Source organism: Stomoxys calcitrans, chromosome 4 (assembly GCF_963082655.1).
Source record: "Stomoxys calcitrans chromosome 4, idStoCalc2.1, whole genome shotgun sequence".
Classification (NCBI taxonomy): domain Eukaryota; kingdom Metazoa; phylum Arthropoda; class Insecta; order Diptera; family Muscidae; genus Stomoxys; species Stomoxys calcitrans.
The window spans coordinates 170170497-170242585 of NC_081555.1; the positions used below are offsets into that span (position 1 = coordinate 170170497).

At 37.3% G+C, this 72089-nt stretch overlaps 1 protein-coding gene across 1 annotated transcript; it reads left to right on the forward strand.

Annotated features, from left to right (window-relative positions):
• The first annotated feature begins 8142 nt into the window (after positions 1-8142).
• LOC106081189 (uncharacterized) lies at positions 8143-34160 on the forward strand. The gene is made up of 8 exons (XM_059367370.1): positions 8143-8710; positions 18893-18989; positions 19049-19964; positions 20030-20545; positions 28616-28864; positions 28933-29088; positions 29153-30487; positions 33970-34160. The coding sequence occupies exons 1-8, from the start codon at positions 8270-8272 to the stop codon at positions 34028-34030; spliced, it is 3771 nt and encodes a 1256-aa protein (XP_059223353.1). The 5' UTR covers positions 8143-8269; the 3' UTR covers positions 34031-34160.
• Positions 34161-72089: the final 37929 nt, after the last annotated feature.

Below are 72089 nucleotides of genomic sequence, written 5' to 3' on the forward strand. Positions count from 1 at the left end.
TTGTAACTACTCGAAATATTCATCTGAGACCCCATAAAGTATATAAATTCTTGATAGTCGCGACATTTTATGTCGATCTGGCCATGTCCGTCCGTCCGGCCGTCTGTCTGTCTGTCGAAAGCACGCTAACTTCCGATAGAGTAAAGCTACTTCTTATTAGTGTAGGTCGGTTGGTATTGTAAATGGGCCATATCGGTCCATGTTTTGATATAGCTGCCATATAAACCGATCTTAGGTCTTGACTTCTTGAGCCTCTAGAAGGCGCAATTCCTATCCGATTTGGTTGAAATTTTTCATGACGTATTTTATTATGACTTTCAACAACTGGGCCAAATAAGGTTCAAAGCGGTTCATAACCGGATATAGCCGTCATATAAACCGATCTTGGGTCTTGACTTCTTGAGCCTCTAGAGGTCGCAATTATTATCAGATTTGCCTGAAATTTTGTTTAACGGATCCTCTCATGACCATCACCTTTCGTGTTTATTGTGGTCTTATTCGGTCTATAGCAGCCGATCTCTCTATTTTACTTCTTGAGCCCCCAAAGGGCGCAATTCTTATTCGATTTGGTTGACATTTTACACAGGTCTCCAACATATAATTTAATAGTGATCCTAACCGGACCATATCTTGATATCGCTCTAATAGCAGAGCAAATCTTTTCTTTTATCCTTTATTTAGGGATATTTATATAAATTTTTGAAAAAAAAAAAATTAAGCATATTTTTGAAAACGTTGGTAAATTTATTATTAGGAAAAACATTAAAAAAACTTTTTTCTGAAAGGAAATGTGTTGAAGAAATGTTTCATCCAAATTTGGGCCTTAAATGATTGTTGATGGTACATGCTAAGAGTAAATGCAAGGATTGCGGATAATCCTCGCGCTTATCGGAGATATGTTTTCATAAAAATATCCATCAACTTTCCTCGCTTTACACAGCTTCACATCACCTGAAAGTTAAAAAAAAAACTCATAACTATTTCCTTATCTTCTGATACCAAAATCTTTACATATCACCATCTGTAGGCTTTTTCCTTTTGATAGAAAAATCCACATCAAAGTTTATTACTGTCCACTTTTGGCCCATCTTTCACATTTCCTTTTCATCTTTGTTGATAAGAAAAACTAATTTTCTTTTTTCCTCTTCGTTTTGCTTTTTTGCAGCTTTCTGCTTTGGCCCCCAAATGTGTGTGAAGTTAGCTTCTCTTCTCCCATCCTGGAATCAAAGCCTAGAGAAGAAACTGTAAAATATTGGTGAACGTTTTTGTAATGACGCATAATGGCTGTTAGCCTTCAGAGGCCGCCCTTCAAATCTCCTTCACATTGCATAAGTAAATCAGTAAAAATCAAACGGCAGGAATTGTTGGACTTGGTTTGCAGCTACAGTTCTACACAGCTACAACAACAACAGCAACAACTCTTGGGCCAATTCGACATCAACCGGAGGCGGCAGAACCCTGAGCACCACCATTACCCTCATTTTCCAAGACCTAGCTGCCACCTTAAACACCATCAGAATAGTAAAAAAATTCAACAGCAACAACAACAATTACAACAACAACAAAGGAAACGGAAACTATTGAAATATTTTCAAACTTTTCCAACATTGTCTAACGGTTGCATTGCATGCCTTAATGGTTGGCAGAGCAATGTAACCGCCGCGGCCCACGCAAAGGCCATTGGAAAACCCAGACTAACATCAACGTGCCGAGAACATGTCCTTGAGCCAAGTTTGCAAATCACCTACTCGCCTCGATTTAAATCATTGGCAAGTGATGACACCAACTCGCGGATGAATCACAGCGAATTGTCTACGACGACATTTTGCCTTCGGCCCAATTCGATTGAATAAAGCAAAACGAATTTTCCACCTCCCCCTCAAAAAAAAAAAAACCAAGGCTAAATCTTTACTTTGGCCAACCTGCTCCTACCAGATAATCCTCGAAAACCCCTATTTCTACCTGCTAAGTCTACAACCTACCGACTGTTTCACCAATCCTTAACCACCACCACATGTCCAAATGCTCGAGCAGTTGCATTTCAGGGTGAAGCCGCTGAATGCCGCAGACAGGCATACGCAAACACACACACATTGAAGGCCTACATCTATGAGTTATGTGAACAAGTACAACGATCAAAGCTGTTTTTAAGGCAGATTTATTTACAACAACAACAACAACTCGTATAGGATTTACACAACTACAAACAAGAGATTTACTTTACACCTGAAGATCAGACTAGCGATTTGTCGATTATTGATAAAACGGAAAAAAAAGTTTATTGACAGCATAAATCTTAAAATAACAGCAGCAGTAATCACAAGAACAAAGGGAAAATGAAACATTGTAAGTATTGACCATGTAGGTTAGGTTAGGTTAGGTTGCGCATGCCACTATGGGCATACACCTAAGCCAGTAATCGGCGTGTTGTGCGCTCTTAGTACTAACAAGTAAAAAGGCGTTAAGTTCGACCGGGCCGAACTTTGAATACCCACCACCTCGGGAATATATGTCAACCACCTTTCGTCAAAATCCGATGATAAATGCATACCAATTTGAACCAAATAATAATAAGTACAAGTCATTGTTCAATTGTGTATAACAAAAAATTGGTCCTTTTAGTAGCTATATCTCCCTATACAATGTGGGAGCTATATCCAATTCTGAACCAATTTTGATGGACCTCGACGAGCAAATATGTTCAAACTGTAATAACTACGTTTGACAAAAGACAATATAATTGCAAATTACCCAAAATCTGACGAACATATATGTGGGAACTATATCTAATTCTGAACCGATTTTGAGCAAACTTCTCAGATAATGTGGTAGTCGTCGAAAAAAGCGTTTTGAAAATTTTGGCAAGATGGGTCAATAAATGCGCTTACTGTGACTCTAGAAGATAAAATCGGGCGATATACATATATGACAGCTATATCTAAATCTGAACCGATTTGCATGAAATTCACCAGTAATGTCGAGAGTCGTAAGAAAATCCCTCCTAACAAATTTCGAGAGAATCGGTTAAAAAATGAGCACTTTCTTGCAATGTTTCTCAAATTCGGACGAACATATATATGAAAGCTATATCTAAATCTGAACCGATTTCGAGCAAATTTCTCAGATACTGCAAAAGTCGTCGAGGAAAGCTTTGTACGAAGTTTTAGGAAGTTTGGTCAATAAATGCGTTTATAGTGCCTCTAGGAGTAAAAATCGGGCCATATATATATGTAAGAGCTATACTTAAATCTGAACCGATTTTTACAAAATTCACCAGTAATGCCGAAAGTCGTAAGAAAATCCTTCCTACAAAATTTCGAGAGAATCGGTTAACAAATGACCATTTAATTGCAGTATTACTGCAAATCGGACGAACATATATATGGGAGCTATATCCAAATCTGAACCGATTTATATGAAATTCACCAGGAATATTAAGAGTCGTAAGAAAATCCTTCCTAACAAATTTCGAGAGAATCGGTTAAAAAATGAGCACTTTCTTGCAATGTTTCTCAAAATCGGACGAACATATATATGGGAGCTATATCTAAATCTGAACCAATTTCGAGCAAATTTCTCAGATACTGCAAAAGTCGTCGAGGAAAGCGTTGTGCGAAGTTTTAGGAAGTTTGATCAATAAATGCACTTACAGTGGCTCTAGGAGTAAAAATCGGGCGATATATATATATATGTGAGAGCTATATTTAAATCTGAACCGATTTCTATAAAACTCACCAGTAATGTCAAGAGTCAAGAGAATATTCTCCCTACCAAATTTCGAGAGAATCGGTTATCAAATGACCAATTTATTGCATTATTACTTAGAATCGGAAGAAAATATATATGGGAGCTATATCCAAAACTGAACCGATTTTTTCCAATTTCAATAGGCTTCGTCTCTAGACCGAAAAACATGCCTGTACCAAATTTTAAGACGATCGGATGAAAACTGCGACCTGTGTCTATTTGTAGACAGATAGACAGACAGATAGACTGACAGATAGACAGACAGATAGACAGACAGACAGATAGACAGACAGATAGACAGACAGATAGACAGACAGATAGACAGACAGATAGAGAGACAGATAGACAGACAGATAGACAGACAGATAGACAGACAGATAGACAGACAGATAGACAGACAGATAGACAGATAGACAGACAGATAGACAGACAGATAGACAGACAGATAGATAGACAGACAGATAGACAGACAGATAGATAGACAGACAGATAGACAGACAGATAGACAGACAGATAGACTGACAGATAGACTGACAGATAGACTGACAGATAGACTGACAGATAGACAGACAGATAGACAGACAGATAGACAGACAGACAGACAGACAGACAGATAGACAGACAGATAGACAGACAGATAGACAGACAGATAGACAGACAGATAGACAGACAGATAGACAGACAGATAGACAGACAGATAGACAGACAGATAGACAGACAGATAGACAGATAGACAGATAGACAGACAGATAGACAGACAGATAGACGGACAGATAGACAGACAGATAGACAGACATATAGACAGACAGATAGACAGATAGACAGACAGATAGACAGACAGATAGACAGACAGATAGACAGACAGATAGACAGACAGATAGACAGACAGATAGACAGACAGATAGACAGACAGATAGACAGACAGATAGACAGACAGATAGACAGACAGATAGACAGACAGATAGACAGACAGATAGACAGACAGATAGACAGACAGATAGACTGACAGATAGACTGACAGATAGACTGACAGATAGACTGACAGATAGACAGACAGATAGACAGACAGATAGACAGACAGATAGACAGACAGATAGACAGACAGATAGACAGACAGATAGACAGACAGATAGACAGACAGATAGACAGACAGATAGACAGATAGACAGACAGATAGACAGACAGATAGACAGACAGATAGACAGACAGATAGACAGACAGATAGACAGACAGATAGACAGACAGATAGACAGACAGATAGACAGACAGATAGACAGACAGATAGACAGACAGATAGACAGACAGATAGACAGACAGATAGACAGACAGATAGACAGACAGATAGACAGACAGATAGACAGACAGATAGACAGACAGATAGACAGACAGATAGACAGACAGATAGACAGACAGATAGACAGACAGATAGACAGACAGATAGACAGACAGATAGACAGACAGATAGACAGACAGATAGATAGACAGATAGACAGACGGACAGACAGACAGTTAGACAGACAGTTAGACAGACAGGTAGACAGACAGGTAGACAGACAGATAGACAGACAGATAGACAGACAGATAGACAGACAGATAGACAGACAGATAGACAGACAGATAGACAGACAGATAGACAGACAGATAGACAGACAGATAGACAGACAGATAGACAGACAGATAGACAGACAGATAGACAGACAGATAGACAGACAGATAGACAGACAGATAGACAGACAGATAGACAGACAGATAGACAGACAGATAGACAGACAGATAGACAGACAGATAGACAGACAGATAGACAGACAGATAGACAGACAGATAGACAGACAGATAGACAGACAGATAGACAGACAGATAGACAGACAGATAGACAGACAGATAGACAGACAGATAGACAGACAGATAGACAGACAGATAGACAGACAGATAGACAGACAGATAGACAGACAGATAGACAGACAGATAGACAGACAGATAGACAGACAGATAGACAGACAGATAGACAGACAGATAGACAGACAGATAGACAGACAGATAGACAGACATTCGTCGCCCACGCCCTTAACTCGGACTGCCTCGACCCGAAAGGATTCGGGTAAGCCAAGTTTATCGACTGCAGTCCTCTGGCCTACACTGCCAAATCGTCTGCTTTCTCATTCCCAGCTACTACGCTATGGCCCGGCACCCAAACTATGCGGATTTTGCCATCCTCAGAGAAGGCTTTAAATTCCTTCTTACATTCCAAGACTGTTCGCGATCGTTTTCGTTCAGGTTGTTATTGCCCTTATGGTCATTTCTCTGTCCATAAAGATGTTCATACTCGCCGTCTTAGAGTTAACGCCACACCACCTCACTCATTCCATGATAGCCTGCAGAACCGTATTATGGTCGGGCCAACTAAAACAGATCTCGGTCTCTAGGTTTTTTTTTTCTCAGTCTCTAGGTTCTCAATGTAAACCCCCAGGCCCACTCTGTTCTCTAGCTTTGATCCATCCGTGTAAAATGATCTTCCACATGGCAAAACTAGGGTTCCGCCAATCCAAGACAGTGCCGCTGGCAGCAGTGCCTCGCAGTCAACCTCAAGTGTCGTCTCGGGTATCCGATCGGAAATCTCTTCCCTTCCTTCCAGGTTTCCTATCGTCGCCTCGATTATACCGCTGTGGCATGCGCTGCTCCTATCCTCAATCCATTCTCCCATTGCTTGAAGTCTCATTGGCGTAGTGGCTGCCTCACACTTAATCTGTATGTCTATGGGATGTCTAGAATAATCTCCAGTACCCTTGTGGGCGTGGTCCTCATCGCTCCTCCTATGCCAAGACACCATATTTTCTGAACCTGTTGTATGATCCTTATGTTGCACTTTTTCTAAATAGCAGTCCACCAAACAACTGAGGCCTAAGTAAGTATTGGTCTTATCACCCTCCGGTAGAGCCAGTGGACTATCCTTGAATTCAGGCCCCATTTGTAGTAGACGGGCCGACATAGTGTCCAATATTTGCGAGACTTTTCAGAACGCTCCTGAATGGGACACTTCCAATTAAGTTTCCTATCCAAGATCAAGTATTTGACCTGGTCAGATATCGAAATCGTTTTGTTGAGAAAACCTGGTGCATCAAATTGGCCCACCTTCGTATTCCCCGTGAACAGGCATATTTCAGTCTTCTCTGGGTTTACATTGAGACCCCTGCCTCTAGCCCAGTCATATGCCATATGCAATACCTTTTTGGCCCTTCTGCATAGCTGGTTAGGATCCATACCCCTAAGAAGCATTATAACATCATCTACAGAACCCGTAGCAGACAGGTTCAAATCTCTCCTCTGTCAGCATCTGCAATAGGTCATCATATGGTGGTCACCCACAGGAGTGTCGATAAGATGCCCCCCTGTGGCGTGCCTTGTGTCGCTTTCTACCTTGAACAACTAACAGGGAAAAATACTTAAATAATACAGCACGGGAGGCCACCGGAGGCCACTGTAGCGCAGAGGTTAGCATGTCCGTCTATGACGCTGAACGCTTGGGTTCGAATCCTGGCGAGACCATGAGAAAAAAATTAGCAACATTTGTGAGGTACTATGCCATATAAAACTTCTCTCCAAAGAGGTGTCGCACTGCGGCACGCCGTTCAGACTCGGCTATAAAAAGGAGGCCCCTTATAATTGGTCTTAAACTTGAATCGGACTGCACTCATTGATATGTGAGAAGTTTGCCCCTGTTCCTTAGTGGTGTGGGCAAAATTTGCAATACGGCACATGCGAACTTTGAAAATTCGGCAATGTGAGTGATAAATAAGGCTTTATGGGTCCAAGACCCTAAATCGGTAAATCGGTCTATATGAGAATGCTATCCAAATAGGGTACGATCTGGGTGAATTTGTATAACTAAAAATTTTTATTTTTTTTATATCTAAATATTTAATTTTTTTTACTTTACAGCAAATATTTTTATACACAAAGACATGATGGAATTTGGTTAATAGATATGCATTTAGTTTGGCTTCAATAAGGAACTACAGCAGCAAAGCGAACTCATACAATTGAAGTAGATACATTTTTAAACCAAGCTCAACTATTTCTTCATAACGACAAAACTTTAATCCCCTCCAAATAAGAAAACTCAACAAAAAAAAAGCAAGCAAACGGTATCAACTCCTCTACCAGAAACGAAACGAGAGCACATCCTTCCTTCACAAAAATCCTGGAAAAACACAACAACAAACAGCCTTTTCAAACAGAATTTCTAAACTCTTTGATTTTTCCCCAACTGCAGCACTTGAAATAAAACAACAAAAGGAAAACAAAACGCCAGCAGATCATTACATCTCTGCTGCATCGAACTAAAACCAAAGTTTCAATTCTTACAGAGCATTGGAAAATCGTAAAAGCGTAAAATAAATCCATTTGTCCCTGCCAAAATAATTGATTGCCTTCCATCGAGGAGAAAAACTAACAAAACGAGTGTCACATTGGGTCACTCAGGGCGGCGAAGGCAACGGCGCTCACCAATTCACGTGCTGGGGCCATGGAGCCGCCTGGCGGTGTACCGCCAGATAGAGATCGTCAATTGGTTCTAAAACAGATGGTGACATTTCACGATCGACCCGATGCCAGTTTGTGTGGCAAGGCCAGCACTGCAATACCCACCACCGCTGTTACGCCCAATCCAGCATTTGCTTCGACAGCCACCGCCTATTCGGCTACCACACAAGCGGCCACTGCTTTCAGTGGCACCTCCATTGGGCATGCCCTGATCAAACATCATGGTGGGGGTGGAGTGCAACATCACACAGCCGCCCTGCCTCCCAACTCCGGAGCATCGGCAACGGTGCCAACTTCCGGCGCAGGTGGCAGCAGTAGCAGCAGCAGCAGTTCAACCACCCTGCAGTCAACAACATCGACTGCAAGTGGCAGCAACCAGCAACAGACCCTGGAAAAGCTCTCCAGACCCATGGCATTCGATAAGGTGAGTGTGATGATATTGAAATTAATTGATGATTGGAGGCAATCATGGCGCAAAGATTAGTAAGGGGTGATTTTTTAAGAGCTATAGGAAATTAAAAAAAAAAAAACTAAAAAGGCACTAAGTTCGGCTGGGCCGAACTTTGTATACCCTCCACCTCGGGTATATATGTAAATCTCCTTTCATCACAATTCGGTGAAAACTGGATAACTTAAGCACCCAAATTCGGCACGGACATTGAGTGGGGTATTATATACAAATCACCAATCAATATTGTAGAACAAAATATTGGTCTCTTAGGCAGATATATTCAATTATAAACCGACCTGAACCATTTTCGGATATCGTGAGGCTCAGAAAAACTCACTGTCCCAAATTTTGGCAAAATCAGACAATAAATGCCCTTTTTATGGGCCCAAGACCTTAAATCGAGAGATCGGTCTATATGGCAGCTATATCCAAAAAGCTATATTGCAAAAATATTTCATATTAGTGTAGGTCAGCTGAGATTGCAAATGGGAGATATCATAGTAAAGATATGCGTTTGCACAAATACTTCCTGTAAGTGTTGGTCGGCTGGAATTTCAAAGGGGTCATATGGGTCCTTGTTTTTAAACCGATCTCTCTTCTTGACTTATTGAGCCTCAGAGAACGCAATTCTTACCCGATTTGGCTGTAGTGTTTTGTTTTGATTTCTAACAACTATGCTGAGTATGATCCAAATCGGTCTATAACCTGATATAGCTGCCATAAAAAACCACTCTTTAGATTTGACTTCTTGCGCCTATCCATAGTAGACGATATGCAAGAGTCGACCCGGGCGAACTTAAAATTTAAGTATTCACGGTACCTATTGAGCTTTAAGATTTCGCAGAAAGAACAAAAGTTCCCCTGTTGTTGCAAAATTCCTCCTCGTTTATCCGTACCCAAGGCGCCCCCTAGGGCTTCAACCTAAGTTTAAAACCCTTATACAATAACCTTCTACATTATTGTCTCTTTTATAATGACCTACTACAATAGACAACAAGGTACTCTTTGCAGTATAGAAAATCTATATTTCGGCATGTAACAAAGCCATGGTACTGAATATAAACATAGTTACCAAAAACCTTGGAATGCTTACCTGTTTTGCCATCGTCCAAAAGCATATCAGCATAACTCTTAATTTGATCAAAGGACAACAAAGATTTCCATGCGTCTGAAGTTAGGGGTCTTATGATATGAGTTCCCAGAAGATTAGACATGCCAAAGGGAATGGACAACTCTAATGCTGATAGTTCATTATCATTATTCTGAGAATTAACTTCGTTGTGATTAGTTATCAATGCAACATGGGAATTTTTTGAATTCCCTTTTGCTACATTGGTTTCACGCTTCATAAACTCAAAAGGAAAATCTGAGAAAAGGCCTAGGTTGTTTATAAAGGTTTGAGGATTTCCATTATCCTTTAAGTTCTTGTTGTCTTTGGCAAATACGAAGATATTTTGAGCTTTTTGTGGAATATTTTGTGAAATACTTTGCTCACCTTTAGATGTTTCACACTCCAGTTCCATCGTTGTGGCATTGTCCTTTGCATCTCTATTATCCTTGCTGTTGTGTATAAGAATGAAATCCTTGGAAATGTCATTATGATTCAATTCCATGGATGAATTGTTGCGTTTTATATGCCTCAAAGGCAAGGCTTCATTAAAATCGTTCAATACTGAAAACAATTGATGTTGTCAAATTCTTTTCTACGCAATCACAGACCATTACTTACCAAATGCAATTAAACAGAGACTCCATAGAATGTTCATTGTTAAGCAAAATATTGTTTAGCAAAATAAATTTTTGTAATGAATAATAATTCTTTAAATGAATTCAATAAGCTATGAAAATTCTTTCAAACAAACTATTGACAATTATTTCAATTGAATTTGTCAGAACAAACAGAGGCCAACTGAATATCAATCACATATTTAAACCAGTAAGGAAAGGCTAAAGTCGGGTGGTGCCGACTTTATAATACCCTACACCTACCCTATAAAAACAAAAGGGGGCTACATCTAATTCTGAACCAATTTTGATGGACCTCGGCGAGCAAATATGTTCAAACTGTAAAAACTACGGTTGCAAAATGACAACATTATTGCAAATTACCCAAAATCTGACGAACATATATTGGGAGCTTTATCTAAATCTGAACCGATTTCGACTAAACCCCATGGAAATTGTGTAAGTCGTCGAGGAAACCGTTGTACACAATTTTGGGAAGATTGGCCAATAAAAGTGCTTGTAGTGGTTCTAGGAGTGAAAATCGGGCGATATATATATATGAGACCTATATCTAAATCTAAACCGATTTCTTTGAAATTCACCAGTAATATCGAGAGTCGTAAGGAAATCCTTCCTGCCAAATTTCCAGAGAATCGGACAACAGATTATCATTTTATTGCTGTATAACTGCAAATCGGACGAACATATATATGGGAGCTATATTCAAATCTGAACCGATTTATATGAAATTCACCAGTTATATCGAGAGTCATAAGGAACTCCTTCCTGCCAAATTTCCAGAAAATCGGTTAACAGATGACCATTTTATTGCTGTATTACTGCAAATCGGACGAACATATATATGGGAGCTATACCCAAATCTGGACCGATTTCTATAAAATTTAACAGTAATATTGAGAGTTATAAGAAAAGCCTTCATGCCAAATTTCCAGAGAATCCGTTAAAAAATTACCATTTTATTGCAGTATTACTGCAAATCGGACGAACATATATAAGGGAGCTATATGCAAATCGGAACCGATTTTTATGAAATTCGCCAGTAACATCTAGAGTCATAAGAAAATCCTTCTTGTTGAATTTCGAGAGAATCGGTTATTAAATGACCATTTTATTGCAGTATTACTTCAAATCGGACGAACATATATGTGGGAGCTATATCCATATCTGAACCGATTTCTATGCAATTCAACTGAAATATAACGAGTTTTAAGAAAATCCTTCCTGCCAAATTTCGAGAGAATCGGTTAATAAATGACCATTTTATTGCAGTATTACTGCAAATCGGACGAACCTATATATGGGAGCTATATCCAAATCTGATCCGATTTTTATGAAATTCACCAGTAATATAGAGAGTCATAAGAAAATCATTTCTACTAAAATTTCAAGAGAATCGGTTAACAAATGACCATTTTATTGCTGTATTACTGCAAATCGGACGAACATATATATGGAAGCTATATCCAAATCTGATCCGATTTGTTCCAATTTCAATAAGCTTCGTCTCTAGGCCTAAGAACATGCCCATACCAAATTTTAAGACGATCGGATGAAAATTGCGTCCTGAAGTTTGAACACAAATTAACATTGACAGACAGATAGACGGACAGACAGACAGACGGACATAGCTAAATCGAATCAGAAAGTGATTTTGAGTCGATCGGTATACATATCAATGGATCTATCTCTCTTCCTTTTATGTGTTACAAACTAATTCCCAAAGTTATAATACCCTGTACCACAGTAGTTGTGTAGGGTATAAGCACTAGTCATAGCAAAACACCACCTCCAAAATTTCAGGCAATCTGGGAAGTCGGTATATATGGCAGCTATATTAGGCTACATACCGACTTAGACCATACTTGGAACAGTTGTTGGAAGTCATACCAAAACGACATGTGCAAAATGTCAACCATATTGGATAAGAATTGCCCCCTCTAGAAGGCCATGAAGTTTATCGATCGATATCGATCGGTTTATATGGCGGCTATATCAGGATATGGACTTATTTAGACCATACTTGACAAAGTTGTTGGAAATCCAAATAAAACACTTCACGCAAAATTTCAGCCAAATCGAATAAGAATTGTGCCCTCTAGAAGCTAAAGAAGTCAAGAACCAAGATCGGTTTATATGGCAGCTATTTCAAGTTATTAACCGATTTCCACCATACTAAGCACAGTTGTTGAAAGCCATAACGAAACAAGTCATGCTAAATTTCAGCCAAATCCAATGGAAATTACGCCCTCTAGAGGCGGGAGATCGGTTAATATGGCGGCTATATCAGGCTATTGACTGATTTAAACTATACTTGGCACAGTAGTTGGGAGTCATACCAGAACACTTTATGCTAAAATTCAACCAAATCGGATAAGAATTGCTCCCTCTAGAAGCTCTAGAAGTCAAGACCCAAGGTCGGTTTATATCGCGGCTATATCAGGTTATAAACCGACCGTCTGCCCGTCTTTCCATCCGTCTGTTGTAATCACTCTAGAGCTTTCAAAAAGCTTGAGATATTGAGCTGAAATTTGGCACAGATACGTCTTTTTGATGCACGCTGGTTAAGTTCTTCAACGGGCCCAATCGGACCATATTTGGATATAGCTGCTATATAGACCGATTTTCCGATAAAGGGTATAATGCCCATAAACGCTTTACTTTTCATCCGATTTCGCTGAAATTTTAAATATTGAGGAGTTTTGGGACTCCCGATATCTGGCCCAAATATGGTCTATATCGGACTATATTTATATATAGCTGTCATATATATCGATCTGCCGATTAAGGGTCTGAAGCCCATAAAAGCTTTATTTATTACCCGATTTCGCTGAAATTTTAAACAGAGGGTTATCTTAAGCCTCCCGACATCTGACCTTAATATGGGTTAAATCAGACTATAAATATGTATAGCTGCCATATAGACCGATCTCCAGATAAAGGGTCTAAAGCTCATAAAAGCTTTATTTTTAAACCGATTTCGCTGAAATTTAAAACATTGAGTATTTTTACGCCTCCTAACATAGGACCCAAATGTGGTTCAGATCGGATTATATTTATATATAGCTGTCATATAGACCGATCTCCCGATTAAGGGTCTAAAGCCCATCAAAGCTTTATTTATTGGCTGATTTCGCTGATATTTTAAACATTGAGTAGTTTCACGCCTCCTAACGTAGGATCCAAATGTAGTTCAGATCGGGCTACATTTAGATATAGCTGCCATATAGACCGATCTGCCGATAAAGGGTCTGAAGCCCATAAATGCTTTATTTATTACCCGATTTTGCTGAAATTTGGAACAGAAGGTTATTTTAAGCCTCCTGATATCTGGCCCAAATAAGGATCAAATCGGACTATATTAAGGTATAGCTGCCATATAGACCGATCTTCAAATAAAGGATCTAAAGCCCATAAAAGCTTTATTTTTTATCCGATTTCGCTGAAATTTTTAACCTTAAGTAGTTTTACGCCTCCTAACATAGGACCTGAATATGGTGCAGATCATCCTATATTTAGATATAGCTGCCATATAGACCGATCTGCCGATTAAGGGTCTAAATGCCATAAAAGCTTTATTTTTTTACCGATTTCGCTGAAATTTGAAACAGTAAGTATTTTTATGCCTCCTAATATAGGACCCAAATGTGGTTCAGATCGGACTATATTTATATATAGCTGCCATATATACCGTTCTGCCGATAAAGGGTCTAATGCCCATAAATGCTTTATTTTTCATCCGATTTCGCTGAAATTCGAAACAGTGAGTAGGTTTCGGCCTTCCGACATCTGACCTAAATATGGTCGATATTTGTCTATATTTAGATATAGCTGCCATATAGACCGATCTCCCGATTAAGGGTCTGAAGTCCATAAAAGCTTTATTTTTAACCGATTTCGCTGAAATTTGCAACAGTGAGTAGGTTTCGCTTAAATATGTTCGATGTTGGACTATATTTAGATATAGCTGTCATATAGACCGATCTCCCGATTAAGGGTCTGAAGCCCATAAAAGCTTTATTTATTACCAGATTTCGCTGAAATTTGAAACAAAGGGTTACCTTAAGCCTCCTGATATCTAACCTAAGTATGGATCAAATTGGACTATATTTAGGTATAGCTGCCATATAGACCGATCTCTAGATAAGGGGTCTAAAGCCCATAAAAGCTTTATTTTTTGACTGATTTCGCTGATATTTTAAACATTGAGTAGTTTCACGCCTCCTAACGTAGGACCCAAATGTAGTTCAGATCGGGCTACATTTAGATATAGCTGCCATATAGACCGATCTGCCGATAAAGGGTCTGAAGCCCATAAATGCTTTATTTATCACCCGATTTTCCTGAAATTTGGAACAGAAGGTTATTTTAAGCCTCCTGATATCTGGATCAAATAAGGATCAAATCGGACTATATTTAGGTATAGCTGCCATATAGACCGATCTTCAGATAAAGGATCTAAAGCCCATAAAAGCTTTATTTTTTATCCGATTTCGCTGAAATTTTAAACCTTAAGTAGTTTTACGCCTCCTAATATAGGACCCACATATGATTCAGGTCGGTGTATATTTAGATATAGCTGTCATATAGACCGATCTGCCGATAAAGGGTCTGAAGCCCATAAAAGCTTTATTTACCACCCAATTTCTTGAATTCTGTAGAGGCCTGAAATCACTGATTGGAGCATACTCTCATCGGTGAGAATTTCTCCCCGATCAGTTGGCTACATTTTTCTATGGTTTTTCTTGTCTTTCACCGCTGTTTGGTGTATATCAATCTGTGTTTCTCCATCTTCGAACACAATAGACTTAAGGTCTCCTAGTGAAACGATTAGTAAACAAGGTTGCTGGCCGCATGCCCTAACCACATCATTCTCACTATAATTCTACTATTGTCTAAAACAAAAATTCTATCCCAACTAATATTCCTTACTACCTACCCGAAGCACTCTTGTTCAAGGACGTTTCATGTAAATACAAAACTCAGCATTAATTGTGAACTCATTAAAATCATTGTCTACAAATGAATTTATGTGGAAGTAAGTAGCAGTGATTCAAGGAAATAATCCATTTTTAGTTATTGCACTTAAAAGACATGGACCACCATCTACCCTCCAATGTCTTGGCTGTTGCTGGTGTTGCACGGCTGGCAGAGTGAACTCTAAATGCATTAATACAAAAGGACATCCGGCCATGACTGCATAATTAAATCTCATATTCACATTGCCTATGAAAGGTAGACGATTTCAAAGAGCAAAGCCGTATATCTATGGGCTATTCTGCACCACCAGCATCATCATCATAATCATTGGCATTTTTACAGCCATCAGCAAGAATCGTCCAAAGATATCGAACGATTGCACTTCCCCATCTATTACTATTAATTAGTGCTGCTCAACCTAGAGGCAAAAGCCTCAATTATCATTCAAACTATTGCTGATGATGATGATGTTGGTGGCTAAAAAGAAAGGCCATAGAAAAATTAATTATCGCAGAACTGGCAAATTACTTGCTGCACTTTTATTGATTGATTGACAATTAGGAGCATATCGATATGGGAAGAAAAAGGAAAAGGATAGGCAATGTTATTAAGGGCTATCCATCAATTATGCAAGAAACGAATAGATCGATGGTAATTATGTTTGATAATATCATAAGTAAACCAGTAAGCCTAAAGTCGGGTGGAGCCGACCATATAATACCCTACACCATCGAGTCTACGTACGAGACATATGCAAAATTTTGTGAAAATCAGACAACAACTGCGACCTGTATCTTGATTACAAGAATACATGGACAGACGGACAGACAGACAGACGGACATAGCTAAATCGAATCAGGAAGTGATTCTAAGCCGATCCGTAAACTTATCGAGGGGTCTAGCTCTTCTTCTTCTTAGCGTTGCAAAGAAATGCACAAATCTTTAATGCCCTGTACAACAGTGGTGGTGTAGGGTATAAAAATCGATAACAATTTGTAATGTAGAATAGTAAGGATTGTATAATGCTAATATAAATCCTACAAAATGTCCGCTTGACGTCTATTTCTGAATTGACATCAATTTATCTTCAAGCAACATGCATACAACGCCATCTATGGGAATTATCTAAACTATATCATGTTGACAATACGATGTAGACATCTCTTCACGTACGTGACAAACAAGCAAAGAAAAATTAATTGAAAACAAGTAAGAGCGTGCTAAGTTCGGCCGGGCCGAATCTTATATACCCTCCACCATGGATCGCATCTGTCGAGTTCTTTTTGCGCAGTATCTGTTTTTAGGCAAACAAAGGATAAAAGAAAAAAAATGGCTATGTTATTGGACCTAAATCAAGTTATGGTTTATTTCGGACCATAATTGAACTGAATATTGGAGACCATAGTAGAAGTCTTTGTGTAAAATTTCAGCCAAATCTAGTAAGAATTGCGCACTTTGGGGTCTGAAGAAGTAAAATAGGGAGATCGGTTGATTCATGCCATTTTCGACACCTATGTTAAAGGTCACGAGAGAAGCCGTTGTACAAAATTTCAGCTAAATCGGATAAAAAATGCGCCCTCTAGAGGCTCAAGAAGTCAAGACCCCAGATCGGTTTATATGGCAGCTATATCAGGTTATGGACCGATTTGAACTATTCTTAGCACAATTGTTGAAAGTCATAACAAAACACCTCATGCAAAATTTCAGCCAAATCGGATAAAAATTGCGCCCTCTAGTAACTAAAGAGGTCAAACCCCCAGATCGGCTAATATGGCAGCTATATCAGGTTATGGAGCGATTTGGGCCATTCTTAATACAGTTGTTGGAAGTCATAACAAAAAACGTCATGCAATGTTTCAATCAAATCGGATAGGAATTGCGCCCTCTAGTAACTCAAGAAGTCAAGACCCCAGATCGGTTTATATGGCAGCTATACCAGGTTATGGACCGATTTGAACTATTCTTAGCACAATTGTTGAAAGTCATAACAAAACACGTCATGCAAAATTTCAGCCAAATCGGATAAAAATTGCGCCCTCTAGTAACTCAAGAGGTCAAAACCCCAGATCGGTTTATATGGCAGCTACATCAGGTTATGGACCGATTAAACCTATTCTTAGCACAGTTGTTGCTAATTTTGCACCTCGTGCAAAATTTATGCTAAATCGGATAATAATTGCGCCTTCTAGAGGCTCAAGAAGTCAAGACCCCAGATCGGTTTATATGGCAGCTATATCAGGTTATGGACCGATTAAACCTATTCTTAGCACAGTTGTTGAAAGTCATAACAAAACACCTCATGCAAAATTTCAGCTAAATCGGATAATAATTGCGCCCTCTAGAGGCTCAAGAAGTCAAGACCCCAGATCGGTTAATATGGCAGCTATATCCGGTTATGGACCGATTAAACCTATTCTTAGCACAGTTGTTGAAAGTCATAACAAAACACCTCATGCAAAATTTCAGCTAAATCGGATAATAATTGCGCCCTCTAGAGGCTCAAGAAGTCAAGACCCCAGATCGGTTAATATGGCAGCTATATCCGGTTATGAACCGATTTGGACCATACTTCGCACAGTTGTTGGAAGTGATATCAAAACACTATGAACAAAATTTCAGTCAAATCGGACGAGAATTGCGCCCTCTACTGGCTCAAGAAGTCAAAACCCAAGATCGGTTTATATGGCAGCTATATCCGGTTATGAACCGATTTGGACCATACTTTGCACAGTTGTTGGAAGTGATATCAAAACACTATGTGCAAAATTTCAGTCAAATCGGATAAGAATTTCGCCTTCTAAAAGCTCAAGAAGTCAAGACCACGATCGGTTTATATGGTAGCTATATCAGGTTATGGACCGATTTACGCTATACTTAGCACAGCTGTTGGAAGTGATATCAGAACAATATGAGCAAAATTTCAGTCAAATCGGACGAGAATTACGCCCTCTAGGGGCTCAAAAAGTCAAGACCCAGGATCGGTTTATATATCAAAACATGAACCGATATAGTCCATTTACAATCCCAATCGACCTACACTCACAAGAAGTATTTGTGCGAAATTTCAAGCGGCTAGCTCTACTCCCTCAAAAGTTAGCGTGCTTTTGACAGACAGACGGACGGACATGGCTAGTTCGACTTAAAATGTCATGACGATCAAGAATATATATACTGTATGGGGTCTTAGGCGCATATTTCGAGGTGTTACAAACAGAGTGACGAAATTTGTATATCCCCATCCTATGGTGGTGGGTATAAGCGCCATCTACGCGATATCGCTCTCTTATGCACCATCTGTGAGAATTTCAAGAAAATCGTATTCAGCCGTTTTTGAGTCTACAAGGAACACACAAACAAACAATCAAAGCGGCAAACAAACACAAATTGATTATTAAAATTTAAAACTTTTAAACCATATTTTAAACTTTCCAGATGGAATCCCTGGTGCGTGAAATGCAAGATGCTGAACATGGAGTTCCAGTGAGGCAGCAGAAGATGTTTCTTACTTCCATACCCTATGCTTTTATGGGTAAGTGCTAACTAGGCAAACTATTCACATTGAACTTTTCATTAATCAACACCTTTCAGGATACGACCTTATCGAATGGCTTATGGATCGCCTACAAATCGAAGAGTCCGAAGCTCTAAACATTGCCAATCAACTATGTCTTCATGGTTACTTTTTTCCTGTCAACGATTCCAAAACTCTAACGGTCAAAGACGACTCCTCGCTCTATCGTTTCCAAACGCCCTACTATTGGCCCTGGCAGCACAAGGCGCCCGACAATGTCGAGTATGCCATATATCTGGTGAAGAGGTCATTGCGTAACAAACAACGCCATGCCTTGGAGGACTATGAAGTGGAGGCTTTGGCCTCTCTGCACAAAAATCTGAAAGGCAAATGGGAGATTATCTCCATGCAGGCAGAGGAGCAGGTGCGTCTGGCCAAGGAGCGTAAGAAGGGTGAGAAAATTGTGGGTGACTCACAGGAGAGGGCCTATTGGAGAGTGCATCGACCTCCACCGGGGCAATTTACCCCTCTGGAACCATGTCCTGTACCCTCCAGAGATCGTCAGGGCACAAAGCAGAATAAAAAGAAGACACTCGAGGATATGCAAAGGGATGTGGATTATCTGAAGAAATCTTTGAATCGCACACGCATGAAAATGTCACAGGCCTGTGAGTCGTTGGTCACCTATTCGGAGACTTTTTCGGACTACGATTTCTTTTTGCAACCCGTATTGCCCTCAAATCCTTGGGTTACGGAAGACATAACCTTCTGGCAGCTGAACAATACCTTTGTGGACATACCGACAGAGAAGCGAGTAAAGCGTTGGGCCATTTCCATAGAGGAATTGGTGACCGATCCCACAGGTCTGCAAGAGTTTACAGCGTTTTTGGAAAAAGAATACTCCCATGAGAATATACGATTTTGGATAGCGGTGAATCGTTTGCGTAGGTCGGCCCATTCGCAGGTGCCACGCAAAGTGCAGGAGATTTATGAGTAAATATGAAGAAGGGGTGGAGAATATAAACTTTCATTAATTTTTCTTTTCTGGCCTTTTCTAGGGAGTTTCTTAAGCCCGGCGCCCCTTGTGAGATCAACATCGATGGCAAGACCATGGAGAGTGTGCTGAAAGGCTTGCAGAATCCCTCACGCTTCACCTTCGACTCGGCCTCGGATCATATTTACATGCTGCTGTTGAAAAAGGATTGCTATCCTCGCTTTGTGCGCTCCGATCACTATAAGCGTTTGGTGGAGACCGGCATACAGCCGGCCCATAAAAAGCGTTTCTTCAATTTCGGTGGGGTTAGTGGTGCCAAAAAGAAAATGACTGCCGCCTTGTCCAGCCAACCGAATCTGGGTGGCAATGAGTCCAGTACTAAAAATACCATGGCGTCCAGTGGCAATTCGTTTATTATGTCCACGGCTCCGCCTCCCGGCAGTTTGACTAGGCGACGCGGCAGTGATCGTAGTCTTAGCGGTTCGGCCCACGAATTGGCAGTGATAGGTGTGAACAAGGACAGCAGCTCAAAGGTGCCACATTCTCACTCGCAGAGTAATCTCAGTGAGATACCATTCAGGTGAGTAGTGAAACAATGACAAACGAAGAGTAACCAGCTTAAAAAAAAAGTTTAACAACTAAAACAAACAACTTGAATAATTAATTGGAATATTTGTTTTAACTAACATTGATAATCATAATGCTTTTTTATGAATTGGATTGATTGATTGCCATAATGAGATTGGTTGTTATTTTTTTTTTTAATAATAATTTTTTAACAAAAAAAATTTTTAATTATTTTAATTTTTTTTATTTTATTTAAAAAAAAATCTTTAACTCTGTTTTATTTTGTTTACACTCATGAATTTATTTTCTGCATTGAGAAAATATATATGAACCAATAAAATTTTTTGTTGATTGATACCACAAACAAAACAATTAATCGTACTAATCATCATCATCACGACCATTATCATCACGAACTAATGAATGAACGAACAACAGTAGTGAAAGTATTTATCGGGGCGATATGCCTACGCTGCCAGCTTATCAAGAGACCAAATGTGGGCAATCACAAATGCGCCTGGCACAGGACCATGGAAATCTCGAAATTAGTTTTGCAAGAGACCAGTAAGATTTCCCAAAAACACCAAAATCCAAAAACCCAATCTAAGTCTCTCTCTCTCTCTCTCTCAATGTCTCTCTATTTCTTGTTGTCTCTCCTTGTGGCCGTTTGCTTTGAACATTCATTGTGACTTTTGTAATTTAAATTCTCAATGTACTTCCAATTTCTTTTTCTTCTAATTGTTGTTGATGTTAATGATGTCCTTCGAACTTTTCAAAAAAATATCACTTATATATAAAATTGTTTATATATAAATATATTTATATTTATTTTTTCTTTATATACGAACCTGTATCTATCATACCGTAACAAGCTCTGAGGAATGTAAAAAAACTTAACATTGATTAAAACCCAATTTGCCTCTCTGTTAAGTGTTTTCTGCCACCACAAAACTCGTTGTTCCCAAAACTTAAATCACCTAACTATCTCTCACTATCTCCATTTAAATTTTTTAATTTTATTTATTTATTTAAAATTAAAATTAAATGTTTTTTTTTTTGTTTTGTTTTATTTCTTAATATTTCTCATATTTTGCTATATAAAATTTTTGTTAATAATAAAATAAAAAAAAAAAAAAACAAAACAAAGGTATGGCAGTTCAATGTTATATTCGTTGGAAAAAGCTGAATCAGTTACAAATATTGTTACAACAAGTAAAAAGGCGTCAAGTTCGGCCGCCTTTCATCCAAATCCGATGGTCTCTTTAGTAGCTACATGGATGTCGAAAAGCCCAACATCAATCAATGTGACAAATTTCAAAGAAATCAGATTATAAATGCGCCTGTTATGGGACCAAGTAGCATTGACTCGACTAAAAAATAACAAGGCAGCAGGAGCCGACGGGTTACCCGCTGAACTATTTAAGACCGGAGACGACACGCTGATAAGGCGTATGCATCAGCTAGTCTGCGCAAACTAGCTAGAAGAATGCATACCCAATGATTGCACCCTTAGCATACTAGGTTGCCCAAAAAGTAATTGCGGATTTGAAATATAGTCGGCGTTGAAAAATTTTTTCACAGCTTGTGACTCTGTAATTGCATTCTTTCTTCTGTCAGTTATCAGCTATTAGCTAGCTTTAGAAAAAAAGTATATTTGATTAAAGTTCATTCTAAGTTTTATTAGAAATGCATTTACTTCCTTTTAAAAAATCCGCAAGTACTTTTTGGGCAACCCAATATGTCCCATATACCAGAAAGGAGATAAGACGGAATGTGCCAACGACAGAGGAATAAGTCTCCTCCCCATCGCATACAAGATACTCTCGAGCGTACTGTGTGAAAGATGTGAAACCTAAAGTCAATGAGATAATTGGGCCCTATCAATGCGGCTTTAGACCTGGTAAAACCACCCAGGAACATATATACTCACTGCACCAAATCCTGGAAAAGAACCGAGAAGGATAAATCAACACCTACCATTTCTTTGTTCACTACAAAGCCGCCTTCGATACTCGTATACGTTGAAAGGTATTTCAAGCCATGTCTGAGTTTGGTATCCCTGCAAAAAGACTCTCCAGGATGACACTTGCTGAAACGCATTCCTCAGTGAGAATAGGAAAGAATCTCTCCGAAATATTTAATACCAAACTGGGTTGTAGACAAGGAGATAGCCTAACGTGTGATCTCTTTAATATCCTGCTGGAGAAGAGTATACGAGATGCAGATATGAATAGATATGGCTCACTAATCACAAGAGAACACATTCTACTCGCCTATGCCGACGACGACATCGATATCATTAGTCGGTCATCGTAAGTAGTAACTGCAGCCTTTGAAAGAATCGAAAGAGAGTCAGTGAAAATGGGTCAGACAGTAAATGGAGATAAGACGAAATGGATGGTTTCAACTCCCAAAAAGTCTTGCACAACCGAGCAGATAAAGAAAATGGAGAAAATTGGCAACCACAACTTTGAGACAGTCAATAACTTTATCTACCTTGGCACCGCCGTAACCAAAACGAATGAAACCAGTTTTGAGATAAAGCGAAGAATAATACTGGCAAACAGATGCTACTTTGGAACAAGTAAATATGCAAATTTTTTGCCCATGAACTTTCCACTAAGGAACAGGGGCAAACTTCTCACATTACAATGAGTTTAAGCTCAATGATATGGGGCCTACTATTTTATAGCCGAGCCAGAAAGGCGTACCGCTGTGCGACACTTCTTTGGTGAGAAGTTTTACATGGCATAGTACCTCACAAATGTTGCCAGCATTAGGAGGGAAAAACCACCGTTGACAATTTTTGCTGATGGTCTCGCCAGGATTCGAACCCAGGCGTTCAGCGTCATAGGCAGACATGCTAAACTCTGCGCTAACGTGGCCTCCTTTGGACTAAGTAGGCAATTTAGAAACAAGGCCACCTCTCGACAGACGAAGATTACACTATACAAGACACTAAAATTAACCGTGCTGTTATATGGTTCGGAAGCATGGGTACTTGTGAAAGCAGATGAGGCAGTGCTTGGAGTATTTGAGGGAAAGATGCTTCGTAAAATATATGGAACAGTTTGCGATAATCGAGAATATAGGCAACTTATGAACCATGAGATGTATGAGCTGTATGACGACGATAGCATAGTTACACGCATCAAAATACAACGGCTGCGTTGACTAGGTCTTGTTGTCAGAATGCATGAAGAAGCTCCAGCAAAGAAGTCTTTTGAAGGCAAACACGGTGGTACACGCAAACCGGGAAGACCAAAACCCGACGGAAAGATCAAGTGGTGGGAGACACCTCGAAACTTGGTGTCAGAGATTTTAGAATGAGCGCAAAAGATCGAGGCGCCTTTTATGGGCGGAAGAGCTTAAATCGAGAGATCCGTCTATACGGCAACTACAATATATCCAAATTTGGACCGATCTAAGCCAGATTGAAGAAGTATGTCGAAGAGCTTAATACACTGTCCCAAATATCGATGACATCGGACACTAAATGCTCCATTTATGGCCCCAAATCCTTAAATCGAGAGATCGGTCTATATGGCAGCTATAAACAAATCTGGACCGATCTGGGCCAAATTGAATAAGGATATTGAAGGGCCTAGCACAAGTCACTGTCCAAAATTTCAGCAAAATCGGATAATAAATGTGGCTTTTATGGGCCTAAGGCCCTAAATCGATGGATCGGTCTATATGGCAGCTATAGCCAAATCTAGACTGATCTAAGCCAAACTGAATAGGGATATCAAAGGGCCTAACACAACTCACTGTCCCGAATTTCAGCAAAATCGGAAAATAAATATGGCTTTAATGGGCCTAAGACCCTAAATCGGAGGATCGGTCTATATGGCAACTATACCCAAATCCAAACCGATCTAGGCCAAATTGAAGAAGGATATCGAAGGGCATAACACAACTCACTGTCCCAAATTTCAGCAAAATCGGATAAAAAATGTGGCTTTTATGGGTCTAAGGCCCTAAATCGAGAGATCGGTCTATATGGCAGCTATATTGAAATCTGAACTGATCTGGGCCAATTTGAAGAATGATGTCGAAGGGCCTAACACAACTCACTGTTCCAAATTTCAGCAAAATCGGATAATAAATGTGGGTTTTATGGGCTTAAGACCCTAAATCGGAGGATCGGTTTATATGTCAGCTATATCCAAATCTGGACCGATCTGGATCAAATTAACGAAGGATGTCGAAGGGCCTAACACAACTCACTGCCCCAAATTTCAGCAAAATCGGATAATAAATGTGGTTTTTATGGGTCTAAGACCCTAAATCAGCGGATCGGTCTATATGGCAGCTATATCCAAATCTGGATCTATCTGAGCCAAATTGAAGAAGTATGTCGAAGAGCCTAACACAACTCACTGTCGCAAATTTCAGCAAAATCGGAAAATAAATGTGGCTTTAATGGGCCTAAGACCCTAAATCGGAGGATCGGTCTATATGGCAGCTATATCCAAATCTGGACCGATCGGGACCAAAGTGAAGATTGATGTCGAAGAGCCCAACACAACTCACTATCCCAAATTTCAGCAACATCGGATAACAAATGTGGCTTTTATGGGCCTAAAACCCTAAATCGGCGGATCCTTCTATATGGCAGCTATATCCAAATCTGGACCGATCTGTACCAAATTAATACATGATGTCGAAGGCCCTAACACAACTCACTGTCCCAAATTTCGGCGACATCGGACAATAACTGCGCCTTTTATGGGCCAAAGACCTTAAATCGAGAGATCCGTCTATATGGCAGCTTTGTCCAAATCTGGACCGATCTGTGCCATATTGCAGAAAGATGCCGAGGGTCTAAGACAACTTACTGTCCCAAATTTAGGCGACATCGGATAATAAATGCGCCTTTTATGGTCCCAAAAACTTAAATCGAGAGAGAGTAGCTATGGCATTTTTAATTAAATCTGGAACATAATGAAAATGTTCAACGATGTTTATCCCCTCCTAATGCTGGCCGACATTTGGGAGGTATTGTACCATTTGGTATGGCAGCCATGTAAACACTTCTCCACAAAGAGGTGTCTCGCTGCGGCACGCCGTTCAGACTCGGCTATAAAAAGGAGGTCCCTTATCATTGAGCTTAAACTTGGATCGGACAACACTCATCAATAAGTGAGAAGTATGCCCCCGTTCCTTAATGGAATGTTCATGGGCAAATTTGCATTTGCAACCGTTGAGTGGTGTTTCCAGCTGATCAAAAGATGTGGTCAGCAGGATGATGGCAGCAATGAGCGAGGTCTTTGCTAGCGCAATCGAGCCAAGAAGCATTATGCTGGTAGGAATAGAACTGACATTCCATGCACTTCTACGGAAAGAGAATCAGATCTTCCGAAGGGCTAAAATGTTTAAAAATAAAAGCGTACTAAGGTCGGCAGGGCCGAATCTTATATACCCTCCACCATGGATCGCATTTGTCAAGTTCTTTAAATGACTTTTTCAAATGGAAAAACACCACGTGCAAAATTTCAGACAAATCGAATAATAATTGTGCCTTCCAGAGGCTCAAAACTTCAAACTGAGAGATCAGTTTATATGGCAGCTATATGAGGTTACATACCGATAGAGTTGTTGGAAGTCATATCAAAACGACATATGCAAAATTTCAACCATTATTAGATAAGAATTGCGCCCTCTAGAATCCCAAGAAGTCTAATCGGGAGATCGGTTTATATGGCGGCTATATCAGGGTATGGACAGATTTAGACCATACTTGACACAGTTATTGGAAGGCAAAATAAAACGCTTCATGCAAAATTTCGGCCAAATCGGATAAGAATTGTGCCCTCTATAAGCTCAAGAAATCAAGACCCAACACCGGCTTATATGGCAAGTATACCAGGTTATAGACCGATTTCAACCATACTTAGCACAGTTGTTGGAAGTCATAGCGGAACACGTCATGCTAACTTTCAGTCAAATTGGATAAGAATTAAGCCCTCTAGAGGCTCATTTAGACCATACTTGGCACAGTTATTGGGAGTCATACCAGAACACGTAATGCAACATTTCAGACAAATCGTATTAGATTTGCGCCCTCTAGCGACTCAAAAAGTCAAGATCCAAGATCGGTTTATATGGCAGCTATATCAGGTTATCAACCGATTTAGACCATGCTTTGCATAGTTGTTGGAAGTGATATCGATGTGCAAAATATCAGCCAAATCGGAATAGAATTGCGCCCTCTAGATGCTCAAGAAGTCAAGACCCGAGATCCGTTTTATATGGCAGCTATATCAAAACATGGACCGATATGGTCCATTTACAATCCCAACCGACCTATGCGCGCGCACGGCTCCTGAGCCTTCATGGAGGACTATGATTTCCAAGTCCAGCCCCCACCGGCTGAAAAAGGTGAATAGGTATATAATGTTAAAAAATATATCCAGACTTTTGGGTACCTAATGTTCTGCACGGCCGAACATCAAGCCTTTTTATACCCACCACCGAAGGATGGGGGTATATTCATTTTGTCACTCCGTTTGCAACACATCGAAATATCCATTTCCGACCCTATAAAGTATATATATTCTTGATCAGCGTAAAAATCTATGACGATCTTGACATGTCCGTCCGTCCGACCGTCTGTCTGTTGAAATCACGCTACAGTCTTTAAAAATAGAGATATTGAGCTGAAATTTTGCACAGATACTTTTTTTGTCCATAAGCAGGTTAAATTCGAAGATGGGCTATATCGGACTATATCTTGATATAGCCCCCATATAGACCGATCCGCCGATTTAGGGTCTTAGGCCCATAAAAGCCACATTTATTACCCGATTTTGTTGAAATTTGGGGTAGTGAGTTGTGTTAGGCCCTTCGACATCCTTCGTCAATTTGGCTCAGATCGGTCCAGATTTGGATATAGCTGTCATATAGACCGATCCTCAGATTTAGGGTCTAAGGCCCATAAAAGCCACATTTATTATCCGATTTCGCTGAAATTTAGGACAGTGAGTTGTCTTAGGCCCTTCGACATCCTTCGTTAATTTGGCTCAAATCGGTCCAGACTTGGATATAGCTGCCATATAGATCGATCCTCCGATTTAGTATTTTAGTTTAATTATTTAGTGTAAGGCCCATAAAAACCACATTCATTATCCGATGTTGCTGAAATTTGGGACAGTGAGTTGTGTTAGGCCCTTTGACATATTTCTTCAATTTGGTCCAGATGGGTTCAGATTTAGATATAGCTGCCATATAGACCGATTTCTTGATTTATGGTTTTGAGCCCATAAAATGCTTATTTATTGTCTGATGTCGCCGAAATTTGGAACAGGGAGTTAAGTTAAGCCCCTTGACATACTTCTGCAATATCGCACAGATCGGTCCAGATTTGGATATAGCTGCCATATAGACAGATATCTAGGTTTTAGGTTTTGGGGCGATAAAAGACGCATTTATTGTCCGATGTCGCTGAAATTTGACATAGTGAGTTTGGTTAGGCTCTTCGACGTCCTTCTTAAATTTTGCCCAGATCGGTCCAGATTTGCATATAGCTGCCATATAGACCGATTTCTCGATTTATGGTTTAGAACCCATATGAGAGCATTTATTGTCCGATTTCGCCGAAATTTGGGACAGTGCTTTGTGTTAGGCTTTTCAACATGTTTATGCAACTTGGCCCAAATCGGTCCAGATTTGGATATAGCTGCCATGTAGACCGATATCTCGATTTAAAGTCTTGGCCCCATAAAAGGCGCATTTATAATCCGATTTCACTGAAATTTGACACAGTATGAGGTATATGAGTATAAGGTATGAAATTTTCACCGATGAAAGGTGGTTTACATATATACCCGAGGTGGTGGGTATCCAAAGTTCGGCCCGGCCGAACTTAACGCCTTTTTACTTGTTACTTTTTCATTTGAAAAATCTCCAAAACTCCTTGAGTACGGTATAACATTGAAATGTCCATACCAATAAATGTTGTAAAAACCCCTAAAAATAAAACTCTGTCTTAATACCAACTAAATCCTAAAGCTGTACCAAACATGGAGCTGCTAACTGCTAATGATTGACAATAATTGTTGGTGATTTTAACACTTCACAGAGATACGCCAAAAGGTAAGGCAGCTCGTCTGGAGACTACTGTGGAAATTGGTGGCAGTAGTGCAGTGTGTCCTTGGGACGAACCGGATGAACCACCTGCAACACAAGCTCCCAAGCCAGTGCCACCACCGGCAGCGGCACCAGTTCAATTGTCAGTGTGTCCCTGGGAACAGGAGGATGAGCCGGCACCGGCGCCAGCTGCACCAGCACAATTACCAGCCATAAAAACAAGCGCACAAAGATTAACCAGGTGAGAGGGGGAGGTTCCAAAACCACCAATCTTGCTTGCAATTTAGATTTGCTTCATTTCTTTTACAGCACTTCCTCGGACAACACCGAAGTATCAGATAGATTGCAACGCAATTTAGGCATTCGCCATCAAAACACCGTTGACAGTGGTGAGGCGGCGGGCATGAAACGTTTACTACCAAATTTCACCGAACAACGAAGAGCATCAGTGTCCTTTACACCGAGGTATGGTAGTTAAACATTTTTTCAACAGTCTCATACAAGCTCTGCTTCTTCTTCTTTCTTGCAGCCGTATATCTGAGTTTCCTTCAGGACGACCGTCTACTGGTGCGAAAACTTCTACGACACCTTCGCCAACGGTGACCTTGCAACAGGGCAATTTCCCCGCTCTCTTTGCCCCTTTGCAGGGAGCTCAACATGCCACCACTGCGGTGGTGGCTCTTGGTGGCAATATTGCCTCTACCACCACCAACAACATCACCACCGCCGTCGCCGCCACCAATGTTGTTACCAAAGATCCACCTTCGTCCTCAGATGCTGAAGTGGAAGAGGAATTGAATAAACTTGCAATCTCGGAACGAAATAGCGAGTCCTCTGGCTCAGCCGTACTGCCGACACCAAATGCCACACCCACACCACCACCAGTGACTAAAGTAACACCACCGCCCGAGGAACAAACGGCACTGGTAAGCGCCGAAACTCAGACGCATGCTGAGCAAAGTCCTCGTGACAGTTCACCCAGTGAGTCATTGCATGCCATGCAAGAGGGCGAAGAAACCACCCGCGCCAATGAGGCCAGAGAATTGGGAGCTGAAGTAGACTCTGAAATTCAAGAGGTACAAATAGAGTTGCTAGAATCCTCCGAAGGCTATGAAAAGCTGTGCGAAAGTCAAGAATGCCTGGATGTCTCACCACCTACTATACAAATTGATGATGGTGAGGAGGGTAAAGTGGAAGTTAAGACACCTGAATATCAAACCTGTGAATGTGTTGTCAGTGCAGGGGATCAGGAAAGCATTGCGGTAGATCAGCCAGCCCAGAGTCCCTCGGCATCGGCTAAACAAAATCCCGATAAGGAAAGTGCTGCAGATCCCGGCTCTGACAAGGACAATGAGTCACCCGAACAAAATCAGCCACAGGAAGAGCTTCCACCCTCTTCGCCACTCGAAGAACTCTCACCCACCACCGATGAATATCAGGAGGGTCTCGAATTCGGCGATGATGGTAAAAATGATTTTGATATTGCCGACTCTGAATCCACCATGGGCTATATACCACCTGCTCCCACGCCTGCACCCTCCATGGCGCCCTTAGCTGAAATGGACACCGACACTGTGGACGAGGAGTACAGTGAAGAGTTAAAGCCCAAAGATGCCGCACTACCCGATAAATCAGCCAAACTTCCCCTTAGCAGCATAAACAAATCCACCACCGCTGAGGAGGCACGTAAGAAACGCAAAAAGCGCCACCTGGAGGCCAAGAAGTCGGCCTCGGCCGAAGAAAAAGATAAGGAGAAGGAAAAGGCCAGCACTTCAGCGGCTGTCACCACGGCTACTGTGGCAAAAGAGAGTAGCAGTGCCAAACCGGAAGCGGACCTAACCACAGTCTGTCCCTGGGAGGACGAGTGAGTATAAACAATGTTTGCTTGGAGTTGAAAGCTTTTCAATTGGTGGCGGGAAAAAACAGCTAAAATAGTGAATGCAAAAAGCTTATTTAGAAATTATTGATGCTTAACAAAATCCAAAATCAAAACATACACAAGTAAGGACGGCCTAAAGTCGGCGGCCTTTTGATGCCCTACACTACATTCGGTGTGCTGATTTAGTCATCGAAATTAGAATTTGCTGAAATTTGAAAATTACCAAAATTTTTACTAGATTGGATGACAAATCTTTCTGCAAAGGTCCTTAAAGAAAGATAATCGAAGGACATATAAAAGTGCCATATCTAAATCTGAACCGATTTCTATGAAATTCAGCAGTAATATGAAGATTCATAAGAAAAAAAATTCGTGACAATCGGTTTACAAATGACGAGGCATTGGAATATTAGTCAAAATTATACGAACATATATATGAGAGCTATAAGATAAGAATAGCGACCTTTACTTTGTACACAAAATAAAATGGAATGACAGACGTCGTTATGACAGACATTCAGACAGGCGGACATAGCTGAATCGAATCAGAAAGTGATTCTGAGTCGGTCGGTTTACTTATCAATGGGTCCATCTCTCTTCCTTCTGGGTCTTGCAAACAAAGTTATAGTACTCTGTATCAGAGTGGTGGTGTAGGATATAAAAAATGAATAAGTTTATGTTTATGTGGCAGTCTGCGATTGGACTCACTTAGCCGTTTTCGTCCATTGTGATACCACAGGAAAAGGTTCCTACCCTTGAAACATCCAGATCTCTTTAAAAAGCCCAATAACTTGCGAATGTTCACAAGTGGAACTCATTCTGCCTGACAGTGCGGCACACACACACACACAGCAAATTTTTTATAGTCTCTTCTTCCTCGACGTCCTTCGTTAATTGCATCTTTCAGCCTGTCAGCATGTTTTCCGATCAAACAGGGATATTTCATAAGAATGACTGAGACCTCTGTTCTAGCCAGCGACAGCAGAGCGGTAAACCTCAAGTCTATACTGCAAATGCAAATGTTCATGGGCAAACTTGCATATCCCTGAGTGCTATCCGATTCAAGTTTAAGCTCAATGATATGGAGCCTAGTTTTAATAGCCATGTCTGAACGGCTGCGCCATGCCGTTCGACAACTCTTTTGGGGATAAGTGTTTGTATGGCTGCCATACCAGATGGTACAGTACCTGGCAAATGTCGCCAGCATTAGGTCGACATAACCAGTGGTGAAAATTTTTATACCCTCCACCATAGGATGGGGGCATACTAATTTCGTCATTCTGTTTGTAACACCTCGAAATATGCGTCTGAGACCCCATAAAATGTTCATATTCTTGATCGCCATATCATTTTAAGTCGATTTAGCCATGTCCGTCCGTCCATCCGTCCGTCCGTCTGTCTGTCGAAAGCACGCTAACTTTCGAAGGAGTAAAGCTAGCCGTTTGAAATTTTGCTCGAATACTTTTTATTAGTGTAGGTCGGTTGGGATTGTAAATGGGCCAAATCGGTCCATGTTTTGATATAGCTGCCATACAAACCGATATTGGGTCTTCACTTCTTGAGCCTGCAGAGGGCGCAATTGTAGTCCGATTTGGCTCAAACTTTGCATAAGGTGTTTTTTTTTATGTATTCAAATAACCGTGCCAAGTATGGCGCAAATCGGTCAATAACCTGATATAGCTGCCATTTAAACCGATCTTGGATCTTGACTTCTTGAGCCTCTAGAGGGCGCAATTCTTATCCGATTGAAATGAAATTTTGCACGACGTGTTTTGCTATGACCTTTAATATCTGTGCTAAATTAGGTTCAAGTCGGTCAATATCCTGATATAGCTGCTATATAAACCGATCTTGGGTCTTGACTTCTTGAGCCTCTAGAGGGCGCAATTCTCATCCGATTGGAATGAAATTTTGCACGAAGTGTTTTGTTATGATATCCAACCACTGTGCTAAGTATTGTTCCAATCGGTCCATAACCAGATATAGCTGCCATATAAGCCCAACTTGGGTCTTGACTTCTTCAGCCTGTAGATGGCGCAATTCTTATCCGATTGGAATGAAATTTTACACGACGTGTTTTGCTACGACTTCCAACAACTATGCTAAATTAGGTTTAAATCGGTTCATAACATGAATTAGCTGCCATATAAACCGATCTTGGGTCTTGACTTCTTGAGCCTCTAGGGGGCGCAATTCTTATCCGATTGGAACGAAATTTTGCACGAAGTGTTTTATTATGATATTCAACAACTTTACCAAGTATGGTTCAAATCGGTCAATAACCTGATATAGCTGCCATATAAGCCCAACTTGGGTCTTGACTTCTTGAGCCTCTAAGGGGCGCAATTCTTATCCGATTTGACTGAAATTTTGCACGACGTGTTTTGCTATGACTTTTAACAACTGTGCTAAATTAAGTTCAAATCGGTCCATAACCAGATATAGCTGCCATATAAACCGATCTTGGGTCTTGATTTCTTGAGCCTCTAGAGGGCGCAATTCTTGTCCGATTGAAATGAAATTTTGTACGACGTGTTTTGCGTTGACTTTTAACAACTGTGCTAAATTAGGTTCAAATCGGTCCATAACCTGATATAGCTACCATATAAACCGATCTTGGGTCTTTAGTTCTTGAACCTCCAGAGGGCGCAATTCTTATCCTATTTGGCTGAAATTTTGCAAGACGTATTTTATTCTTACTTTCAACAACTGTATCAAATAAGGTTCAAATCGGTCAATAACTTGATATATCTGCCATTTAAACCGATCTGGGATCTTGATTTCTTGAGCCTCTAGAGGTAGCAACTATTATCCGGTGTGCCTGAAATCCTCTCCTGACCATCAACATATGTGTTTATTATGGTCTGAATCGGTCTATAGCCTGATACAGCTCCCATATAAATGGATCTCTCTATTTTACTTCTCGAGCCCCCAAAGGGCGCAATTCTTATTCGAATTGCCTGACATTTTACACAGGTCTCCAACATATAATTTAATTGTGGTCCAAACCGGACCATATCTTGATATCGCTCTAATAGCAGAGCAAATCTTTTCTTTTATCCTTTTTTTGCCTAAGAAGAGATGCCGGGAAAAGAACTCGACAAATGCGATCCATGGTGGAGGGTATATACGATTCAGTCCGAGCGAACTTAGCACGCTGTTACTTGTTTCCATTACCTTACATTACCTTTCTTAACTATACCATATTTAACAATATATCAATTCAATTAAAAATATGTTTCCCAATTTTAAATCCCCGACTTATTTAAATAACATACTATGTACATATTTAAAAAAAAAAAATTTTAAATGTATAAATTTGAGTTCATACATTTCATCGCTTAGCCCTAGTGCCACATGTATGTAAATGCAAATCATATTGCGCACCACCCACCATTGACCCATGCCGTAACGCCAAGCAATCCAATGTTAAATATATAAAAATGTAGTATTGTCTATCTTTACAGAAATGTGACCACCAGCGATGGTACCTTTACCAAGACCTATGCCACCCTGGGGTATTTATGAATAAAACCCAATCTTTTTCGCAAAGTGGTCAATAAGATACTTAAAAAGAAAAACTACAAAAAATGACACAAATCACAGCAACCACAAAATCTACAACATCATCAGAATCAGAAAACAACAACAACAACAACAACAACAAAAACAAAGCTATGAAATTCTCTGCAAAACTACATAGAAAAATCTAAATAGGCTTAAAAAAAATAACTTAGCAAACAAATCCAAAAAAAAAAAAAATGATACAAACTCAAATAAAAAACATTTGGGAGAAGTGCATAAAACTCCAGTTGAATAAAGAACAATGAACAAAGCCAATATAAAGCATAAGATACTACTTACTTAGAAACACTAAATTGCTGAAATCATGAAATAATTGAAGAAAAAATAAAAAATCTTTTCAAAAATCTTATCTGAAAAACTGAAATTATAAAATGATACAATGTGTGATGAAAGCTGTCAAAACCCAACAACGGCTACCTTGGTTTAAATTTATTTTTTTGAGAAATGTTCTTTAAAACCACAAAAAAAGAGAAGAGAACGAATATGAAGGCATAACAATGTTAGAAGAAAAAAAAATACTATTAGTACATTAAGGCATTATTTTTGAGAATAGTATTAATGTTTTAGTTTAATGGACAACAAACAAATAATAATTAAAAACCAATTTACTTTAAGAGAACGAATGTGGTGATCAGTTATGAAACTATTGGACATGCAGCCCAACTGCTATGCTGAGTGAGTGCAAATGCAAACTTTTGAATGAAGAAAGAAACTATAGAGAAACATTAAGGTGGCTGAATTTTAGTAAAAGAAGACGTGAAGAAGTTTATTGCATCTTAAATATATGATGATATGATAATACTGTTGAACTATTTGCTAAAGAAATGTTGAAGAAATAGAATACAACAACAAGAGTTGACAAAAGTTTGAATGAATGAAATAAAAGTTTGAAAGTTTTTAAAGGATAATAACTAACTATGCATGTTTTCCAAATAAATGTTGAGTATCCAAGATTGCCCATTTTGTTTGAGTTCAAAACTCATTCATTTTTTGAGCTTCTTAATGAATCTTTTTCGCTGTGTATGCTCATATGGATGTATATACATACTTTTGCAAGTACATCATATCAAATCCAAAAATTCCTGATCTTTCCTTATACAATTAGTAAAGCAAACGAATTGATGTTGCAAAAACTAATTTAACTCTTATAAAGATAGTCATCGGGCATTAGGAATATGTCAAAATACTTAGTGTGTGCAGTCATATTAATAAATAAAGTTGAAATGTTTATATTGGCCATTGCGCATCGAAGGACTAACATTAAATTTCCATTTAAAAGTGCAAAAGAATTGATTCAGCAACACTTACTTGTGTTTTGTATTTAAAAGATGCTGTATTTTCATAATGCATTTGAGTGATTGATGTGTGCATCAGAAAAATACTTAGTGTGTGCAATCATTTTAATAAATAAAGTTGAAATGTTTATATTGGCCATTGCGCATCGAAGGACTAACATTAAATTTCCATTTAAAAGTGCAAAAGAATTGATTCAGCAATTCTTACTTGTGTTTTGTATTTAAAAGATGATGTATTTTCATAATGCATTTGAGTGATTGATGTGTGCATCAGAGTTTATGAGTAGTTTTTAAAGAAAAATACTTAGTGTGTCCAGTCATATTAATAAATAAAGTTGAAATGTTTATATTGGCCATTGCGCATCGAAGGACTTACATTAAATTTCCATTTAAAAGTGCAAAAGAATTGATTCAGCAATTCTTACTTGTGTTTTGTATTTAAAAGATGCTGTATTTTCATAATGCATTTAAGTGATTGATGTGTGCATCAGAGTTTATGCGTAGTTTGTAAAGAAAAATACTTAGTGTGTGCAATCATTGCGTACCTAAGGACTTATATTAAATATCCATTTAAAAGTGCAAAACAATTGATTCAGCAATTCTTACTTGTGTTTTGTATTTAAAAGATGCTGTATTTTCATAATGCATTTCAATGATTGATGTGTGCATCTGAGATTAAGAGTAGTTTGTAAAGAAAAATACTTAGTGTGTGCAATTATTGCGTATCTAAGGACTTATATTAAATATCCATTTAAAAGTGCAAAAGAATTGATTCAGCAATTCTTTCTTGTGTTTTGTATTTAAAAGATGATGTATTTTCATAATGCATTTGGGTGATTGATGTGTGCATCAGAGTTTATGGGTAGTTTGTAAAGAAACTACTTCCGAAATTCAACTTTAATGGCAATTATAATAAGATGTACCATTGGTGCAAACGAATTGATATAATAAAACCATGACAAGTCTTCTGTAGACTAACAACTGGCCTTTGGTATGTCAAAAAGCACATTGGTGTGTGCAGCACATAGAAAAAGTTATGGCGAACATTTTTTGTGCCCAGGTCATTCCTATAGGTCGCAAATTATCTTTTAATGTAGACACAAAACACAATTGATTTTGCAAACCCTATAAATGATATGTGTATTTATAAAATACCATTACCCATCCATAATACCCATGTAAGGTTACTTAAATGCCAAGGTGTATAAGGAAAATATTTCGTATCTTCTAAAAGTGAGGGTATTGGTCCAGATTTCGATATAGCTGCCATATAGACCGTTCTCAAGATTTAAGACCTTAGACCCATAAAGGGCGCATTTATTGTCCGATTCTCCCAAAATTTAGGACAGTGAGTTGTGTAAGGCCCGTCGACATCTTTCTGCAATATGATCCAGATCGATCCAGATTTGGATATAGCTGCCATATAGACCGATCTCTCGATTTCGAGTCTTTGCCCCATAAAAGGCACATTTATTACCCGATTTAGCCGATTTGGCCCAGATTGGTCAAGATTTGGATATAGCTGCCATATAGACCGATCTCTCGATTTAACGTCTTTGCCCCATGAAAGGCACATTTATAATCCGTTTCCGCTGAAATTTCACACAGTAACTTTTGTTAGGCTATTCGACATTCGTGTCGTACATGGTTCAGATTGGTGTAATGACCAATATTTAGTTCTACAAAATTGAACAATGACTTGTACCTATGAGGCCACTCAATATCCGGGCGAAATAAGAATTCTCTCTATAATGCATTGTGCGGTCCGCTGGCCAATCAATTACAAACGGGTGTGAGTTCCTGGAATGTCTAGTATCCCTGACATACATCCTTACATGAGGAATAAGAAGACTAATATCAGACGAATACACACATGAAAGTACAGATAAAACAGCGCCAAACAACACACATTGCGACAATGATGAAAAGAGTCAATAGAGTTGGATTTCCCACTGTCCCCAATCACCGCCATCGCTCTCCTCTGTACACGGTCCAGTTGCTCCAGGGATGATGTGACTTGCACTCCATTTTCGGCCTTATGAAAATGGTGTAGATGTTAAGAAGATCAGACGGAGTGAAGTAATTCGTTAACCGTTTAAGAAAGCCTAAACACTTGAATGCTTCTTTCGACACTTCAAATACCCACAGGACATCACTTTGTTTTTTCATGCCCAGAACATCAAGAGCTTCTGATTGCTCAACATCTACACCGTTGATCTGCCAAAGATGATCGTAATGGATCAGCGATTCGTTTGTGTGACAACAAGCAGCACTGAGTCTTCCGTGCATTAAAATCTACTCTATTCATTCGACCCCACTCAGAAATGTCCAGCAAATCCTGACAAAGTGTATCGTCCATAACACGCCTCTTGTCCTCAATCTCTCGAAAACTCGGCCTATGGTCGAATGAGTACGAATGACAGAGATTACTGTCATTCGCAAATGAGGAGATCGGATTCGATGTCTGACCCAACAGATCGTTGATGAAAATCAGAAAAAAGAGAAGGAGAAAGCACATTGCCCTGGGGTATATCTGCGGTCAATTTGTGCTCATTGGATGAGAATCCATCTATAACGACTCGAATAGTGCGATCTCTGAGAAAGCTCGAAATAAATCGAACGAAGCTATTACCGACACCAAATTCGACAAGCTTTGATAGCAGTGCATCGTGCCAGACCCTACCAAATGCCTTGGAGATATCCAGAGCCATAACCTTACTCTCACCAAACTGGTGAATTGAGTTACTCCAACATTCCGACAGAAGTGTCATGAGGTCGCCGGTAGAACGATCTCTGCGGAACCCATACGGTTGGTCGCTAAGAAGGCCATTGGACTCTAAATACTTCACAAGATGGAGAGAGAGAGAGAGCGGAGCATATCGCAATCGGACGATAATTCGCCAGGTTAGCCTTTTCAACCGGGTCAGCGAACATTTGATCGCCCTTAACAAGAGTTGGAATAGATGAAGAACTACCCTTTCTCTTATTTCCTCATGGAGAAGCAAGAACCTTAGTAGGCAGACGGTGTTCGTAAAGAAAATTTTCGAGCCTAAGCACATTGGTACACGAAAATCTTGCCTGTTTGAGCAACAGTTCAGTATTGGCATTTCTATCCAAGCGCCAGTTCCTGAATGCCACCTCTTTCGATTTGACAGCATCTCTGCATGTCTGGTTAAGACAGACAGGAGACATAAAAGCCCTTTGTGTCGTGAATTTATTCGTTTCTGCTTGTCATCTCAGTGAGAGCAGAGTGGTAGCTTCACCGCATGGTTGATTTGTTGTTTTGGGATCGATTGCAGTGGGGAGTAACTATGGTGATGATGGTGATTGTTGTTATTGGCTTAGAACTCATGGAGAAGCAATAGGTGTGGTGAAGTGTGGTGAATTCATTCGTTGTAGCGTCACGGCATTGTTGATTTGTTTTTTTGGGATTGATTGCAGTGGAGAGTAACTATGGCGATGTTGGTGATTGTTGTTATTGGCTTAGGATGTTATGGGTATGTTTCGTTTTTTTTTTTTGTTATTCGCGTTTTGTTAGATATTTGTTATTATTATGGTTTGGTATTTTGTTATCGATTGAATTTTGTTTGATTCTGTAACGGAGAGTACACTAAATGTGCATATAAAATTTGTGCATATAAAATTTGTAAGTCCTTTCTTTAGAAAGCTGCCAAGCTTTATTTAAGTGTTTTTATTTCTTTACTTATGTTCTCATACCTTCAAACCTTTGTCAACTTTTGCTGTTACACCTGAAACTCTGTTAAGACAAATCTATTTTATGACTATTTCCATAAAAAAAAAACTAGCTCTAAAGATTATGGTGGTATATATGATAACAAACAAATTGAAAACTAATATTAAAGCAAACAAAATTATTTATACAAAAGAAAAAAGAAAGAAACTCTTCAAAATGAAAAATATACTAGCAAAAATTAGGAATTCAAGAAAAATAGACAACAAGCGATATAAAGAAAAACCAATAGAAATCTATGAAACAAAAGAAAAACAAAAAGAGAAAACTCTTAAATAGAATTAAAAATATATAAATAAAAGGGAAAAGAACTACAAAAACACAGAGCTTTGAGAAATAAACCAAACATTTTCAAAAGGCAAAAAAAAAATGTTTTAAAAAATTTCAAAATTCTAAAAAAAAAATAAAATTTTAAAATTTGTATTTTAGATTTTATTTTTTTAAATTGTGTAAAAGTAAAGCCATGTAAAAGGTACTTTAATTTAATATTTTATTAAATAATAATAAATTGAAAAAAAAAATCTAAAGCACACAAAATAAGAACAAACACATATTAAATTTTTATAAAAATTTCAGAAGTAAAGCAATTAAACTTTTGTAACTATTTTTTAAAAACAATTAGTAAGGAATATAAAATCAAATTCATTTGTCTCACTTGGGATAGAAACAATTTTTGTTTTTAAAAAATTTTTTAATCAGGAAAGCATATATTCTTTCTGTTTTTAAGGTCTTAAATAACAATAACTATTTTTTTATTTAACATATTTTCTTACATTTTCCAACAAGTTAAGCATAATTAGCAAAAAAAAAATATTTTTTTTTAAATTTTTTTTTTGATGTAAAAAATATCCATTATTTTTATTTAACATATTTTCTTACATTTTCCAACAAGTTAAGCATAATTAGCAAAAAAATTTTTTTTATTTCTTTTTTATTAACATATTTTCTAATTAGTAAAAAAAAAAATTTTTTTTAATTATTTTTTTGTAACGAAATAACTTTTTTTCTTTAACATATTTTCTTACATTTTTCCAACAAGTTAAGCATAATTATTAAAAAACAAAATTTTTTTTTAATTTTTTTTTTAATTTTTTTTTTTTTTTTACAAAAAATCAATTTTTTTTTTATTTAACATATTTTCTTACATTTCCCAACAAGTTAAGCATAATGAGCAAAAAAAAATATTTTTTTTTTATTTAACATATTTTCTAACATTTTTCCAACAATGTTAAGCATAGTCCCTACCCATTTTAAAATTTGTCTTTTTTCAGAATTTTCCAAGGAATATGAGAAGGAAAACATTTTTTTCCATTATTGAAATAATTTATATTTGTCATATTTTTTTTATTATAAAAATATTTTTTTTTTTTTAATTTTTTATTACCAAAACAAGTTTCCTTATAATGAAGTACTTGTAAAATGGAAATTTCCTCTAGACAACAAAATCTATATATAAAAAAAAAACCCCAAAGGAATTAAACTACCACCAAACCACAGACCTTAAGTCGTCATATCGTACATGCTTTACAACAGAGCCCCAAAAGTGTGATACGATTTTTTTTTTATTAAAAGTTCTTAAATAAGACCGGAAATTTTCATTTTATGATGAAATTATTTTTTTTTAATAATTAAAAAATAATTTATTCAAATATTCTATATGATCATCCATTTATAGAGAGTAAGAAGTAAAAAAAAAACATAACTAAATAAAACTCAAGAAATTACACACAAAAATTAAGCAAATGTATTTTTAGTCAAATTCATTATATAACAACATTATACAATATAACCAAAAACAAATATATACATATATAAAAAATAAAATTATTATAAATGTCGGTGTCTATTAAAACAAAAAAAAAAAAAAACACAAAAATAATAAAACCAAAACATAACATCTAATTATGCTTGTCTTTGTTATTTCACCATTACTTATTATGAATAAACATAAATAAATAAGAAATTAAAAAAAAAAATCATAAAAAAAAATTAACAAAAAAAATATAAAATATAATATTAAAAATTCACAAAAAAATATATATGTAAATGTTCTTTGCTTAAATTTTATAAATGTTATTTCAATAAATGTCGTATAATATTTACTATAATTTTGATCAATATATATATATGAAACAAAAACTTTTATAATGGTGACTAATAACAAATTGATTTTGTATCAAGAACCAACATATATTCATTTTAATCGATATAATTTTTTTTTTTTTTACATTATTATTTTTTCCCAAAGGGGAAATTTTTATTTTTTTTACCATTTTTACATTTAAATGGGAAACTTGTAAAATTTTTATTTAACTTTTTCTTTTTTTTTAAGGTTATTTATTTTATTTATTTACATATTCAATCTTATGCTATATATAAGAGCTTTGGCTACCATGGCCATCATTCAAATTCTGAGATTACAAAGTGGACTATGCATTAAATTCTAATTTTTAGTTCAAGAGTTTTATATATATGATAATTTTTCCGAAATAAACTAAAGCTTAAGAAAAATATTTAATGAAATACAACTTTTTGTCTTCGCATTGATTAACCCCTAAAACGATAATATTTTTAAAAACTATCCAAGTGAACAAACTGAATAATGAGAATTTATTACTACACTCAAAACTTATTTCTCTGAGTGCAAACCATAATGAATACAACTATACTCAAATTTTTAAAACTTTTCATAAGAAAAGTTTTTAATATTATTTTTAATAAAAAAAATGTAATGCTTTACTTCGGCAGTAAATAAACTTAAGTAAATGGCAAATTTTTTGATTTTTAAAAACAAAAAGAATTATCAGAAATTTAATATAACATCACTATGATTTCTGAATTTTAAAACATGTTTTTTTAGTAATGTTAAAAAAAAGTTTCCTGACCAATGTCATAAGATGTGTTTTAAGTTTAAAAATTGTCTTTCTAATATTTCCAGCAGTTTTCAAAATTCAAAAATATCAAAAAACGGCGTTGAACTCAGCTTTAGTCTAAAGAAAATCTTTGAAAAAGGGTTTTCCAAGAGAAACCAATAATCAATTTGTATTGTTCTTTAAGGAATACGAACTGATAAAGTATAGCCATGAGTGTTTAAGCATTAACTGGAGCTTTTCCTTTCAGGAAATACTAATCCTGTGTTTGTGTGCAGGTGTAAAACCAAAGAGGTTTTACAACATTTGAATTAAAAAAAAAATCCAAAAGCAAAATGTCGCCTTCACATTTTTAGCTGAAAAACGAATTGGTACACCTATAATGTGAAAAGTTCAGAGTTTATTGAAAGCTTTTCTGTTAGGAAATGCTTTGCTTGTTTATGTGTGCAGAAGATTTTACCAAAAAAAATTTACCGTTTTTGAATAAGGAAAAAATCCAAAAGCAAAAAGTAACTTTCACATTTTTTGCTGACTAACGAATTGGTACAGCTATAATGTGAAAAGTTCAGAGTTTATTGAAAGCTTTTCTGTTAGGAAATGCTTTGCTTGTTTATGTGTGCAGAAGATTTTAGCAAAAAAAAAATTAATTGTATTAACACAATTTGAAGCCAATTTTTTTTTTTAAAAATTCCCTGTTATTATTTAACAGAAATGAATTGATTGTGAATTTTTGAGATAAAAGCTGTTTAAAGCATTGCTTTTTCTATTAAATTATGTTGCATTGATTTCTGTGTGCAATAGTTTTCTAATCAAAACAAGAAGTTTTTCACAGCTTTATATACAAAAATCCTGTTTTTCAAGAAAATTTCTTTAAATTTGTTGTTATTATTTAACAAAACGAATTGATATGATGATATTGTGGACAGTGAAGCGTCTATTGTAGTTTCTTCTTTAAGAAAATGCTGAAACTTGTATTGTGTGCAGCCGATGTAACCAAAAATTTGGATTTTACCAATAATGGTTTTCTTTAACAAATTTTGATTTCTTTATAATTATTTCACAGAAATGAATTGACATTGAGTTTTTTTTTATAAATTCCCTGGCATTTTTTAACATGAATGAATTGATGGCTAATTTTTGAGACAAGAACAGTTTAAAGCATTGCTTCTTCTATTAAACTATGTTGCAATGATTTCTGTGTGCAGTAGTTTTCTAATCCAAACAAGAAGTTTTTCACAGCTTTATATACAAAAATCCTGCTTTCAAAGAAAATTTCTTAAAATTTTTTGTTGTTATTTCATACAACGAATTGTTACAGTAATATTGTGGACAGTGAAGCGTCTATTGTAGCTTCTTCTTTAAGAAAATGCTAAACTTTGTATTGTGTGCAGCCAATTTAGCCAAAAATTAGGATTTTACCATTAATGTTTTTCTGTAACAAATTTTGATTTCTTTGTAATTATTTCACAAAAATGAATTCACATTGAGTTCATCTAACGATAACTATTTCAAGTATTTCTTGATCTATAAAATTACGCTGCACTGGTTTTTGAGTGCAACCATTCTCCACTAAGGCTGAAAATTTTTGTCTCAGAAACTTTTTTCTCCAAGAACATGTCGTTTTCAATATTTGATTCCTATTCACTGAAAAGAATTGATATGATCACATTGTGAACAATATGATTTCAACTAGAGCGTTTTGTTTTACAAAAAATTTATCTGATTTATGTGTGCAGTGTCAAAATGTTTGGATTTTACCAAAAAATTTGTCTTAAAAATATTTGATTTCTAATTAGAAATGATAAAACAGGCCCTTATTTTCACAAACAAGTTGATTCCAAGAAGTCTTAACATGTTTAAATTAGCATTTTTAATGGCATTTTATTTTGTTCAAGCCATGCTTATGTGTGCTGAATAATTTGCCAAAAATAAGTGTAGCTATCTGTTACTTTTCTTTTTTTTTAATGTCTCCAAGCAGAAATGATAAAACATACTGCCATTTTCAAAAACAAATTGATACAAACATTTTTTTGCAAATCTGATTTAAGGTTTTTGATGGCCTTCAACTTTCTCTCAATCATCATCATGTGTGCAAATTAATTTTCCAAAAAAAAAGAAAAAATATCCCTAATGATGAAATTGTTGAATGAATTGAAAATAAGTTCAGATATGTTTTTTTTTTTTTGAACAGCACAAAAATTAAGAGTTTTTTACAAAGAGCGGTTTAAATACCATAATTTATTGAGATATTAAAAATACGTTAACATTTGAAAAAAGCTTAAGTCTTAAAAATAACTTTTTATAAACCCTTTTCTATAAAATTCTCGAAGCTTTGAAGATAAAATTTCCTTTTTTTTAACAAATGAATTGATACAAAGACACCATTAGGTGTCTGAACAAGAATTTTTGATGGCCTTTAACAGTGTGTTTAACATATTCATGTGTGCAGCTAATTTGGCCAATCCCTAATGAAGATACTTGACTTGAAAATTTTTTATAATATTCGCCTAGCTTTGGAGATATAATATTCCCTTTTTAACAAATGATTTGATACAAAGAAACCATCAGGTGTCTAAGCAAGGATTTTTGATGGCCTTTAACCGTGCGTTAAGCAAATTCATGTGTGCAACTAATTTGGCCAAACCCTAATGAAGATACTTGAATTGAAAATTTTTTGTAACATTCGCCTAGCTTTGAAGATATAATTTTCCCTCTTTTTAACTAAAGAATTGATACAAAGAAACCATTAGGTGTCTGAGTAAGGATTTTTGAAGGCCTTTAACCGTGTGTTTTGCGTATTCATGTGTGCAGCTAATTTGGCCAAACCTTAATGAAGATACTTGAATTGAAAATTTTTTGTAACATTCGCCTAGCTTTGAAGATATAATTTTCCCTTTTTTTAACAAAATAAATTGATACAAAGAAACTATTAGGTGTCTGAGCAAGGATTTTTGAAGGCCTTTAACCGTGTGTTTTGCGTATTCATGTGTGCAGCTAATTTGGCCAATCCCTAATGAAGAAAATTTTTTATAACGTTCGCCTAGCTTTGAAGATACAATTTCCAATTTTTTTAACAAATGAATTGATACAAAGAAATCATTAGGTGTCTAAGCAAGGAAGGCCTTTAACCGTGTGTTAAGCAAACTCATGTGTGCAACTAATTTGGCCAATCCCTAATGAAGATACTTGACTTGAACATTTTTTATAAAATTCTCGAAGCTTTGAAGATAAAATTTTCTTTTTTTTTAATAAATTGAATTGATATAAAGAAACCATTAGGTGTCTGAGCAAGGATTTTTGAAGGCCTTTAACCGTGTGTTTAACATATTCATGTGTGCAGCTAATTTGGCCAAACCCTAATGAAGATACTTGAATTGAAATTTTTTGTAACATTCGCCTAGCTTTGAAGATATAATTTTCCCTTTTTTTAACAAATGAATTGATACAAAGAAACCATTAGGTGTCTGAGCAAGGATTTTTGATGGCCTTTAATGGTGTGTTAAGCAAACTCATGTGTACAGCTAATTTGGCCAAACCCTAATGAAGATACTTGACTTGAAAATTTTTTTATAACATTCTCGAAGCTTTGAAGATACAATTTTCCTTTTTTTACAAATGAATTGATACAAAGAAACCATTAGGTGTCTAAGCAAGGATTCTTGAAGGCCTATAACCGTGTGTTAAGCAAATTCATGTGTGCAGCTAATTTGGCCAATCCCTAATGAAGATACTTGACTTGAAAATTTTTTTATAACATTCTCGAAGCTTTGAAGATACAATTTTCCTTTTTTTACAAATGAATTGATACAAAGAATCCATTAGGTGTCTAAGCAAGGATTTTTGAAGGCCTTTAACCGTGTGTTTTGCGTATTCATGTGTGCAGCTAATTTGGCCAATCCCTAATGAAGAAAATTTTTTATAACATTCGCCTAGCTTTGAAGATAGGATTTTCCCTTTTTTAACAAATTGAATTGATATAAGGAAACCATTAGGTGTCTAAGCAAGGAATTCCTTTAACCGTGTGTTAAGCAAACTCATGTGTGCAGCCAATTTGGCCAATCCCTAATGAAGATACTTGACTTGAAAATTTTTTTATAACATTCTCGAAGCTTTGAAGATACAATTTTCCTTTTTTTACAAATGAATTGATACAAAGAAACCATTAGGTGTCTAAGCAAGGATTTTTGATGGCCTTTAACCCTGTGTTAAGCAAATTCATGTGTGCAGCTAATTTGGCCAATCCCTAATGAAGATATATGACTTTTTTTTTAAATTTTCCTTAAAAGAAAATTTTAAAGAAAATTATAGTTAAAATTATAAAAAATGTTCATTATTCAAAAGAATTCAAACTTTTTTGTATAACCTTTTCATATGAAATTTCCCAAGCCTAAGAAATAAAAGAAAAACCCTTCAAAAGAGCTATGCATACCCAACATACAACACATTCTATTTGAATTCATATAAAACAAAACATACATAAAATTGATTAAATACTACCGGTTGTTAAGGACAATTTTTCCAATAAAAAAATAAATCATATTATATTTAATCTTTAATATCAATATTTATTATAAAAGAAAAAAGAATTAAACTAAAAACTACATTACCGAAATATAAAAAATAACAAGCTAAACTATCCTATACAAGAAAGAAAGCTAACTACAGAGAATCTACATTTAACTCAAGCATTCTACTACACTGAGAAAAGGAAGAAAATGAAAAGGCATAAAATCAAAAAAAAAAAAAAAAACATTAAAGAAAACCGCAACACTAAAGAAAATTTTAGGGGAAATTCTAAAAAATTAACAACTACAAACATATTGACAAAAGAAAAGCATATATGAATATAACTTAGAAACAGAAGAAAATATGATAGAGTATATATGAAAACCAAACACACACAAAAACCAAATGAAACCACCGTTAAAAATTTATTTACAGCAACAAAACCAACAAGAACAAATGGAAATAAAGCATAATGGAGAAAACAAAAAAATCAACTTTTTTGAGTTTCAAAAACACCAAGAAAACTAAAACAGTAAAACATAATTTATTATAGAATACAGAAGACATAAAGAAAAAACAAAAATTGTTTTTTTCTTATTTTAATTTCATTTCATATTTTTTTACACCATGTCACAAAAGTATGCAGAAGGAAGAAGTATAACAAAGAGCAGCAATAACTACAACAACAACAACTAAAAAAATATATTTTTAAAAACCGAATTCAGCCAAAATTACATATGAAAACAAACATTCTAACCTGACTAACAGACAAACTACAAAAAAAAAAACAGTTAAGTGAATGCAAGAACCGCACTAATACCATTCGCATAATGACAAAAGCGATTGAAAACAAACCTAAACTAAGCTCAGTAGAAGAGGAAAGCTAAAGGAAATATATTTAAAAAAAAAATATTTTAATTGTAAAATTTAAGTATTTTAAGAAGGAAAAATATAAAACTTTGGAAAATATATCCAAAAAAAAAAAAAAAAAAAAAAAATACACAGAAAAAAGAAAACTATATTTAATTAAACTAAAGAGAAATTGTTGTTATTCATGAATAGTTTATATATACACGTACATATACATTATGTTAAGTCTATTATATTTATAAAAAAAAAAAACAAAAACCAAAACAAGTTGAAAACCATCCCAAAAAAATCTAAGAAAATAATAATGTTGAAAATATTACATCTATGAGACCTCTTGGAAATCCTAAAACCGTAAACACATCACTCCCACAATTTTATGAAAAATCTTTAAAAAAAAATATTACCTAAAATTCCAACTCTTAAAAACAAAAAAAAAAAAAAAACTACCTTATCTAAAAAAAATTAATGTTTAATTCTTTAATACCTTCCTTCCCCTCCCCACCCTTCATCTCTTATTAATCAAGCAACTTAATATATATTAAATAACAACAACAACAAATGTATTTAACAATACACTATGGCGTCAACCCCAAATACTTCAGTTACAACTCAAACAAAGAGGAAGTAAAACCAAATTCAATAAGTAAAACAAAAAAAACCCCGATATTTAGTATAAAATATAAAACGTAGACTGTATTTAAAAAAATTAAAAAAAAATGTCACAAAAAAATTAAAAAAAAACTGCTTTAGTCAAAAAAAAAATCTGTTATTATTGATAAAGGCGATGATACTTTGAATGAATAGAAAATCTATTAAAAAATTATACATAACATATATTGAGAAATAAATTCATTAAAAAAAACCAATCAAGTCATTTTATTTAAAATAAAACACTAATAAAATCCAACATCAAATGATGATATATAATAATAAAAAAAAACAACAACAACAGCAAAATTATTAAAACCGAAAACATGTGAAAAATTATTTAAAAAAAAAAAAGTACAATAAACTTAACAAAAGAAGTGCGTAAAATATGTGTTTTATTAAAGGGTGAAGGGATAACAGTTGATGATCCACCGAGCCCGCTACCAACTCAGCAGGACTAATGAAAGTGGGATTTTGGTGGGATGGAAGCAAATTTGTAGCCATTTGCGAAAAGTCGATGCTTGCAATACTAGGTTGGGCTATGTTTATTATTTGGAATGCATATTTGAACAATATGCATTCCAAATGCAAGTCTACACTCAAAAAATGTTGAACCTCAACACTAGTTAAAATGAACTAAATTTGAGAAATATTGAACTTCCTACAATGGATAGGAACTATACACTCATTACAAGTTCAATAATTTCTTAACAGCTAAGAAATTGTTTTTACAGAGTATAAGTTCACTTTTAACTTTCCACCATTGAAATAGGAACTAACGAGCATTAAAATTTGAAGATAAAATTATTTAAAACAAGTAAAAAGGCCGAACCTAACGGCCGAGCTGAACTTTGGAATCCCATCACCCCAGCCCACGGGTATATGTGCAATCCCATGGCAGCCGGTTGTACGTACCGGATTGACCCGATGAAGTCCTTCATCGGCAAGGGCTGCCGACTCAGTGTACAACACACTGCTACAACAACAACAACGGGTATGTGGGTAAACCACCGTTCTTCATAATTTGGTGAAAATGCATAATGTATGCCCCCATAGCAGCTGTATCGAAATATGGTCCGATTTGGACCAAATTCGGCACGAACATTGAGTGGTCTAACAAGTACAAGTCATTGTTCAATTTTGTAGAACAAAATATTGGTATTTTTGATAGCTATATCCAAATATAGACCGATCTGAACCACAAAAGACAAAGATGTTGAAAAGCCTAACAACAAACACTGTGTAAAATTTCAGTGAATTTGGATTATAAATTGCGCCTTTTATGGGACCAACAATTTAAACTGGGAGATCGGTCTATATGGCTGCTACAACCAAATCTGAACCGATCTAGGACTAATTTCAGAGAAATCGGATTACTAATGCGCCTTTTAAGAGCCCAAAACCTTAGATCGAGAGATCCGTCTATATGGCAGCTATATTCAAATCTGGACCTATCTGGGCCAAATTGAAGAAGAATGTCGAGGGGCTTAAGACAACTCACTCCCCCAAATTTTGGCAAAATCGGACTATAAATGTGGCTTTTATGGGCTTAAGACCCTAAATCGGCGGATAGGTCTATATGGCAGCTATATCCAAATCTGGACGGATCTGAGCCAAATTGACGAAGGATGTTGAAGGGCCTAACACAACTCACTGTCTCAAATTTCGGCAAAATCGGACAATAAATGCGCCTTTTATGAGCCCAAAACCTTAAATCGAGAGATCGGTCTATATGTCAACTAAATCCAAATATGAACTGATCGGGGCCAAATTAAAGGAAGATGTCGACGGGCCTAAGATAACTTTCTGTCCCAAATTTCACCAAAATCGGATAATAAATGTGGCTTTTATGGGCCTAAGACCCTAAATCGGATGATCGGACTATATGGCAGCTATATCCAAATCAGGACCTATCTGAGCCAAATTGACGAAGGATGTCGAGGGGTTTAAGACAACTCACTGCCCCAAATTTCACCAAAATCGGATAATAAATGTGGCTTTTATGGGCCTAAGACCCTAAATCGGATGATCGGACTATATGGCAGCTATATCCAAATCAGGACCGATCTGAGCCAAATTTAAGAAGGATGTCGAGGGGTTTAAGACAACTCACTGCCCCAAATTTTGGCAAAATCGGACCATAAATGTGGCTTTTATGGGCCTAAGACCCTAAATCGGCGGATCGGTCTATATGGCAGCTATATCCAAATCAGGACCGATTTGAGCCAAATTAAAGAAGTATATCGAGGGCCTTAAGACAACTCACTGCCCCAAATTTCAGCAAAATCGTATAAAAAATGTGGCTTTTATGGGCCTAAGACCCTAAATCGGCGGATTGGTCTATATGGCAGCTATATCCAAATCTGGAACGATCTGGGCCAAATTGACGAAGGATGTTGAAGGGCCTAACACAACTCACTGTCTCAAATTTCGGCAAAATCGGAAAATAAATGTGGATTTTATGGACCTAAGAGGCTAAATCATATGATCGGTCTATGTGGCAGCTATATCCAAATCAGAACTTATGTAGTCCAAATTAACGAAGGATGTCGAGGGGGCTAAAACAACTCACTGTCCCAAGTTTTGGCAAAATCGGATAATAAATGTAGCTTTGATGGGCCTAAGACCCTAAATCGAAGGATCGGTCCATATGACAGTTATATCCAAATCTAGAGCCATCTGGGCCAAATCGAAGTAGGATGTCGATGGGCCTAACACAACTCACTGTCCCAAATTTCAGCAAAATCGGATAATAAATGTGGGTTTTATGGGCCTAAGACCCTAAATCGGCCGATCGGTCTATAAGGGGGCTATATCAAGATATTGTCCGATATGGCCCATCTTCGAACTTAAACTGCTTATGGAAGAAAAAAGAATCTGTGCAATGTTTCAGCTCAATATCTCTATTTTTAAAGACTGTATCGTGATTTCAACAGACAGACGGTAACTGATGCTCTAAGGCGGACTTTAAAAGGTGGTCTCACAAGAACAATCGGCCAGATTTGACGGTATTAAGATGTCAGATTTTCGTTTGCATTCTCTTGTGATTATCTTTTCTTTCGCATATTCGCCGCTCTTGTACGCTCACTTTCTGCAGACGTACACACACACGCTCACAAATTTCTTTATTTGTGTCTGCAAAATGTCGATCAGCTTGATGGCAGGATGGTGATACCACCACATGGTTATGTTGTTGTACAAGGGAGACAACCTTCAAAAAAATTCAGCCATGTTGAGGCTCAAGGAATTCAGCAATTAAGGCATGAAAGAACAGAAACTTATCGAAACAAATTAACAACACAGTCACTGCCAACAATGCAGTTTTCAAAACAGTGTTATCTTAATGTAGATAAAGACGTGCGTCGGTCATAAAACGTTATTATTATTGAAGGCAATTGGCAATAGCGAATGTAAAATATAAACAGATGAGCGATGACCAAGGCAGATTTAAAAAGGTGGTCTCACGCGAGCAGCTGTTAACAGCCGGCCGGGTTTAACGGTATTAAAATGTCAGATTTTTGTTTGCATTATCATTGCTGCTATTTTTCTTTCTCGCATGTTCTCCGCTCATGCACGCACACGAGAACATCGAACAAAGCGGTGTTTAATGTTGGCGACATTTGCTAGGTACAATGCCATGCAAGGTCATTTAAAATATTTTCCCCAAAGAGGTATCGCACTGCGGGACGCTGTTCGGACTCGGCTATAAAAAAGGTCCCTTATCATTGAGTTTAAACTAGAATCGGAAAGCACTCATTGATGTGTGATAATTTGCCCCTTCTCGGTTCCTGGTGGTTGTGTTCTTCCTTAGGGTAATGTTAAGAGAGGAATGGCACCTCAGACATTTCAATTCAAATATGGATATCAAATTCGTGCTGCACTTCCAATTTCCTTTAATTTGAGCCCCATATTGCATGGCCGGTAAATATGAACCGTTTGGAGGGTATTTTGAGGCTGGGGCGGCCACCGGCACTTTTGCACTGAAAATAGATATCAAATTCGTTTTTTATTCCCAACGGAAATTTGAAGCCAAGTACCCCAAAACACTTGGCTCCAAAATTGGATATCAAATTCGTTTTCTACTCTCAAATACCTCCCATTTGAGCCCCATATTGTCATATGACCCAATAACCACCAAGACTTGAACACAAATTTCAATATCATATTCTAGTCCCTAATACCTTTCATTTGAGTCCCATATAGCCGTGGTCGACTAATATGCCCTTTTGGGGGTATTTGCGGGTAGGTGACCTTCCATTACATGGACCAAATGCTTTATGCCATATTTGTAATCTACTGTCTAATACCTTTCATTTAAGTCCCATATTGACATGAATTTCGAATATATCTGTTTAGAGGAGTTTTAGGGTTGGGGGGGCCCGCTGGGTACATGGACCAAAATTTTAACACCATATTAGTTTTCTGGTGTCCAATACCTTTCATTTGATGCCCTTGTTGTGCCCATCGGACCACTTTCGGATATGGGTGGAGTTTTTGGGGTAAGGGGAGGGTCCGCCTCCACCCGATATCTAAAAATTATAGAGCCTATGTTGCCTTCTAGACAAACGTACACAATCTATGAAAATTTTAAGAAAACCGGTTCAGCCATGTATCATATAATCATATTCGGTCTAATGGCGTTTTTGAGGGTTGGCGTGACTCCCTATGCATCGATCTGATTTTGAATACCACATTCGATATCTACTCCCGAATACCTTTCATTTAAGCCCCATATTGAAATGAACATCCAATATGTTTGTTTGGGGGAGTTTGGACGGCCCGAGTGGTACTTAGGTTCAAATTTTAATACCATATTCGTATTCTACTCTCCAATACCTTTCATTTGATACCTATATTGTCCCGATCGGCCCACTTTTGATTTTGGGTTATGTTTTTGGCATAAGGGGGAGGGTCCGTCCCCCTTTCGTTACCGAAAAATTACATAGACTGTGTTTCCTTCCAGACCCATCTACACAATATGCGAAAATTTCGAGAAAATCGGTTCTGTCGTTTTTCGGTCTATACAGAACAAACAAACTGAGTCTCATATATCCGTGATTGGATAATATGTCCATTTGGGCGTTTTTGTAGAGTTGACCCCCTGTACTTCGACATGCATTTGTATGCCAGATTCGTTATCTACTCCCTCATACTTTTTATTTGATACCCATATTGTCCTTATCGGACCACTTTTGATTTTGGTTGGTGTTTTGGGGGTAACGGTGAAGGGTCCGCCCCCTTCCGTTATCAATAAATTATAAAGCCTATTTCTACTTCCTGACCATATTCGTAATTTACTCCCGAATACCTTTCATTAGAGTCCCGTAATGTCATGATAGTCAAATAAACCTTTATTAAGGGGTTTTAGGGCTGGGGCTGCCCCCAAGTACTTGGACCCATCTTTTATTATGAAATTCGTACTCTACTCTACCTTTCATTTGATTTCCATATTGTCCAGATCGGTCCACTTTTATTTTTGGTAGTACTTTTGGGCATTTTGAAAGACTTATATCGTTGCCACACTTATACAATACATTTTAAGCGAATACACCCACCATTAAAATTAACTTTCTTGCCCTCTGGTGGTAGAATAACAAACATTTTTAACCGGTTAGCAAATACACGAACCTCATTTCCCAACCGAAATATGGTTTACTTGTTTGCTAAAGAGGTAATCAAATGTTTTGAAACATCCTGTCTCAAAGCTTTAAAGCCTTATGAACTTCATTACAACAGTTATTTTTAAAATGTCTCTTATATGACCACTCCGACTCAGACGGTATTTGTCCGATAATACTGAAGTCAATGAGGAGAAACGCATTTGAAGACATTTTGCGGAATCTACATTGTGCTGATAACTCTAAGCTAGATGAGGATGATAGGATGTACAAAGTTCGTCAAATTTTTGACATTTTGAATAAAAGTTTCAAAAATGTAGCCCACAGTGCATTTCTCAGCATTGACGAGAGAATGATCCTTTACTAAGTAAAATAAGAAGGGCTTAAGAAGTAAAATAGGGTGATCGGTTTATATGGGAGCTGTATCAGGCTACAGGCCGATTCAGACCATAATTGACATGTATGTTGAAGTTAATTGACATGTATGTTGAAGTCGTTGTACAAAATTTCAGCCAAATCGGATAATAATTGCGACCTCTAGATGCTCAAGAAGTCAAGATCGCAGATCGATTTATACAGCAGCTATATCAGGTTATGGACCAATTAAAACCGTACTTAGCATAGTTGTTAGGAGTCATAACATAACACGTATTGCAAAATTTCAGCCAAATCAGATAAGAATTGCGCCCTATAGAGGCTGAAAAGTCAAGATTCAAGATCGGTTTATAAGGCAGCTATATCAGGTTATGGACCGATTTGAACCATACTTAGCACAGTTGTAGGAAGTCATAACAAAACGCCTCATGCAAAATTTCAGATTAATCAGATAAGAACTGCGCCCTCTAGAGGCTCAAGAAGTTAAGATTCAAGATCGGCATATATGACAGCTATATTAGATTATGAACCGATTTGAACCGTACTTAGCATAGTTGTTAGAAGTCATAACATAACACGTATTGCAAAATTTTAGCCAAATCGGATAAGAATTGCGCCCTCTAGAGGCTCAAGAAGTCAAGACCCAAGATCGGCTTATATGACAGCTATACCAGATTATGGACCGATTTGAACCACACTTATCGCAGTAGTGGAAAATCATAACAAAACACTTCATGCAAAATTTTAGCCAAAATCGGATTAGAATTGCGCCCTCTAGAGGCTCAAGAAGTCAAGATTCAAGATCGGCATATATGACAGCTATATCAGATTATGAACCGATTTGAACCGTACTTAGCACAGTTGTTAGAAGTCGTAACAAACCATTTCATGCAAAATTTCAGCCAAATCGGATTGGAATTGTGCCCTCTAGAGGCTCAAGAAGTCAAGATTCAAGATCGGCATATATGACAGCTATATCAGATTATGAACCGATTTGAACCGTACTTAGCACAGTTGTTAGAAGTCGTAACAAAACACGTAGTGCAAAATTTCAGCCAAATCGGATAAGAATTGCGCCCTCTAGAGGCTGAAGAAGTCAAGACCCAAGATCGGTTTATTGGACAGCTATATCAAAACATGGACCGATATGGCCCATTTACAATCCCAACCTACCTACACTAATAAGAAGTATTTGTGTGCAAAATTTCAAGCGGCTAGCTTTACTCCTTCGAAAGTTAGCATGCTTTCGACAGATAAGCGGACGGATGGACAGGGCTAGATCGCCTTAAATTGACATGACGATCAAGAATATATATACTCTTTGGGGTCTCAGAGGAATATTTCGAGGAGTTACAAACAAAATGACGAAATTAGTATACCCCCATCCTATGATGGAGGGTATAAAAATGGACCATAATATCCCTTATTTAGAATTTAGAAGACAATTAATTTTAAAATCACACGGAACATTGCCAGCCCAAGGCCGGTCCATCTTATTCTGGCAAAAAAAATGTTACAAACAAAAAGACCACATATCCGAGTCCGAAGGGCGTACCGCAGAGCGATACCACTTTGGAGAGGGGTGTACTATACAAATGTTGCCAGCATTAGGAGGGGAAAACCACAGCTGAAAATTTTACTAATGGTCTCGCCAGGATTCGAACCCAGGCGTTCAGCGTCATAGGCGGACATGCTAACCTCTGCGCTACGGTGGCCTCCAAGATAATGCTTGAAAATCCTACAAACAATATGGTTTCTTGTGTGAGATATCTCTTAAAATTTCAAAGGTATTCGATCTACAAAAAAATTTTTGATTGAAATTGGGACCGAAATGTTGGTAGAAATGTAGTAGAAATGTATAAAATCTCCAGAACGGAATTTGCGAAACCAATTTTGACACTGTCTTCCTTTTAAGGCTTTATCACCATACACATCTCGTAACTTTTTAGCAACCTGCTCCTCGTTTTTTCTTTACGGAAATAATAAAGTAAAATATGACGAAAATGCTCCTTTGTGGGCTCCATATTAAAATTGACGCCAAACAAACAAATGTAAACAAAATTTCGCGCACTTTTTTTCTAAAGCAAGCTAAATGTAACAGTTGATAACCGACAGAAGAAAGAATGCAATTACAGAGTCACAAGCCGTTGAAAAAATTTGTCAACGCCGACTATATGAAAAATCCGCAATTACTTTTTGGGCAACCCAAAAATAATAAATTGTAAAAAAATTGCACCGAGAAATCATAGAATAAAGTTTTGTACTGCAATATCTGTTATATCTTGCACTGCAATATCTGGTTTATCTTGTACTGCAATATCTGTTATATTTTGCATTGCAATATACAAAATTGAAATTTTGTCTGCAATATCTGTTATATTTTACACTGCATTATCTGTTATATCTTGTACTGCAATATATGTTATATTTTGCACTGTATTATCTGTTGTATTTTGCACTGCAATATCTGTTATATTTTGAACTGCTATATTTTGTCAAGGATAATGCAGATCAGATAATGATAATACGGTGGATACAGCACTATCATCGTCGTGGAATGTATAGATTCAGATGTTAGTAAAATAATTCATGTCGCCTGTGTTATTTGGGATCTCATATCTAAACGAGAGAGATAGCATTCCTCCAATCTGTTGAGCTTTTTTGAGCACTTCTAGGAAGTCTTAATATTTCTTTGTCTACGGAATACCAACATAAGCTTGCAGATTCTCCTTAAGTTATTACCCACTATATGCTACAATTGGTAAAGCAGTTTATGTCACTTTAAACGGCATTACCGAAACAATAGAGCTTTAGAGCTCATGCATTGTAAAACGGTATTATCACCCAAAGTATTTTTGGGTTATCAGGTATAGTATTGCCACCACAAACAGCAAATTCCAACCGATTTTTTCCAAATTTTCAATTAACCTTCCTACTCTGCACGTAGCCGACCAAAATTTTGTTAGATAATCATGACGTATTCATTTTCCAGATATTGCAAAGACCGTTTAATAATGTACTAAATTTTTATTTCGTTATTATCAAAATCACTATAGACAAATAACCATTAGACGGTTCATCTGCCGCGATAAACAATAATTTTGTATTAAACAGCATTTCACATCTGTTTGTGGTAAGAAATCAAAAGGTCATCCTTTATTAAAGATAACCATAAAGCCGCCTTACTTTTCGTTCAAGAATACCATAGTTTGGAAAAATGTTGCTGCAATTCGTTTGTCGCCAGCAGATGGCAGGTTCAATTTCTAGGTCACCAATCAGCAATTTGATAGAAGTTTTGTTTGGTTCCTTTTTATACCCACCACCATAGGATGGGGATATACTAATTTCGTCACTCTGTTTGTAACACCTCGAAATATGCGTCTAAGACCCCATAAAGTATATATATTCTTGATCGTCTTGACATTTTATGTCGATCTAGCCATGTCCGTCCATCTGTCCGTCCGTCTGTCGAAAGCACGCTAACTTTCGAAGGAGTAAAGCTAGCCGCTTGAAATTTTGCACAAATATTTCTTATAGGTGTAGGTCGGTTGGGATTGTAAATGAGCTATATCGGTCCACGTTTTGATATAGCTGTCATTAAAACCGATCTGGGTTCTTGACTTCTTGAGTCGTTAGAGGGCACAATTATTATCCGATTTGGCTAAATTTAGCATGAGGCGTTTTGTTATGACTTTCAGCAACTGTGCTAAGAATAGTTGAAATCGGTCCATAGCCTGATATATCTGCCATAAAAACCGATCTGGGGTCTTGACTTCTTGAGCTTTTAGAGGGCACAATTATTATCTGATTTAGCTGAAATTTTGCATGAGGTGTTTTGTTATGATTTTAAACTGATGGGTTAAGTGTGGTTTAAATCGGCTCATATCCTGGTATAGCTGTCATATAAACCAATCGGGGTCTTGACTTTTTGAGCCACTAGTGGGCGAAATTAATGTTCGATTTGATTGAAATTTTGCATGAAGTGTTTTGTTATGACTTTCAACAACTGTGCTGAGTATGGTTCAAATCGGTACATAACCTGATATAGCTGCCATATAAACCGATCTGAGATCTTGACTTCTTGAGCCTCTAGAGGGCGCAATTCTCCTCCGATTTGACAGAAATTTTGTACAATCTGTCTAATATGGTCTGAATCGATCAATAGTTTGATACAGCTCCTATATAAACCGATCTCCAGATTTTGCTTCTTGAGCCCCTACAAGGCGCAATTCTTATCCGAATGAACTAAAATATTACACAACGACTTCTACAATGTTCAGCACTCATTTATCGCCCGAATCGGACTATAACTTGATATAGCTCCAATAGCATAACAGTTCTTATTCAAAATTATTTATTTGCCTAAAAAGAGATACCGCGCATAGAACTCGACAAATGCGATCCATGGTGGAGGGTATATAAGATTCGGCCCGGCCGAACTTAGCACGCTCTTACTTGTTCATTTTAAATCAGTTCTTTTTATCAAGTGCCACGGTATTACCGTTCACCAAAAACGACAGAGATACAATTGTCCATGCTAATCTTTTAGAGTAGGCAACACAGGTCTGCTTACACTGCGTTATCTACATAAAAGGAATAAGTACAAAGTTGTACTAAATTTATTGGAAAAGGCATAAAACATTTATAGATGTTATAGCAAACGGTGTATAACAGTTGCTGAATAAGGACTCCATAATTATTGGCATTGTTTTCGAATTTTAGTTAGTACTAGGTTAGTTATTTTAACATACGAACATCTGAGATAACTCATTCATGGGATTAAGGATGCTTAAAGTCTGTTGCCCGCCATAAACTTTTTAAATCAAATGCTCCTTCGAAAGCTTTTGCAACTAGTAAAACTTTGTAAAGCTTTGTTGAGGGGTACTATTGTACAGATTCCACAACAATGTTTACATTGATGTGGAACATGTTTAGAGTAATTCGAAATCATCATAAGGGGGTAAAATCATTGTCATGATAATGTAATGAGTTCAAAACAGTTATAAAGGCTTATATTTCTTTATGCTTTTTTCTTTTTAAAAAAAAAACACCCTTTTACACAAATAATAAATAAAAATTTTCTTAGTTCTGCTGGGCCGCATCTTGGGAACCCACCACCCTCGATTCTGCTAAAAATTTACACAAAATTGCCGTTGTTGAAGGGCATAACGTATCGAATTTCTTCCAAATCAGGAACCAAAACACCACGTGTCAAATTTAAGCTAAATCGGGCAAAAATTGCGGCTACCATAGGCTTAAGACGTCAAATCGGGAAATAGGTTGATATGGTTATACATCGATTTGGATCGTACTTGGTACCGTTGTTGGAAGTCATAAGTAGGTCCAAAGTTTCGGCCACATCACATAACAATTGCGACTTCTAAGGAGTCAAGGAGTCTAGTCTAAGGACCACCTTAAACTTAACACCACGTGCAAAATTTCAGACAAATTGGATAAGAATTGCTTCCACTAGTGGCTCAAGAAGTCAAGATTCAAGATCGGTTTGTATGGCAGCTGTATCAAGTTATGGACCGATTCAGCCAAATCGGATAGGAATTGCGCCCTCTAGACGCGCACCTCCCACATTTCGACTTAAATATGGATATCAAATTCGTGCTGCACTTCCAAATCCCTTTAATTTGAGCCCCATATGGCAATATGGAGGGTGTTTTGGGGCTGGCCGCCCACCGCTACCTAGACTTGAACGCAAATTTTAATGTCATATTCGTAATCTACTCGCAAATACCTTTCATTTGAGTCCCATATAACCATGGTCGGCTAATATGCCCAGTTGGGGGTATTTGGGGGTGGGCGACTTCCTATTGCTTGGACTTAATGTTTTTAAATTTGAACCCAAATTTTAATACCATATTCGTTTTCTGGTCTCCTATACCTTTCATTTGATACCCTTATTGTGCCCATCGGACCACTTTCGGATATGGGTGACGTTTTTGGGGTAAGGGGGAGAGTCCGCCTTCAGCCGATATCTAAAAGTTATATAGCCTTTGTTTCCTTCCAGACAAAAGTACACAATCCATGAAAATTTTAAGAAAATCATTTCAGCCAAGTATCATATAGTCATAATGGGTCTAATGGCGTTTTTGAGAGGTGGCGTGACCCTCTATACTTCGATCTGATTTTATATGCCAGATTCGAAATCTACTCCCGAATACCTTTCATTTGAGGCCCATATTGAAATGAACGTCCAATATGTCCGTTTGGGGGAGTTTTGGGGTTGGGGCGGACCGATGGGTACTTAGACTCAAATTTTAATACTTATAATACCTATATTGTCCCAATCGATCCACTCTTGATTTTGGTTGTGTTTTTGGCATAAGAGGGAGGGTCTGTCCCTCTTCCGATACCGAAAAATTTTATAGCCTATGTTTCCTTGCAGACCAACCTACACAATATGCGAAAATTTCGAGAAAATCGGTTCAGCTGTTTTTGAGTCTATACGGACCAAACAAACCGAGTCCCATATATCAGTGATTGGCCAATGTGCCCATTTTGGACTTTTTTTGAGAGGGGTGGGATAACCCCTTATACTTCGACATGAATTTGTGTGCCAGATTCGTTATCTACTCCCGCACACTTTTCATTTGATATCCATATTGTCCTTATCGGTCCACCTTTGATTTGGGGTGATGTTTTTGGGGTAACGGTGCCGTACATTTCGAACCGAACACTGATTTTGGTAATAAAATTCAATGATTTGCAAGCGTTGCTCGTTAGTAAGTCTATTCATGATGAAATGTCAAAGCATACTGAGCATCTTTCTCTTTGACACCATGTCTGAAATCCCACGTGATCTGTCAAATACTAATGCATGAAAATCCTAACCTCAAAAAAATCACCCTTTACATACTAAATATTTATCAAAAGCCGATAATGCCGTTCTTCTGACAGCGCTGCTTGAAATGCATATGATCCATTTCACTCTCACCTCTTCTCTAATTTCATATGTTTCTCTCATCTTTGTGGTGCCTTCTTCAAGTTCAGTTTAGTTTGCAAGTTACTTTAGAGTCGGTCGGTTGTGAAATAGTTGTTCTCGTTAAAAAAAGGTCGGAAACCAACAAAATGAACTCCAAAGTGTTTACGGTTAACTACAATAGTGTAAATAAATCATAAATAACATAAATTAAGTGAAATAAATTGTTTAAAATGGAAAAATCCTGCATTTACTGTAGCCGTCAACTAATGGTGTTATGATTTGCCTACATCAAACCAGATGAAAACAAAAACAGTGTTACCATTGCGGCGGTTTGTTTTTCGTACCTCTTTTGCCAAGACAAAGTACAACAGATCTTCATAATGGAAGTGTGTGTGTAGTGTTTACTTGAAAGGCTTAAATTGAAGTTTTCGAAGTGCAAACACCAACATTTATTTAGTGAGCATGGTATCAACAGAGTTGTAAAAAAAAGCCAAAGGTAAAACATTTTGAATGAATAGGTAACATAAATCAAGTGAAATAAATGGAAATGAATTTACTGTAGCCGTCATCTAACGGTGTTATGATTTGCGTACATCAAACCAGAGAAAACAAAAACAGTGTTACCATTGCGGCGGTTTGTTTTTCGTATCTCTTTTGCCAAGATAAAGCAGAAGTTTAGTCAGCATAGTAACAACAGAGTTGCAAAACAGGCAAAGGTAAAAACATTTTGAATGAATGGGTATATAAAATAGTGTTCAGAAATTCATTCATATCAAATTGGTATTTCGACATCAAATATTTTTTGCTAAATGGTAATTCAATAAAATTCAATTTGTGTTTGTTTACATGTTTGTTTGTTTGTCGGTTTGCTCCGTATAGACTCAAAAACGGCTAAACCGACTATCTTGAAATTTTCACAGATTATGGGGAGTGGTCCGGAAGGAGCAATAGGCTACATAATTTTTTGATATCGCATTGGAGGCGGACCCTCCCCCTTACCCCAAAAATACCAGCCAAAAAGAAAAGTGGACCGATTGGGACAATATGGGGTTTAAATGAAAGGTTTTCAAGAGTAGAGTACAAATTCTATATTAAAAATTGGGTCCAAGTAATTGGGGGGTCGCCCCGACCCCAAAACCTCCAAAATTGGTTTATTGGACGATAATGACAATATGGGGCTCGAATGAAAGGTATTCGCTAGTAGATTACGAATATGGTCAGGAAGGAGGTATAGGCTATGTAATTTGTTGATGTTCGAAGGGGGCGAATCCTCCCCCGTTACCACAAAAACGCCACCCGAAATCAAAAGTTGACCGGTAGGGACAATATGGGTATCAAATGAAAGATATTGGAGAGTAGAAAGCGAATGTGGTTTGAAAATTTGGGTTCAAGTATCCAAGGGGTAGCCCAAGCCAAAAAACTGCTCCAAATAGACATATTGGACGTATATATCAATATAGGGCTCAAATGAAAGTTATTCGGGAGTAGACTACGAATATGACATAAAAAACGAGGTCCAAGTAATTGATAGTCCCCCCATCCCCTATAAGCTCCGCAAAAAATGGGAATACTACTCAATCATAGCTGGATGAAACTCAAATGATAGGCATTTGAGACCAGATTACGAATATGACATTAAACTATGTGTCCAAGAATGCAGGTGGTGCTTTACCTCCTAAAATCGCCTCCAATAGGTTATTTGACCTATCAAAATAATGGGGAATCAAGTGATAGATATTTTTGAGTTGAGTGCGTAATTAAAATTTTTGCTCAAGTGGCAGTGTGGCGCACAACCCTCATATAGACGCCCTCCACTAAACGGCTGTATACACCAATCATGACAATATGAGGTTAAATTAAAGGTATAAGGTTGTGTACAGCGAATCTGATATCATTATTCTGCTCATATATCTAACGGACCACCTCACCCTAAAACAGTCGATCAATTATAATGACCTAACGGGACACTGTGTGATTGAATTAATGTGTTATGCCGTCATAGCCCCGAAATTAAAAAAAATTCAGCGTGAAAGCAGGAGTTGCAAACCTTAACGACTGTCCTAAATTTCAGCTTAATCGGATAATAAATGTGGCTTTTATGGGCCTAAAACCCTAAATCGGCTGATCGATCTATATGGGGGCTATATCAAGATAAAGTCCGATAAAGCCCATCTTCGAACTTAACCTGCTTATGGACAAAAAAAGAATCTGTGCAAAGTTTCAACTCAATATCTCTATTTTTAAAGATTGCAGCGTGATTTCAACAGACAGACGGATGAACATGTCTAGATCGTCTTAGATTTTTACGCTGATCAAGAATATATATACTTTATAGGATCGGAAATGGATATTTCGATGTGTTGCAAGCGGAATGAAAAAATGAATATACCCCCATCCTGTGGTGGTGGGTATAAAAAAGACTAAATGATGCCTTAATAGGTAGTCATATGGTATGAATAGTCATTCATAGACAATCCCCATACCATATGATCCACTCTAAGCGAGTAGCACTAACATTTAAATTAGCGTCACCTGGCAGTCTTAAACTGAAATTGTTTGATTCAATTGGATTTAGTTGATTCAATTAATTGCATGCCAACATGAACAGAGAGAGGGCAGAGTGGTAAAAATTAATCATCAGCATGTATCTATCCCCAACCCCAAAACTCCCCCTAACAGACATATTGGACGTTCATTTCAATATGGGGATCAAATGAAAGGTATTCGGGTGTGGTTTCGAATCTGGCATACAAATTCAGATCGAAGTATAGGGGGTCACGCCACCCCTCAAAATCGCCACTAGACCCATTATGACTATATGATACTTGGCTGAACCGATTTTCTTAAAATTTTCATAGATTGTGTGCGTTTGTCTGAAAGGAAACATGGGTTATATAATTTTTAGATAACGGGTGGAGGCGGATCCTCCCCCTTACCCCAACAAAGCCACCCATATCCGAAAGTGGTTCGATGGGCACAATAAGTGTATCAAATGAATGGTATTGAAGACCAGAAAACAAATATGAGATTAAAATTTGAGTCCAAGTTACCAGAGAGCCCCCCTCCCCCCAAACCCTAAAACTCCTCTAAATAGATATATTCGAAGTTCATGTCAATATGGGACTCAAATGAAAAGTATTAGGTAGTAGACTACAAATATGGCCTAAAAGATTAGGTCCAAGTAATGGAAGGTAGCCCACCCCCAAATACCCCCAACTGAGCATATAACCCGACTATATGGGTTTCAAATGAAAGGTATTAGGGAGTAGATTACGAATATGATATTAACATTTGCGTTCAAGTCTAGGTGGCGCTTTTTCTCCTAAAGATACGTCAAATGGGTTATTTGACCCATTATGACAATATAGAACTCAAATGAAAGGTATTTGAGAGTAGAAAACGAATTTGATATCCCATATTGGAGCCAAGTGTTTTGGGGTACGCCCTAAAGCACCCCCGAAACTGAACTTCATTTCCGTTGGAATTAAAGAACGAATTTGATATTTATTTTCACTAAAAAGTGCCGATGGCCACCCCAGCCCCAAAACACTCTCCAAACGGTTCATATTTACCGGCCATGGCAATATGGGGCTCAAATTAATGCGATTTGGAAGTGCAGCACGAATTTGATATCCATATTTGGGTCGAAATGTCTGAGGTGCCATTTCTAGATCGATCATTCGAATTAGGGCTTAATCACATGAACGGCGTACTTATTACCCAATTTCACTTAAATTTCGAATATAGAGCTTCTCGGCGCCTCAACCAAAAAAGATTAAGATCGGACTATATATGGATATTAATATGGATAGAGTAGTGTTAAATTGCATGTTAATAATAAGTATATCCTTGGTGGTGGTTCGAAAAATTGGTGGTAGTTCAAAAGTTCGGCACGGTCGAACTTAATGCGTGTTTACTTGTTGGAAAATATTTTTCAATTTTTTTTTTTGTAAAAAGCAGAAAATATTTTCAAAGTTTTTTTTTAAATTTCAAAAAGTTGATTTTTGAAATAATATTCTCGTTGGTGGTGTAGAATACATTTTATAAACAAAAACCAGTAAGGAAGGGCAAAAGTCGTCGGTGTCGACTATATAATATCCTACATCTAGCCTATAAGTGCAAATTGGGAGCTATATCTTATTCTAAACCAATTTTGGCACCTCGGCGGATGTTTTCAGTTGTCCCTATCAAATTTCGAGCAAATATGTTCAAACTTCAATAACTACGGTTGACAAATCACAACATTATTGCAAATTACCCAAAATCAAACGAACGATTTGGAACAAACTTCTCAGATATTGTGGTAGTCCTCGAGAAAAGCGTTGTACAAAATTTTACCAAGATTGGTCAATAAATGCGCTTGCCACTGGGCTTTTGGAGTTAAAATCGGGCGATATACATACATGACAGATATATCTAAATCTAGGCCGATTTCTTTTAAAGTTCCTAGTAATGTCGATAGTCATATGAAAATCATTCCTGTCAAATTTCAAGAGAATCGGTTAAAAAATTAGCACTTTACTGCAATATTTCTTTAAATCGGACGAACATATATATGGGAGCTACATCTAAATCTAAACCGATTTGGAGCAAACTTCATATATGTTGTGGTAGTTATCGAAGAAAGCGTTGTACAAAGTTTTGGCAAGATCAGTCAATAAATGCGCTTGCAGAGGCTCAAGGAGTAAAAATCGGGCGATATATGTCAGCTATATATAAATCTGAACCGATTTCTCAATGAATCAGAAAGTGATTCTGAATCGATCGGTATACCTATCAATGGGTCTATCTCTCTTTCTTCTGGGTGTTACAAACAAATTCAAAAAGTTATGATAGCCTGTACCACTGGATTGGTGAAGGGTATAAATATTTATTTGTCAGGTTTATTTATTTTTTTTTTTTTTGAGAAAATGTACCCGAAATCGATGTTTTTAAAAATAAAAGTTTATGCTCCGAGATGGTGAAATTAGGCTCAAACTCAAATGTGCCCTAATATTTTTGGAAATGTGAGATTTACTTGAGGAAAACCCAAATTGACCCCAATAGATCTATGAAAAAAAGTCTACAAAAAGACGAAAATGGGTCCCAAAAGTTTTGTTGTTGTTCTCCACAATACTTTTTTGGGCCATATTCTCATTTTGAATTTCAGGTGAAATTTACAAGGGCCGAATTTCATTTGCCTATAAAAGGTGAGAAATTTTGTGAGCCATTCGATTTTGACGAAAATTGTCTTTGGATTATACAAAATTCGGCCTAGGCGAACCAAAATGGGTTTTTGCTTATTTTAACCTAATATTTGAATTTGTAACGACTTTGACATCTTTGATGTCTCATACTACATTAAATTCATTTGGCGTTATTGGTTATTTGACCCGAAATAAATAATTGGCCAATATTGTTGACTTGTATGCACACACATACACACACCCATTCGTTTAAATTTGTCCATACGACGACTTTTATATTTATTAGTGTCACAATAAGGCCTAATTTTTTTTTGGGGGGGGGGGGGTTAAATTTAATAATGGTCTACATTGTGAGTTCTTGATCTGCAGAATGCTTGGAATGATGTATGGAAAATGCAGATGTTGCATTGCCTGAATACTTTACCAACTATCATCTTTGATGTTTAATTTTTGTTATTGCAAACAAATTAAAATTCTGTGGCTCTAATGCCAACGGTGTCACATCAACGAGCCATTTTGAAAGTGAGTTTTGCCTAGGGCAAGAAGAAGTTTGTGACTAGTATTTAAATGACCTTATAACAGGCTACCTATCTACACTCTTCAAAGGCTGCATAAGATGGAAATATTGAAGACAATGGAAAGCATAGAGAAGAAATAAACAATTAATATGCAATCTTTGGCTAAAGAGGGTTGCCGTTTAGGCGGTTTACTTTTTTATTAAACATTTTGATTTCGACAAGTAAAATTTCAATGAATTTTAATTCCAGGATGGGCGAACATTTTCTACATTGTTGAGCGGGCGTGGTCTGGTTAGACAACAACTTTTAAAGAGCTACGAAACGAACGGATTTACATCATACTTAACAAAGTTGTTGGAAGTCATAAAAAAACACCTCATGCAAAATTTCAGCCAAATCGGATAAAAATTGCGTCCTCTAGTGGCTTAAGAAGTCAAGATTCAAGATCGGTTTATATGGCAGCTACATCATGTTATGGACCGATTTTAACCATACTTGGCACAGTAATTGGAAGTCATGATGAAACGAACTCGTCGTGCAAAATTTCAGCCGAATCGGATAGGAATTGCGCCCTCTAGAGGCTCAAGAAGTCAAGACCCCAGATCGGTTTATATGACAGCTATATCAGGTTATGGACCGATTTCAACCATACTTATCACAGTTGTTTAATGTCATAAAAAAACACCTCTTGCCAAATTTCAGCCAAATCGGATAAAAATTGCGCCCTGAAGTGGCTCAAGAAGTCAAGACCCATGATCGGTTTATATGGCAGCTATATCAAATCATGGACCGATATGATCCATTTACAATTCAAACCGACCTACAAAAAAAAAATGTTTTATAGAAATTAATTTATAAACACTTTTTTTTTTTGTAAAGTTTTCTTAAAATTTTTTAATAATCATTCTTTGTAACATTTTAATGAAAAATATTTTTTTCCAGTGGCAACATTGATTGCGTCAAGCCACACCACTCATCTTGTCACTGCATCAAAGTGCAATAAATCATAGCCACGGTGAAGAAAGTTGTAAAGATTGAACCTCTGAAACTCTTAACATAGGCGCACTTCTCTAACCTCTTGTGCCTATTAGTCTTTTGGCCAGGGCTCACTTCCTTATGCCAAGGCAGGGTTAGGGGTAGGTGCTGATAGATTAACATGATTCATGACGTTAGTGGATTTTTGCTATGATGCTTCTTCACTATCAGTATTTAACATTGTTTTTGTTTTGTTTGCTTGCTATGCACACAGTTCCTATTCTATTGGTGTTGTGCAATTTCAAGTTCATTACATTTTGAGTGCGTGTTGAGTTGCTCACTCGTTGCAGCATCCTGCCATTCATGTTAACTAACGCACACCAGTTATCAACAGCCAGCCAGTCGGTGGGCCAAACCGACTGCTCAGCTGGGGCAACATTTTAGTTACATCACAATTAACTTGAGGAGCGGTAGTAAAGGTTTACCTCAGTTCCGTGTTTGTTGTTGTTCTCGAGCTTGTCGTCAAGGTCGCGTCGGGAGTTATCAAAAGAATTTCAATTTACCATCTCAACCTGTCAGTCAGCTTGAGGATTCGCTTAAGTTTTCGTCATAGAAAAGTCATATAAATCTGGTGTAAATGTTCGTATACGACAACTGTGAAGTGAAAATTTACCGTAAACGAAGTGTGGGAAAATCCTGAAAATCTTTTCGTTGCTGCTTCTCGGTTCATTCGGTCAAAATCGGGGTGGAAAGAAAAAATAGGCTGTAAGCCTATGCCGATAACACGTGGTTTGCAGACGCAGACTGCACAGAGGCGTATGTTTTGTTTACATTTTTTCTTCGTTCCCTACTCCCCATATTCGCATGGGTAAATGGTCAACGTACAACAACAGTGGCAGTGAGAGAAAACAGTTATTTCACACACATTACGAGTAAGAAAACAGCGTGCAAGGCTATGTAAAATAAAAGCATAAACGAGCTGCTGAAACACACACACGCACACGGTCAGATAAACACCCAAGTTTTAGTTCATCCATTCACGCACACACACACACCCACCCACAAGCATTAACATATAAGTGAACACAATGATAATCATAACAATGACACCCTGCTCGAATAAACCCGGAAGCAGAGTGAATAGCTTAACATTGAATGTTGTAGCTTTAACATTAGGGTACAGCGATAGAAAGAGAGAGAGAGAGGGAGAGAGAGCGCAAAGCACATATAGGGAGTATGGACTTTTCTGAGAAAATGAGAGAGCAAGAAATTAATGTTTAACGTGCGTATGACTGATTTAATATTATAAAGTCCAACATAGTTCAAGTTAACCCTCGTGAAGGAATGTTTTATGAATTCTTTAACAGCGAAGCGCAAAGAAATTAGAACGAATATTTAAAAATTAAACAAAAATGTATTTTAAGGAAAAGGAATATAACTTTAAACAAATTTAAATACAAGTATATTTGTGTTGGTTTGAGAGTCGGTTTAAAATCAAAAACGACTGAGTCGATTTTCTTAAAATTTCACAGACGGTGTTGAAAGGTCCCACGGGGAAAATATTAAAATTTGTGTATCCTACCACTGTGGTACAGGTTATTATAACTTTGTGCATTTGTTTGCAACGCTGAGAAGGATAAGAGCTAGACCAATTGATAAGTAGAATCACTTCCAGATTCGTCTGTCTGTCCATGTATTCTTGTGATCAGGTTAAAGGTCGCATTTATTGTCCGCTTGTCATGAAATTTTGCACAAGTCTCTTTTTTGGCCCAAGGGCGAATGCTATTGATTTTGAACAAAATTGGTTCAGATTTGGATATAGCTCTCATATATATTTTTCATCCGATATGGAATTTTACGTTTGCAAGATTTAATCGAAATCGGTTAAGCTTTAGATATAGCTCCCATATATATCTTTCATCCGATAGGGACTTTTAAGGCTGTAGTAGTTACAATTTTGGTCCGATTTCTACAAAATTTAGCGTAAGGTGTTTTATTTGAAGTCCCAATACGAGTGCAAAATTTCATTAAAATCGGTTCAGATTAAGATAAAGCTCCCATATATATATTGGGTTGCCCAAAAAGTAATTGCGCCATTTTTTAAAAGAAAGTAAATGCATTTTTCATAAAACTGAGAATGAACTTGAATCAAATATACTTTTTTTCTAAAGCAAGCTAAAATTAACAGCTGATAACTGACAGAAGAAAGAATGCAATAACAGAGTCACAAGCTGTGAAAAAATTTGTCAACGCCGACTATATGAAAAATCCGCAATTACTTTTTGGGCAACCCAATATATTTCATCCGATATGGACTTTTAAGCCTTTAGTAGCCACAATTTTGGTCCGATTTCTACAAAATTTGGCCTATGGTATTTTATTTGCCATCGAATTATGATTTCATCGAAATCAATACAGATTTAGATATAGCTCCCATATATATCTATCATCTGATATGGCCTATAAAGCTGTAGAAACCACAATTTCGGCCCTATCTTTACAAAATTTAGCGTCAGGTGTTTCATTTGCCGTCGCAGTATGTATGGAAAAATGCAAATTTGCCCATGAACATTCCATTAAGGATCAGGGGCAAACTTCTTACATATCAATAAGTGCTGTCCGATTCAAGTCTAAGCTGAATGATGGGGGGCCGAGTCCGAACGGTGTGCCGCAAAGCGACAACTCTTTGTGGAGAAGTTTTTATATGGCTGCCATACCAAATGGTACAGTACCTCCCAAATATTGCCAAAATTAGGAGGGAATAACCACCGCTGAAAATTTTCATGAACATTCCATTAAGGATCAGGGGCAAACTTCTTACATATCAATGAGTGCTGTCCGATTCAAGTTTAAGCTCAATGATGGGGGGTCTCCTTTTTAAACGCGAGTCCGAACGGTGTGCCGCAAAGCGACAACTCTTTGTGGAGAAGTTTTTATATGGCTGCCATACCAAATGGTACAGTACTTCCCAAATATTGCCAACATTAGGAGGGAATAACCACCGCTGAAAATTTTCATGATGTTCTCGCCAGGATTCGAAACCAGGGGTTCAGCGTCATAGGCGGACATGCCAACCTCTGCGCTACGGTGGCCTCCGTTGCAGTATGTATATTTCGATATATCTCCCATATATATCTTTCATAAGGTTCTATTCGATATTTCAATAGATATGCTTAATTAAAGTCTGACTAGATCTGAACAAAGTTCCTTTGTATTAAAAGCAGTGGGTAGACTAGGCGGTGTAGGGTATTATATAGTTGGCTCCGCCTGATCCTAGACGTAGTTGGCTTGATTCAAGCGAATCACCTCCTTGAAGTAGCCTTGAAACAAATATATGTTGTAAAAATCTCGGGTCGGGTGCCTAGGAGGGCCGGCCCACTCTTAAAGCCCTCCAAATGGATACATAAACCAATCTTAATGATATGGGTCTCAAATAAACGATATTTAAGAATAGAAAAACAAATCTGATGTCCAATAGTGGAGCCAAGGGTTGGGGAGGCCGCACCATGCGGATGATTGTACGATCATGGCATCAGGCCCCCCCACCCATTGTTGACACCTATTGCAGCATTCGCTGCATGATATCGGAAGATATCTGCCAGCAAATCTTCAGCTACATTGTTCACTACATACACGTATGAGCCAGGTAAGTAGCTGAATGTGACAGTCGATGGAGTAACGACACCGAACATCAAGTGTCCCAAAATACTCAGATTTAACAGCTCTTACACATTCTCCCCACATTCCATTGGAATTTGCGATAAAGTCAAAAGTATAAACAAGATTCTTAAGTCACTTGCCGGCAGCCGGAAAGCCGCTCTTCGAACTTCGACGAACTTCATTTCTCATGTTGACCACCTCCGTCAGGAGCTAAAGATCCTATTCATGCGAAGACAAAGCTACATTCTGTCTGAGCAAAACCTTCTGGCCTGTTATCGCAGGGACCATCCAAATCATAATCTTGTGGACAGGTATCCACTGCCCAGATGCCTCAAAGTGGATCTTCATGATCTAGAGCAAGTGGTTCAGCGCTACAAGGGAGAACCTTTAGATCAAGTGGCATATCAAGCGGGTATGGACAATATTTATGCAGACACATTACGCATATGCGGAGAATAGCTCTTGGGTGAATGTTGTCCTTGGAGAACGACCGCCAACCATCGCACCTAAAGAAATTTATCTCCCCCGGCAAACCAGAGTAGTTCTGGCTGAATTACAATTTGCCAGATACAGCCGCCTTAAGTGCTACAAAGCAAGGACTGATGTCGACGTGCAGAATGTGTGTTTCGAATATGATCAGGGGCCACGCAAACACACCAGCCATGTTTTTTTTTTAACTTTTACTTTCAAATCTCCCTGAATGTCACGATTTTTATTTTCCTTACTGGTTTTGAGTAAGTAATAATTCAATCAGTCACTATGCCATGACTTCTTGCTGTACTCCGAGACAATGTAT

Bases quoted from the DNA above. Each gene is read 5' to 3' on its own strand.
- LOC106081189 (XM_059367370.1), top strand. From the start codon at position 8,270: ATGGAGCCGCCTGGCGGTGTACCGCCAGATAGAGATCGTCAATTGGTT. The intron at 18,990-19,048 runs GTAAGTGCTAAC...AACACCTTTCAG, and splicing joins CATACCCTATGCTTTTATGG to GATACGACCTTATCGAATGG. The intron at 20,546-28,615 runs GTGAGTAGTGAA...AACACTTCACAG, and splicing joins CTCAGTGAGATACCATTCAG to AGATACGCCAAAAGGTAAGG.